The 72089-nt window shown below is 37.7% G+C and overlaps 3 protein-coding genes across 10 annotated transcripts in view; 1 reads left to right on the top strand and 2 right to left on the bottom strand.

Moving 5' to 3' along the window:
• Positions 1–11810: 11810 nt before the first annotated feature.
• LOC139122842 (kelch-like protein 6) lies at positions 11811–16821 on the top strand. Its single transcript, XM_070688649.1, has 2 exons — positions 11811–12747; positions 14900–16821. The coding sequence occupies exons 1-2, from the start codon at positions 11905–11907 to the stop codon at positions 15578–15580; spliced, it is 1524 nt and encodes a 507-aa protein (XP_070544750.1). The 5' UTR covers positions 11811–11904; the 3' UTR covers positions 15581–16821.
• Positions 16822–24381: 7560 nt separating this feature from the next.
• Positions 24382–45077, bottom strand: LOC139122839 (acyl-CoA desaturase-like). Its single transcript, XM_070688647.1, is given in 5 exon segments — positions 24382–26050; positions 26052–26276; positions 27072–27277; positions 29466–29596; positions 44629–45077. Coding segments are annotated over 5 exon segments (987 nt in total). The 5' UTR covers positions 44858–45077; the 3' UTR covers positions 24382–25854.
• A 4310-nt stretch (positions 45078–49387) lies between these two features.
• LOC139122830 (calcium-activated potassium channel subunit alpha-1-like) overlaps positions 49388–72089 on the bottom strand; it is a 35120-nt gene continuing 12418 nt past the window's right edge. For 3 of the 8 annotated variants that reach the window (XM_070688629.1, XM_070688632.1, XM_070688635.1), the window contains 8 exons: positions 67302–67526; positions 66212–66569; positions 62631–62669; positions 61310–61387; positions 58356–58457; positions 57232–57362; positions 55759–55953; positions 49388–54935 (listed from right to left, as the gene is read on the bottom strand). In XM_070688629.1, coding sequence (XP_070544730.1) covers positions 54696–54935; positions 55759–55953; positions 57232–57362; positions 58356–58457; positions 61310–61387; positions 62631–62669; positions 66212–66569; positions 67302–67526 — 1368 coding nt within the window. In that variant the 3' untranslated portion in view covers positions 49388–54695. The remainder of the gene's footprint in view (positions 54936–55758; positions 55954–57231; positions 57363–58355; positions 58458–61309; positions 61388–62630; positions 62670–66211; positions 66570–67301; positions 67527–72089) is intronic. The other 5 variants (XM_070688634.1, XM_070688630.1, XM_070688636.1 and 2 more) reach the window with 5 other exon arrangements.

Below are 72089 nucleotides of genomic sequence, written 5' to 3'. Positions count from 1 at the left end.
TTTCCGCCAATTTCACATCAATTTCCTATTTATGGGAGCACAATCACACAAATTAATCCACAATTGCTTCTTTTATTACTGATTACATGTTATTTTTGAAGCAAGTTCACCAGACTTCCATGTTACTGATACTGGTATATTCTAAATGATACAGTTTGTTAGCTCCACCCACACTCTCTGTGAAGTTGACCAATTTCATGAGCCTGTACATGTGGATGATTATATGCACTGTGAACAAACTGTACATACAGGACCACATGTACTGTTGCAGCACAGCACTTGCAGTAAGAGGTTACGCAAATGGCTAAGCACTGATCTGGTAGATTTTATACTGGTGATGCTGTGTCTTCATAATGACATGATGGTGACTGATACTGAATGCCAGATGGTGTTTTGCAGCGTACAAAAGGCATAGAGTACCAGTATTTTTCCTCCAGACTTTTTTCGTGTTCTAGCTTTTTAAATTACTAAGCCATTTGACTTTTCTGATGCATATGCATTACAATGTATAAACTGTGTGCAAGAAGAATATCATTGATGACAAGACACTCTCAGGTCTCCATTTAGATATAGACAGTTTTTCTACTGTTTATGATTTAGACAACACTGATATGGGCTTCTGTTGATTTCCCATAATCCCTTGCTTCCAGCATATGCGTACATAAACATGATCATACCATGAATTTAGATAAAACAAAAACAAATTACAAGAGCATTATCACACTGGGCTGTGTGAACATGAAAAATGACTTTCCATGGGGCATTGGCAATGAATTTAAATTCTACATGCGCATAGTCTTAATATGAACGAGACACACAGATACATAATTCATTGTGTGTATATGTATATAGTTTTTCATCTAATCTGAACAGATGCTTCATTGAATACGAGAAAACAGCTCTAGCTTGGGGTTTGTTATGAGGTACAAAAAAACTTAGGAAACAGAGAAATTGCTTTAAGATCTCATCTTTATCATTACTGACATATCTTAGTACTGGTGCTAAGCTTTTAAGTTTTATCATCACACTAATAACCCATTTTTCCACTTCTGCTTTGTAGGGTATTAAACCGCTGACATGTTTTAGTGCAGCGCCCTCATGTGACACAAGTCTGCAGCATATTGTCTGGGAAACTGTGAGTTTTGCAGAGTTAAGAGAAAAAAATGCAATGCTTTTGCCTTACAGATTTATAGAACACAAGAGTGAGCATACTGTAAAGTACTCACTTAGATTAGAGCAAGAGAAATCAAAATTCAATTGAATGGCAATTTTGAAATTACTCTACATGATTTCAGAGAAGCAGGTGTTTTTTCACTTTGTACCTTTCCAATTCACAATTCCAAAAGAAATTATTTTGTTTTCCAGAGTTCTATCATTGCTAGTCAGCAAATGTTAGAAATTGCAACTGACTCTCTAACGAATACATCATAAAAGTTTAATACTATTGGATTCAATAAATTATGTACAGTACCATAAAATTTTACAATAGATATACTCATAACTGTAACACATGTGAAAAACCATGTTTCAAAAGTTTGACAACAAAAGTAGACAAATGTCAATGCTCATGTCATATTGGCGCTCCTGAGTTGACTGGGCAGAACTCAGAATGCACAGGTACTGTACATGTACAGTAGCTATAATGTACATCATACCTATATTTGTAACGCTGCAATACCGGTACATTCATGCACATAAATTATCTGCACAGTTCTGCTACCAAGTGCTGTGTCACTTTTTGTTGATGATTTAAGAGTCAGTCAGCTTTAGCACAGAAATATTCTCCCATTAATCCATACACATCTGCAGACCCATAATGTCACACTGCCCACTGAAGGAGACACAAAACTGATTCAGATCTGTCAGTAATAAATGTAACACATTTGATGCCGTACAACTGCAATACAGTGAACAGGGGCATTATTTGGGGAATGTCAAAGAGAGCCTGGAGATACTATGTACACGAACAAGCCTCGGATGAAAACGGCAAAATATTTTCTGAAATATCATACATAGAAAAGTGTTATGACTTGCAATTCAAAAGGTTTCATCAAGACTGAATTTCTGATGACCAGCAGTAGTAAAATATCAAGGAATGACATGTACAGTATAGAACTCATATCATGGTAAAACCCCAGTTGTGCGATGAGTGTAATTGAATGTCCTGAAGTTACCTGTACACTGCGCATGTAACAAGGTTTTATGACAAGTTTCATCCGCACAGCCTGATAAGTTATTATAAAAACACCTACAGCTAGTGTTCAATTTTAATATACATGCATTAGAAACGGCATCAGATAACGCATGTTTTAATTATGATCTAGGTGAAGGCTTGATCTACATGTTTCATGAATTATTCACCAGCTGTGGTTTGCAGGTTCATCCAGGATTTCCTAATTGGCAAAACCATCAAATCATGGAACACTGTAAGAGTTACCTGTCAACCGACCTGTACTGGACTATGACAGTTGTTATCCTAATTTCTCAGCTAAGGTTTTGGTGTCTGAGTGTCATAATTTTTACATCCTGTATTTTGGTATGGCATCATGGGCATTTGGGGCTAATTTCTTGGTCATGCACATCTCTCTCTCTCTCTCTCTCTCTCTCTCTCTCTCTCTCTCTCTCTCTCTCTCTCTCTCTCTCTCTCTGTAAGTGTATATACATATACTCTCTCTCACACTGTACTGTTCATGTGTACATGTACATGCATATAATATATATATATATACCGGTATATATATATATATATATATTTATAAAGATCACAACTGTATACATACACGTATGTGCAGTATCTATACAAATAACTCATAGATGTATAGATGTTGATTGTGCCACATTTAATTAATAGTGTTGATTCAAGATAAAAATAAAAGTACATTATTTACGGAATGATTGATGTTTGGACACTTCCATAAGATTTTGTGATATCTGAAAAGATTTAGCAGAAATGTATATATGCACACAGTGCCACCTGCTGAGGTGTAAGTGAAAATTTCAAAGGTTGGTACCATCCAGTATCTTACAGATATCTATTTTAAGGACGTTGATTGACACATAAACTGTAATGAATCAATCATTGTGAAGCAAGCCTGCGGACACCTTTGTCCATGTAGGCAAATTATTTTCATATTTTGCAGACCTGCCCACATCAGCTTGAACGACATGTGATGCAAAGTAAACCCTGAATATATAAACCAGTCTCTGAATCTGTCTGTATTTTATATTTGTACATCATACTATTCAGCACACAAATGCATGTACCAGTAGTCAATTTGTAACAATTAGCGAATAGATTGGACTCTCCACATAAAGAGTGAAACCGGCACACAAAATGAGAGTGTGCATACATGTACATGTTACAAATTATGTTACACGTGTGCATTCTCTACTTTCTAAATATATACACATGAATTTAATAGGATCATGTCGGTAATACATTAGTCATGTCCCTTGACTATAAAATTATGAACATACATCAGATCACAGATGTGACATGAATCACACAGTCATTTCTGCAGATACTTTCGATTTCTGTTTAAATCCAGGGACTTTTGATACCATTTGGGATAGTGTAGAAACGTATAGTCGCTTTTCTGTGGAGCTATTATCACTAATAGTAGTACAGAGACTGTGTTGAGTCTGGCATTACAAGTCACGTACATATTATAGACTGTATAAGAATTACAGACCATACTGTATGTAGACTGTAACACATATGGGTGGACACCCTGCTAACATGTGAAAAGGTCATGTGAATTCACCCTGACATATCTGAGTTTTGTACTCGGGTACAAGTCAAAACTCCATGAGCTCTAACTTTTTCATGCATTTCAACTATCGCTGATGTACTTGTAAAATATAGTTTTTCGTTTTACTGCTAAAATCGTGTCAAAATGCCCAGCGCTCAACTGCAGCTTGTATGTTCTTAGCCTAGACCATATACGTCACTTGCCTCCGTGCCTCCGACCCACGGAGGCATGTGACGTATAGGGTCTAGGCTAGTATATTCTGTGATGTACTATATCGATGATGACTTTCAGTCTAGAGAATATTATTTTTATCAACTATAACACTGATTAACACAATGTGTTGTGTTGGCAAGACTAATATTTTTGAAATTTTAGCTTTTTTAGGGAGATGAAAAAAGCCTTCACTTGGGCACAAAATTATTGAAAAGATCGTCAAAAGTTGCCTGCTGTTCCTTTAACGGGCATACTCGTAGTATAATTCGACACCATCTCCCTGGGAAACAGTCAGCGATGTATTTCAAGTGCAATTCACACAGGTGACCTTTCAAATTTGTTGCTGAGCATCTGTGGTTGGCACACCACCAGCATACAGAATCAAAAGCACTGACAGCGCACAATTCAATTATTTCGGAAACATGAGACATTCTCAGCTGGCTCTTGCAGACACACTTGATTGTAAATTGCAGGTGTTTTTTTCCAGCAGATGTCTCCGCAGCGATACTAATGTGTCCATTTGTATCCTCTCCAAAGATAAGAAATGAGACAACCTGACTCCAGTGCATCCAGAGTGCTGCATAATTGATTGTCTTGCATTTCAAGCGCTCAATGCTTTACTCAGATGTCCCATGCACCAACAAGAATTGCATAGAATTACATGTACATGGATAAGGAGTCTTGTACAAATAGTGTATGGACCAGATAAGGCAGACTTGTTTTGAAATGGTGGCTTTTATCCTCACGGGGACACGAACACGATCGATAACTTGCAAGTTGCCATCAACCCCTATCAAACAACCACTTTGTATGTACAGTAGTTTGAAATATGTTTTGGCACTGTGTGGCCATTCTGAAAGGGAAATTATTTTTGACATATCACATCGGAAGCCTTTTTTGTCCCCTTTTCACAAAGCAATATCGAGCAAAACCAACAAATAATTCACTCCAGCAATGTCAAGCAATTCATAAGAGTTCAAACAAAGACACTAGAGGCCTTTCCCCTCCAGTATCAAAATAAATATTTTGTGAGAGACAAGATATCAGCATGCTACAGTACATCTGTCATGCAAATCTTCCATAGTAAACAATTGCTTTTGGAACAACATGACCGATTCTGGCAAAGATGTCTGTGTGGGAGGGTACATGTGGCCTTTTTGTGTAAAATGCGTTGTCAGGAAAGTTCTTTGCAGCATACGTACTGATTAATTATTTATCATTATGATTTTTATTCTTGTTATTTTTTGCTCAGAAAGCTTTATGAAGTGTATCAAACATTGATTTCTGTCTAGACATACCTGTTTGTATGAGAAATGTATGGATTTCAATGTATAAACTGCGTAAGTGCAATAGTGCTCACTGAATGAGTAGTAGGCTTTTGTACTGTACTGTACTGGGTAAAAATCATCTGCTAATAATCTGTACAAAGAGGGAGATTTAACCCTTTCAGACCATGATTTGAACCAATTCCTTTGTTTTCTATGGTAAAGTTGGACTTCTAGAGAGGGAAATGGAGGTGAAAGGGTTATGACATAGGTTGTGTGGAGGGACTGTGGTTTGGACTATTGGGGTAAAGTCTTCATAGCTTGTATGTTTTGATGTATTTTGTTCTTTTCTCTCTGTAAAACAGTTTCTTCTTCTCCTCCAAAAATCATATTGCAATGTTCTGAGTTTTAAACTTTTCCATGCAGCCTGTACTGAATGTGTAGAATGACTGATGTTCACTTTCTTACATGTATGAAGGGTGGATGACTGAACACCGGTTATCATTAGAATTCATTCCTCAACAATATTATTCCAGATTGTACACAATTTACTGTTGTAAGGTTAATACTTCATATTTCAACATATTTTGGGAAAAGAAAACATTTTTTGTAGATTCAAAATCTATGGCAAGCTGCAGCTATTGACAATTTTGAAATCAGTCTGGTATTCCAGGCATACAGTTCCACCTCTGTTACATGAGCATAACAATGCAGTTTATCAAATCACGGAATTTGAGTATTGCCTCTGTGTATAATCAAACATTTATGACGGAAGAAAAATCATCAATGGCAGTCTTTTGAATAATTCACCCAGCTACTATATGGTTTCATTTCTTATTGATTGCTGTTTAAGATAATCATGAGCAGCTCAAGTATAACTGCAGACAAACTGTTCCCATAAATTACTAACTACCAATGTGGCTCCTGGAGAACCATCAGTGATATTATAGGGTATGTGAGTAGATTTCTATAGAGTTGCAACGTAATTGGCATGTCGTACTCTTGAACCATCACCAGCCCCACTAGTTCAAACTGAACACCAACATCAGTGTTGTCTACAGGTTTCTTTCACAAGAGCGGATATTCCATCTCCATGAAAAATTCGGGGGATTTGGTTCTAATTGAGGGGAACAATAATAAATTATGCAAATTAAATTATGCAAATTAAGGTAATATCACAGTATCAATGTGCTAAGGTTAAAGGGAGGCGGTCGTCGGAACTGCACGTGCGGGACATTCTTGTTTGCAAACAATGTATTGTTTCATGTATGATACCTAGATGTATCACGTCAACATAGCTGCAATATTTAAATTTTACGATATTCATCATGGACACTTATCGTGGTGTGGAATGCCAATGTCAATATACCCTGTATCTTTAATATCTCAAGATCTCATTGTTGGGGTTGACATGAACATTTATGATTATTTTAAGGAGGAATTAGATTCTGAAGAAAACACTGCAGCATACTGCATGTATGATCTTTACATGTACGCACTAACATAGACCACAGAAAAACATGCTATATGTACTCAATCATCATGTATTGACATGAAAAGAAGGCACCCCTTCAAAATTCCCCAACAGCTGTTACACGTACACTGCATTTTGATCCTGCCAAAAGCTTCCTGTGAATCAGTTTTCAATCATCCTTCCACATTGTTCATATACTTTTTCAGGCCCATACTAGCACTGCACAGGTATAATACACATGATCATATTTGTGCACTCCTGAGGCATAGTGTCTAGGTAAATATACAAGATATGATGGAAGTAAATTGTTTCATACATACTGCTTTCACGAACGCCCTATGTACAATAACATGTTTACATGCCAAATAACTATATTTAAAATTTTCAAAATCTACCAGCATATTATTTATAAATGCCTTTTCACTCTGTACAGATCTATATTTAACATGTTTTACAATATACTAGCATATAAATCACCTCTTCAACACTATCTATAAATGTGTTCAGGGCAATAAACTGGTAGATGCTTCTCTATTTTATCAAGGTTGCTCTTGATACAAGTATAATCCATAGACCCAGGAGAAACAAGGGTCTATTGTACATGTATATCATTGCAGTCATACTACACCACACCACAGTAGAAAGCTGCATCGATTCTAAATCCTATACCATTTCATTGTAGTACCTTTCTATGTGTTTAAATTCCCTGTTGTCACTTTAGTATTTGTCATCAAAAGTAAACAGTGTGTGTACAGGTACATCATCAGGGTTAGCAAATACAGTAGCGTGAGGTTTTTGACTGCTGACATTTCCACACAATGATGGGTCTGACAGACCAGTGAATATCGCATTACTGGTAGTATTCCTGGTATGACACACGACTGGCAGTGCAGGCTGCCGTACCATAGATCATTAGATGCTGGTCCATGGCCCACCATATTCTGGATGGATTTGCACCCCCAACCTCCTTATCCTTGTACATGTATGTACACACAACCATCCATGTGGTGGGTATAGCAAATGTTATATCATATGTGTTTTAAAATTTCATTAAGAAAATACCGGCTTATTGTAACATGTTGAATATACTAAGGTATTATATGTTTCAATGCCTAAAACTATGCTTCATGATTTCACTATCATGTCTTGAAGTGACAACCACTGAAAGACCAAAAAATTAACATTACATCAGATTCTCTGTTTTGCAGAAGTCATACACAGACACAGCATGATTCTGTCTGTCACTCAAAGCAAGAATGATGTTTCAGTAGGCATAAATGGTGTATTCCTAAAAACTTCAATTTTCTTCATACCATCACGGTCCCTATGGTTGATAACTTCAATAAACTGATACAGTATGAACTCTAGGAATGTCATTGATAATTGTTCCTTTGCCTCAAATATGTTGTTCTGAAAAGTTTACACTCACAACTCTTTATACATACACAGTAACTCGGTATGCATTGCACATGGGTTTTCAAGCAGGACAAGTTAGCAGTGTCCTGTTGATTTGACAGACAGAGAAATGGGTGGGGATTTAGAAAGAGCCTTTAAAGCTGGCACAGGGTGTACTTCAGTGTGCCCTCTATCTAACAGGATTACAGAAAACTTTTGAGTCAATTTGAAAATGTGCTAATTTGTCTTGAGTCACCATGTATTATTTCCTATTCAACTCAAAATTTTCTTGTGTCACAGAGAATTTTTTTGCGTCATGGTGCGTCATATTGGCTTAGAGGGCACACTGGTGTACTTGCATTCAGGTTGTGTACTGATCAAGTGGATGAATCTGTGTGAAAGGGACACACGGCAATGGCAAGATTTTTACTGTAGGGAGAGGGTCAATGGGGAAGCTCTCCTGTTGGGCAGTGAGGAAATGGGAAAACTAAAGGGCAGGAAAGCAGTTGCAAACAGTTTCCACTTTCCCTTCCTATTCTAGAGTTATACATATGTACCTTATTGAACCCTTTGAGCACTGTAATTTTTTCCCAAAAATATCAGGGCAACATTTTACCAATTTTTATGAATTTTTCTGTAATTTTTTCCAAGATTTTGGACCAAATGGACATACATTTTCATGGACTACACTTTTTGACCAAAATTTTGGTAAAAATCAGAAAAAATTGTCTAGATCTGAAAGAAATTGGCGTTTTATTGTATAAAGGCAACAAAAATCGATTTTGACACTCAAAGGGCTAAATACCAAAGGATAGTGAACATGTGAAAGCATCAACAAGCAACAACACTTTCTAGCAATACCCTGACATTGGTCCTTGCTACATGGCAATCCTTTGCAGTCTTTCATCCCCTGACACAATACCATTACCAACAATGAAAGTCAAACGGCCCCTTCAGAGAGGACTGAGTTCGAAAAGTCTGTGGAACACTGAGCCAGGCTAGGCCATATTATCTTATTAAAGTTTAACATTATCCCATGGGGTATGGTTAAATTCATTTATTATGAAAAGCACCCAAAGACAAAGAAGATTACAAGCACACAGTGGATTGCTCTAAACTGAGCTTCAACCATACGTAGGTGCCCTATAATATACTTCAAACTGTACATGTATTGTAGTGGCTGAGAAGCAGTGAATAATTGGGCTGACAATGTGTAAAGGTACACACATGAAAAGATTAGACACGGTTGCTGGACTTCTTAAAATGAAATTTGTTATGGAGACTTGCCTTTTGTCAAGAAGTTATGGATAAGCAATAGTAGGCTACGGCACTTGTCCTCCCCAGTGCTTTCATGCGATTCCACCAACAATGAACAAACCTAGAGCTGTGTGCCAGGTATAGGACTTGGGGTTTTGGTGGGATGGACAAGTGAATTACCATTCCGTTGGTGCAGTGGACCATTAAATACTAATGGATAAAAATCAGGAATGTCGGAATACCAAAAAATTTAAGCTAAAAGGTCAATGGATTTACTTTGTACATCTGTACTGGTGATGGGTATTAACAAGTACACAGTGCATGTGCATGGATAAAAATGGATTACTGCAAATGTCTTAAGTTTCAAGAAAGATTCAAATCCTGCAGACAATCCCTTACTTGTCTTACCCTAATTGTACAAAGTACATGTATGCATTCGATAAGTCTAGCAAGGGCTTTGCAATTTTAGCTGGAAGCAAATTACAATAGGAGATACTTGAGAAACCTTGGTCTGGAGGAGAGACTGTGGTACAATCAACTAGCAAACATTACAATCACACTGAGAATCAATACAATCTTATGGTTCAGCTGACAGACAGACATAGTATTTCAGAATTTCAGAGCATTTGACCCAAGTTCGTGCCTTGACCCTGAAATAAATTGTTCTTAAAATTTAGGATCTAAAATCTATGTGATTCCTGCGGGGTTCATCTGTCAAAATATGGCCCAGTGGGAAGAAACCCACATACTACAACAGTGAAATGATTCCTGTACAAAAGAACTACCACAAAATATTTTCATAGGTTAGCCAATCTAAAGACTTCTAGAAACATAAGAGTAATATCGATTGCTTAACCGATGGAGGTCACTGGTAGTACATGTGGTACCCTTGCGCTTGACCCGACAGTGATTATGTCACAAGTGTCTATTACAATGATCATCTAGTTAACTTCATTTCTATGCTAACTTGTACTACATGTACCTAAATATTGAGTAAAACAACCACTATTTTCTACAGTGCATATTGACACTTTCCACATACTGCAAGAGTTCGTTTAGGCCCCCACCCCCAGAAATCACTTTAATCGTGGACTTTGGCAGATCGTCTATGTAGCCGAACATGAACTGTCTGATACAGGCTATCAAATACTAATAGTAAAGAATGAGCTACAAAATCACTATCTGTTTTACTGTAAGTTGCAGGTAGAACAAGTCTGTGACTTTGTCTTAAATACTATAAAAATAGTAGAAAGTGAGCAACCAGCTGAAAGTTAGTTGGACTTTCCTTGGAAGAAGCACATCAAATACAACTTTTGGAGAGGTGTAGAATTGGGGGTTAGGGTTAGTTTTAGGGTTGTATATCCTACCTAAGAAAAAAAGTGGGGGGCTTTTAAGGAACTACGCTAACCTGTAATGCAAAACGCACTAAACACTGGTCCTCGGATCAGATATATGTATCGAGGCAATGTTTGAAGAGCCTGTGGAGGCAGATATGTTCAACAGCCTGTGTGATTGAGAAAAATGGTGGGTGTGTTCTTATATAATACACAGCTATCCTTCAATTTTTGAAATAAAAAGGTAAAACTTGTACGAGATCTTTCGAGCATAGAACAGACATAACCAGATAGAAGAGCATTGACCATAGATGTAGCTCCATGGTTGGATCATGGAGGTATGGTTGAAGCCTCGCTTGTACCCCTATGATTGAACCGACAACAGCACGACGTGGGCACAACTATACCCAAACAAGCAAATTTCCAAGAGTAAATCTGCAGTGTGATTTCATCACGGCGAAGAGACACACAGTTTTTCGACTTTTTTTACCCACAGGGTCAGGAGTTGCAGTACAGCGGCAAACAAAGCTTTGCTTGCTTGAAGACCTACCGCTGATATACATTACATAACAGCATCGTTCGTCGTTCACTCTGTTCAACAGATTCAAATACGTCACCCAGTGAAGCGAAACCGTAAACGAGCGTCGAGAGTACAAATGCGCGACCCGTCAAATATTATCGATACCAACATTCTTTGTAACAGTCTCTGGCCTCCTGCGTACCACGTATCAACACAACACATTACATATCATATCGACTTACCTAGAATGATCTCTTTGCTGTGTCCTTTTCGACAACAGTCTCGCAAAAGAAGAAAATTAGACTGATTTGTAGTGACACTACCGATACCGACGTTCCCAGCATCCGCCATCGTAGCAAACTCTGACCCAGAAGTGACGTCATTTGCAGCAGGATGTTTTGCTAATCCTGAATACCTAACTTCCTCATAATAAACAAAACTTAAGATACAGTCTAGATATAGTCATATAAAGTCTCTCTAGTACATGCAATGGCTTGAGCATCCGATACTTTTTTCAGTTCGTCTATTTCTATGTTACACTTAACGAAAAATTTACGAACGGTAAGAATTCCATCGATCTGAAATCAGACAAAGTTAGGCGGTCACTCACTTCCTGACCGGGTCAGAGACGTTTGCGGAAAAGTGAATGATGTGGTAGAGACTCGACTCTTTCTTTTGTAAAATACTGGTTACCATGGGTTGCGTCGGCGGTGATGAGTCAACCCATAACCATGCTCTTGAACTTCAAGAAGGACTCGATGGGCTTCGAAGAGAAGGTATTCTATGTGATGTTGTCATTCGTGTGCAAGATAAAGATTTCCTTGCTCACACGTCAGTTCTAGCGGCCGTGTGTCAGTATTTTCGTTCCATGTTCACAAGTGGAATGAAAGAAAGTTCTGAACGTAAGGTTCATCTGAAGGGAGAGAACTTGACCGCGGACGGTTTTAGAAGTAATTTGGAATACATGTACACAGGAAAGTTTGACAACATGACGTCTGAAAACGTCTTTGAAATCCTGGATATGGCAAATCATCTGCAGTGTGAGGGCGCTATCAACCACTGCAGTGATTTTTTGGTTCGCCAGTTTCTGGAGAAACCTGATGATGTACAGAATTATGTATCGTCACTTCAAACTGCCGAAATGTACGGTTTGACTGAACTTAAAGATGCGGCCACTGATGCTATGAAAGTAAACTTTGTAAGCATATCGTCAAAAATGGAATTCTTTGAGCGAATTTCCAAAGATGTCCTCCTCAACATCCTTGCTGAAGATGATCTTCATGTATTGTCTGAAGTGACAGTACTTGAAGCTGTTCTCTCATGGATAAACTTTGACCTTGAAAACAGACTTCAGCATGCACAAGACCTTCTGAGTCAAGTGCGCCTCATACTGATCGATCCTTACCAGTTGAATGAATTATGCAGCCTCGACAGTGCAATGACCGTACCACACTTTCAAGACGTTGTCAAGCAGACTCTAATTCAGCATGCATTACCGTCTCAAGTTCAAGTCTGTGCAAGGGGCAATTTCAAAAAGGTAACAATGCATATGCCGCATTAATAAAGGACTCTTGATAATTACAATTATAAAGCTGATGTACAACAAACGTAATTCCTTTGTATTGTTTCCTAACCTTGTTCTTGTCCAAGTGTCAAACAACGAAGAATAGGTGCAGATAAAACCATTTATGCAGCCATGGATGTAAATATGTGTTCAACTCAAAGTCTGATGAGGAGAGGCATGACCTACTAGGTCCATCAAGCAGAAAAGAAAGCAGAATGAAAGAAAAAGAATCAATACTGATATAGATACATCACAACACAGTCCAGAGGGACTGTGGTCACAAGTATGTGGCTTTCAGCTGTCTGAATGTACCAAGTATGACTTTGCTTCAAGCATACAACAGTATCTTCGGGTTCATTGACAACACAAAGACCACAAAATATGGAGGCGAAAGTGCTCCTGAAAAGATTTACAGTTCGAGTGAGAGTGGACAAGCTGAGGCTCTTTTGCTAGTGGAAACGTGAAAAGTGTCAAACATTTTTCCTCGTATAAAATATATTATAATGTTCTATCCCCAAAATCGGCCATTTTTCATGAATTTTGTTTGATGCAAGATACTACTTGTATTGTTTGACACGTTGAAAGATACTGAATAAATGGGTGACCATGCATATATTCGACCCCAGTAGACACGATACATGAAACCATTGCGAAAATGAATTAATGGTCATGACCATTAATTCATTTTCACGATGGTTTCATTTAATTTGTCTAAAACTGGAGTCAAATATATGCATGGTCGCCTATTTATTCAGTATCTTTCAACATGTCAAACAATACAAGTAGTATCTTGCATCAAACAAAATTCATGAAAAATGGCCGACTTTGTCCCTTTAAAACAATTAATCATGAATTGAAGTTGAGCAATATGTAGCTATGGTATTTTCCTACGTGAACATGAACAGTATATGGGATCCGCCTCAGCCAGGAGGGTTTTTGAGTAATGGTGTCATGCTTTCATTTTGAGGGGTGTGGAGGTCTTAACTGAAACAGGAATTATGGTTGTCATGCATCAGCTTTAATTATCAACAGCTCCCGACTTTCGCTCAGCTACGAACACTTGCAAATTGTTTGTAAACTATCGCAAAGATGAACAGCCTCAATGGAGTCAATCGCGCCCTTTTTAGCTTTAAGAAGATAAGATTGAAGTAAGATGAAAAGTGAAATATTGGCAATTATCATGCATCTACTATTGACAATGGTAGACTTACATGAGTGTTAAAATACTGAGGGTATTTCATTCCAGTACTTTGACCATTTCCAGTTACTGCAAGCATCATGCCTTGGATGAATACCTCTGTACACTCTCTTTTGGCAGTTTTAAGGAATCAGGTGGGCAATTGCCAGGATTTCGCTGCTCGCGCTTTGTATGTAGTTCCACAGGCTTAATGGTACTTCGTAGTGGCATTTGAAATCAGAAGAAAAAAATTTATAGCGACAATGCATTCCATTTGATAATAGGAATGACTTATTTACCAAACTATTGTGACCACCTTGTCGAATGGGATTGGTTTACATAACTGAAAAAGCTTATAAAATTACATTTAAAAGGAATTCACAAAACATGTGTGGCAATTAGAAACCCCCACCCTTAAAATACTAAATCACTAAAAAACCCCTTAAAACATAGAGTTATGTTTGAAAATATGATAAGACCTAGATATGTGGCATCCCAGTCTTCAACGTAAGATGTCTAACAGTGAGATCATTACAATAGTAATTACTGCCAATCATGCACTGGGACGTCAGTGCTGTACATTGAGACACCTCAGGCATAGCAGAGGGCCAAACACATTGCCAATGTCGTTTGCATATTTCACCGTGAACCAACCAGAGGGAGAAGGCTTAATCATTTTTCAAAGAACTTTGAATGCAGAAACCAGTTCCAATGAACACCAGTTCTAGTTTGCTATTTCAAAACACTACACTACAACAACCTCACCCCCTGCCGCAAAATGCACCTTGAGTTCTTTTGCAGTTGTGTGGATCATTCACAAAAATGAATAATATCATGCTGTGTATAGTGATTCAGCAATGAGGCAACATTGTTTTTCAATCCTGGTCAAAGGTCAAGATTTTGTATTACAATTATATCCCCATTTTCTTATATCTGTACAAAATATAGGTTCTGGTTGCGTTTGGAAGTTCCGGAAGTGGTTATAAAACAGTAGGATATGTGAAGTACTTTAACTGGACCACCAAGACATGGAAGGAAGTTTGTGGTCTGAAACTTCCCAGTGGGAAAATCCAGAGTACCGATGCATGTATTGTCCACGCCAACTGCCTCTACATCTCTTGTAACAAGAGCATCTATAGTTATGTTCCTGCTGTAAATAAGTGGACAGATCTGAAATATTCAGCCACAAGCTTGTCGTCAAGTGATAGTGTCAGTATGGCCTTTCTTGGTAAATGCCTGTATGTCAGTTTGGGTGTTGAAATCCAGAGATACAATCTCACCTCTGGCAAGTGGCAGTATCTTTACCCACTGAGTTTGGTCATGAAGCAGAAGAGCAACCCATTGAAACACATCACTCATATAATGGCAATAGACGAATGTCTGTTTGTTCTTGGCGTTACCAAAAGGACAGGCAACTGGTACTGGTTTTTCAATCCAGAACTGAATGAGTGGCAAATGTCAAGGTCAAGGTCTATAATGATCATGTGCTGTTCAGTGATGGGAAAGCTTTCAGTTTCTCTGAATCGCAAGACTCTGATGCATGTTACACTGTGTCCGTTAAAGTCATCAATCAACACATTTGCATTGCAAACCTTGATAAGAAGGACGACCGTCTTACTCTATATGTAAGCAAGGTTGGAGGAACTAGGCCACTTACTTGGGGGTTGAAAATGTCAAACGCTGAACGGTGGATACCCCTGTGCTACCAAGGTTCAGTTGTCTGTCTTGACAACACGGTGTACATCATAAGCAAGTGTCACTGGATTGATACCGGTTTGAGAATATCACGTGATGAGAAGTATGGAGTCGATCTCAAAGACCACGTACCAGAGGGTCTTAGGAAACTGTGGTCTAAGCAGCAATTTCTACTCTGTGAAATTCATTTGAGGGCAGAACACCTGTTGTAAAGGTGTCCAGAAGGTATCATACCCTTTAGCTTCCACTAAATTGATGACAGGGAGTATACAGGTACTCCTAGCAAGCTAACAGAGGAATTCACAACTCAAATTTCAAATGCAAATTTTGGAAGAGCTGAATGAAACCATAAATCAGACTACATGCATGGCACTCATCAAATTATGAATAATAATTAATAATAATAATTTATTCATTTATAAAGCGACTAAATCCACACAAATAGTGTGATCAGAGACGCTGGGTAAAATACAATCAATTTTAAAAAGGTTACAAGAATTAAAAACAAAACAAAAACAAAAAAATACAATGAATGAGTTCAGTTAAAAGCAGAATTAAAAAGAAATGTTTTAAGACTTGATTTAAAACTTGGCAGGCTTGGGGAGCGACGAACCTCAATTGGAAGATTGTTCCATAAAAAGGGGGCGGCAATACTGAACGCACGGTCCCCATATTTCTTTGTGCGCGACCTGCTTTGACACAGTTTAAATTGGTCAGCGGACCTTAGATTACGGGTTGGGACGTACAAATTAACCATGCTAGAAAGATAAGTTGGACCGAGTGAATGGATACATTTATAGGTGAAGATAAGAATCTTAAAAACAATACGTTGAGAAACAGGCAGCCAATGCAACTGAAACAAAATCGGGGTGATATGCTTAGTGACTCTTGAGCGAGTTACAATTCTGGCAGCTATATTCTGGATACGTTGAAGGCGATTAATTGAATATTTCGGAAGACCATAAAGAAGCGAATTACATGAATCAATGCGTGATGTCACAAAAGCGTGAATCAACTGTTCCGTGTCTGATCTAGAAAGATATTTGCGAATATTTGCAATGCGTCGTAAGTGAAAAATAGCTGAGCGGCAGATATTGTTGACATGAGGGTACATCGTAAGACCAGAATCCAGGATAACTCCAAGACTTTTGCCTGAGTTTGAGCAGGAATCAGGGTGTCACCGACCCGTATCCCCTGTATTCTATCATCCAAAGCATTACTGAAAGATGCAGAGAAAGTTACAAATTCAGTTTTATCATCATTTCAAAAAATGGAAATTTGCAGACATTCAAGACCTAACTTGTAAAATACATAATTGAAGATTGCTAGAGGTCACAGAAGCTTCATTGATCTTAAAAGACACATATAATGAAGAACCATCGGCTTTAAAAATATACAGGCAACCATGACTTGCAACTAATTTCCCAAAAGAGTATATATGTATGCATTAAATAGTATAGGGCCAAGAACTGACCCTTGTGGAACCCTGGTATCAATTTGACGGAAACTTGATTTAGTAGAATTGAGAACAACACACTGGCTACGGTTAGAAAGATATGAGCGGAACCAATTAAGCGCATTTCCTGAAAACCAAGAAGGTCTGACAGCCGACTTAATAAAATATTATGATTAACGGTATCGAACGCTGTGAAAAGCTCAAGTAAGACCAAAAATACTTCATGTTTTGCATCAAGTGCTAACAATGAAGGGATTTGTGTCAGTGTCAGATCCTGTTGAAGGATATGGTACATAAACACTCCTATCAATTGTTATGACATGGTGTAGACTCAGTCAAACCTGTCATATTGGTCACCCTTACAGAGCGGTCACCTCTCTATAGTGGTCACCTTGTGGCAGTCCCGTGGCATTTTACATGTTAAAGGCCCTCTACAGAATAGCCACCTCTCTTATGTGGTCAGTGGTCACATGGAATTGCTCCATGTTGGTACAAAACCTGTATATAATGGTCAATATATCTGACTCTCAATAACCTCTATCAAAAAAATGCTCAGACTGGCAAGCACGAATACATGTAAGTCTACTTTTACTGATTTACATTCTGCATTACAAGCTTTCAGAAACTAAGTAGCTGTTCTATGTTTTTTAACAGGTTTATGTTATGGAATTTTATAATTGCTTTTATCTTTCCCTACATTCACCACTTAGCGCACCACCTGCACAGAAAGTAATGCCACCCACCCTCTATAGAAAGGCCACCTCCATACAGTGGTCACTTTTTCTTGGTCCTTGGGTCACCACTATACACAGGTTTGACTGTATATGATATCTTATGTGTGTCAAGAGAATTTTCAAAAACAAACAAATTAAGGGGTACACAAAATTTTATAATGACTTTGTATTCAAACACCATTTCGTTTTTTATTTCACATAAAATAAAGTTGTTTTATGTTGAGGTGTTTTATGGCACCAAGGTGCTTTATGAAGTGCCCCACAGCGTAAATGCTATCATCAGGGTCCATGTGTGTGTACTGTATGTGTATTTGTTCGTTTGTAGGAAATATTTTGTTTGGTTGCAGGGTTGTGTTACAAATTTGTAAAAGTCCGTTCCAGATCCTTAGAAACTTTGAAGATTGTAATTTGAGAATTGCTGAGTGATTGATAATTTTTAATACATATATTAAACATTGTTACAGTAGCACATGTTGGGCACTTTCCATTTGCACTACATCTGTGACATCACACCTATAATCCAAATGGAGGTTGTAAACAAAACTCTCCAGCACAATTACAGCAGTATGTCCCTGTGGACATTGCTGTAAGTTTGGGGTGATGCATAAGGTACTCATATTTTTTCCAATATCATTGTAAAGCTAGGAAAACTGTACAATATAGCAGAACAGATTTAAATGGGAAGTTACAGGACCGTGGGCACACAATAGAGGGATTACTGATGACACAGCTATTTGCATACACTGGGTGGGGATTTTCGAATTCTCATAGCATGGCTTTGACCATATGAGAAATTTGAATAATCATGATTGGCAATTTCGTGACATATGCAAAGAGGGGTCAAATGATTGTACAGTGAACACACTTTGAAACATGCGTTCTCCGACAAACAACGGAACATTTTTTCAGTTTATTTTTGACTCAAGTTTAGTCGCTATATATTCACAGACATCATGTGCAAGATTCAATGACAATGAACGCCTTAAACATAGCAAAATTATGGGATTCTGGGACCACATACGGCACATCCGAACAGTAGCGTGGCTTTTTTACATTTGCATAGATTTACGATAATCCGGCTTTTATAGGGAAGTTCCTGTTTAACTACTAGAATCACCACTCATATTTAATAAAGGGATTGCTGTACAAATCATGCCACCTCCAACTTAAATTTACCACTGTTTCAGCTTTCAGCATAAACCCCTGTGTTGTTTGCCATCTTGTTATCACACCGCGATCACGATTGTGATCAGCTACATGTAATCACAATCATGATTATACAAATGGAACGTGCCCCTGATTCTCAAGGAACAGCGCCCTCAGTGGTCTGTCATGAATTTTGTGGCCCCATGGCTCTTTCACTGTTGTTTATTCATGAAGTGAACTACTGATCACTGAGGGGCATGCCTGCAAAACAAAAGTTTAATAGCAATGTAATTTTAAATCATTAAAATGAGTGAATTTGAATTACAAGAAAGAGTAATTGGTGAGATAACTGAGAATAACATATTTTTGTTATTATAAGTCCTTTTTTATCAACCTTTTCCAAAGGTAGATTTACATGTACTTGCTGCCATGTGCGGGATGTAAGGCCAACAAAACCATGTGTATAATATTGCATTAATAGCTGTATTTCACTTTATAAAAGTATATATACATGAATGATTATTATAGTGGTTTGCACAGGGTTTTTTTATACATTTACAAAGCAAAAAGATCTCTTCACTGTTTAATGCAACCAACTGCCATGCTACAAATAGTTTCTCTTCAAGTAAAAATAATGATGGAGACAGCAAGAGAACAGAACTCTTCCTATTCAGTCTTGTCTCTGTGTTTCAAACCCAACTTTCTCACTATGCCCTCTGTAACAATAGCATGTGTATTGTAAACTTACGATGTGAATGTTATTTCTTTTTTCATGACTAGGTGAAGATAGTTTTGTACATTTTATGCATGCCCCGGTGTGTTCATGAATTATTTTTTGTTCTGTAAATGCACGCGAGTTGCCATTTCACTTGTCTTCTGTAAGCAGTGTGATCTTGAGAAGTCCACAGGTTCACTTGCTTTGCAGTTGTTATTCCAGCTCCAGGGATATTCAGATTAGCCATCGTTGAAGACATAATGTTGAGTTGTCTTCTGTCTGAACTGTTCTTCTCAGAAACACTCAAGTTTTGGTTAATTTTGTGTTACAGAAACTTTGGAAACGTCCTAGTAATAGGATTTTCATGCTGTTATCTTTATGCAGACTGTCCTTCTAGGAAATGCTCAAATTCAGATGAGTGTGTTATAGTGACTCTGCAAATGTTTTAGTGATGGGAGTTCCATAATGTATGTCTACGTAAACTTTTTCCAGTCCGGATCTGTATTACTGCTGTAACGTCGAAATCCTTCATGAAGTGTGGCACAAGAGCTTTTTACTGCATAGGGATGTTCGTGACTGTGTCCAGTCTGTCACATTTCTACCTAACAGAAGCAGGGTAACTTTGAGTTTTGCTCAGGTAAAAGCTTGCCATCACTTATACTCGGGTAGAGACTGTTTACTGGCCTGTGGCAGTGTGAGTAAAGTTGTTTGAAACAGACAACAGGTGACGACGTATCGTCTTCTATCAGAAAAGGATCAAACGCATCACTGATCACCAGTTTTCACGAAACCTGAAAATTTTACAATTTTAAAAGTCAGTAAATGAGTTGCTCTTCCGATAGATAGTAGATGTTTACCCTTTACATGTAAAGTATGTTACAAATGAAATCTATATAGTGTATTTTTTTTCAAGAGATGCAATTTACCTAGATGGCTAGAGTCATGCTTTATTCACAAAGTGTATTACTTCTTGACGTATTCAGCAGATATAATAATAAAGTCAAAATGTCTGAAATGGTCAGAAATGGTCATTCACTAGACTTTCTCAAAGCCCCTTGTTTGGTAACGCAGTCTGATCTTCTCCTGCCCTGATTTTGATCTCATGACTTGGCCCAGTGAGCCTTAGGCAGTCTGGTTTCTCTACAAATTTGTGTGGGACCTGGTCTAGCCAGACTGTTCGAGAGATGTCACCATACAGCAGAGATGAGAAGCTGTGTAGTGAAACGGGGCTGTGAGAAATTGACTAGGTCCAATTAAACACTTTTGTTTCAGACTGTGTGGTGGGGAGTGTGGTTCTGTGCCTGATGCATGATTTTCAGAATTTGCAGTGAATAACTTTGCCATGAACACCCAAATTTTAAAAGTGTCTATAGTTTTTGCAAATTTGAATGTTTGTTTGTACTCAAAGGTGAATGAGCCAAGCCTCATATTCTTGCTATTGATTATCATGAGCCAAAAAAAATTACAGAGAAGTGTTGTCTCATACTAGATGTATTTCATCCTGACTATTTTTTTATAAATCGATCTTTTTTAAAACTTTCTTTACTCAGAGTTGAAAATACAGGATGTTTAAAGTAGAGAATTCTGTGTAAAAAAACTCCAATCAGCACCTTTTAAGGACAAAAAGGTATTAAACTAGACCACACTACATGCTAACAATAGACAAGATCTTGTTTGTTCTGAAAAGAGATTTGCCCATTTTCCATTTTCATCAAGCAATATCCATAAAATAATCCTATATAAATGTATGGAATTTCACCTTTGTGAGGCATTCAAAGTTTCACATTTACCCCTACTAACCGGCCAGAAGCCACAACTCATGTTGAAAACTTTTCCTTTCACAAGGGAAATCAAACTGATTGAAAATCAAGGGTTTACCACAAACTTCTTGGCAAATAGTGTTGGAGAAGTCAGTGCATTAAAGTCCCTGGCACCATAGCCATCATTGAAGGATGCTGGCCCTTTGATGTTTCATGATTTCAATGCTGCAAAACTGACATATTTTGCCGTTGGAGGCCGCACTCGCAAATGTCCACACTACCCTCACCTCCATGTGTCACAACATGCAAGAGACAAGTCAAAGTCCACAGAAAACTATGTCAGTGTAATAAAGTTTAGTTTAATGGGTAGAATGCACCTCAGGGACAGATATTCAGACTCTCAAACTATCGCAATACTATTTTGATCTAAATGATGAGCGGATTTTTAAGCTTGTGGAGTAAATAAACTTCTCACTGGCTTAGATTTGTCAAAAATTACTTTTCCCAAGAAGATCTACCGTACAGATGGCAGCCAGTTTCAATTCTAAATATTGGGTGATATGTTTCTCTAGTCAATCCTGATTGTTATTCTTGATTTCAACAGGGAATGATTTGAAGTTTTTACTGAAAGTTTGAACAAAACTAACAAAAGTCGTTAATTTCAAGACACATATTACTTTAAACATTGAAATATCTTTATCACAGGTGGTATTGTAGACAAAATAAATGAGAACACAAAGAAATACAGTGATTGCAGTCATATCTAAATTTATACTAGAACAGTTGCGAAGTTTTCATAAGTTGTGATGTTTTACAACATGTTCCTTGCAACATTGAACATACCATGCTAACATACATATCTAGAAATCCAAATCAAATTTACTTTGAAAGACAAAATAAACCATACTTTCAGTTCACAGATGCATTTGCTGTTATTTTGTCAAGTATTTCTTTTTGTTTGTGGTGAAGGTACACCATTTGAAACTTTTACATCATCAGTACAACACCATGAGAGCAGACTGTCACCTCCACATTCATAGCATGATATCACATAAATGGTTACGTTTGACTTAAACAGGATACATGTTGAGGTCAAGTCCAAAGGTTTTTCTGATCACCTGGTTTTTCTTGTCTTTACTGACTTCATCTGTGAGGGGAAGATGTCAAACTTATAACTCCTATTTTAAAAACAAAATCAAATGATTCTACGAGGAACATCTTTACAATCATAACCTAAAAGCAATGTGCATGCTTCCCATACACTATCCAGATTTTCTGTACTGGGAAAGATCGCTTGGCTTGCCTAGGTACCCAACGCATCACCCAAATCATTTGTCCCTCCCTGGTGATACAAAGGTTTGTAACAGCTTGAAATTAATTTCTGAATATCAGAAAAATAAAACACCATGTACAAAATAAAAAAAAAGATTCAATTAAATGTCTTCCCATGGTACAACATAACTTTTATTTGCAAAATTTGTTGCACCAAATCATGCAGTAAATTTAAGGTTTCTCCTTCTTTGGATTTTTGGTCCACTACTGGTCAGAACACACAAGTCTGGCGAATGAAATTTTAATCATTTTCAGGTCAAGGTTATTCACAATCAGCAAAAAAATCATGATACCAAGAGATTAAGTTGACACATATCACAATCAGGTCAAGTCTGTAAAAATCCCCACGTTCATGTTACAGAAGACACACCAGGGGAAATCATGTGCATTTCATGGGAATCTTGTATTAGGATTCTGTTATCCTGGCTAAAAATTGGACATTAAAAGGGCGAGTAGCCGTAACTTTTGATAATTTATACAACTTTTGATTTTAATGTCAACTACAGTTTCTTGTTCTACTCCAAAAAGCATGGTCTACATAGTATTAAGCAAAGGTTACAGTTACTGGCCCTTTACAGTTCAATTGGCTGTAACTATCTATTGATATATTTTCTCAGTACTTATGTAGTGTTTGTAAAATGTAGTTTCTTGTATTCCCTCAGTCAAGTTGAAAGGCAGCTTACTCAACTCGTCAACACAGCAGTCATATGTTGGTGTTGACAATTGAACTTCTGATTATAGCCCAGACTGGCATATCATACTTGACACACACTGTTGGCAAGGCAAATATATTTTATAATTTGATATTTTTATGAGGATGCATTTGTTTTCAGGCACAAAAATAATACAAATATCATAAACAGTTGCCGTTATTGTCCCCAAATTGACCCATCGTAGATGAGTCTGGCAGCTGAAAGGTTGCAGTGATACTGAGACAGGCACGTGGAATTTCCATTCTGGACTTTGATTCCATGAAAATATGGTCACGCCGTGAGAGACTGCTTGAAGTTACAAAGTAAATGAATCGGCATAAAGGGATGAAATCTAAGTAAATGACGCAGTGTGGCAATACCGATTACTGTTGAAAACTTTGAATGCAGGGCACATGCGGCTATCATGTGGTGAATCTTGAATTAGCAAAATCATGCTTTTACATAAATGTATAAACCTGGACGACCTGAAGCAAATAAGCTATGATGACTGTTATATGTTCATTTCCACTTCAGATTCTTTTTTCAACAAATCTGTGCCTTTTTTAGAACAGGCCTGCAGTTATATAGACCTTCATTATGACCAATAAAAGAACAGCTTTTAGTGTGCTGGGGGTTATATTCCTGTGAAAATTAAATTCTACATTCTCATCTGAGAAAATTGTATTGTTTGGAAACTACAAATGAGAACATAGTTCTACGAAAATTTGATTCAGTGATGACAGTCAACCTGCTGTACTTATGCAAATCCATGTTACAATATTATGAATCATGGGTATTTTCTTCACCATACCAGTGTGGGTCCGGCAGAGGGACTGTGTTTAAGCCAATCATACTTCACTTGGCAAACTCATGGAAGTTTAAACACCGTATTCATAAAAATTTTGAGTGAAACACTTTATTTCTATGATTTTTAAAATAAAAGTAGCAAATCTGACATGTCAACTCAGTGATATCATTATCGTGTAAATTTCTTTTGCTTTGCATGACAGATGCAAATTTGAAGGTGAAAGGTTACTGGGTGAAATGTTACATAATCTCATTCTCCACCTAATTTTCCCCATCACTGCGTCAAGGCAACAAATGGGGTCAGGTACAGGTCATCATCCTTGGCCAAAACCTTAACAATGTGGTCTAATGACCCTGTACTAAGCGAGGTCAATTTATGGAGAATATTGGAGATGCTAACCGCAACATTTTTTGTCGTCCATAGGACAGAAAAACATAATTCTAACACAGTCAGTTCTTGTCTTACTCATGTGTTAATCCCTCGATGTACAGTGTTCCAACTGAAAAGAAATTTAACATTTGTATGAAGGTACACCTCAATATTGAAAAATCTAGAACTTTTTCTCACAATCTCTCAAAGAAGCTTAACCCTTTCACCCCCAGTTCCCTATGTACAGGTCCAACTCTACCATAGAAAACAATGGATTTTGGTCGAACTATGGTGGTGAAAGGGCTAATGGCATACTCTTTGTATATCAGGATTAAAACCAAGGGATAACAGGGAATTTTTGGTATTAGAGAGACAAATTACCTAAAGTCAACCTACATATGAAATTGAAAATACCTGCCGTAAACTAAGTTACGTTTTTGAGTTGAAAATTTAAATTTGCAATTTTCACAAAAAAAATCAAAATGGTGAAAACTTTATTTATTCCTGTAGCTTGAAAATACATCCACTGAAGTTGCAGAGCAGAAAAGTACTGTAAAAAATATGAAAGTTCAAATGAACGAGCCAAGGCGCATTCTATTGTGCAAGCACATATCTAATGAATTCTCAAAGTACGGGTACTTGCTTTCAGCACATTGATTTCAGTGCCCTTTGCATAAATGTCCGTTGAAATAGTCAATACTATGAAAGCCACGCTACGCAAACTGGAAAAATATTGAAAGATGTTGGCAACTGTGCCAATTTTTGTATTAACGGACAAATTAAATAATGTACTATTTATAAAATTCATTGGAAAAGCACCATGGCCATTAACATTCTGATGTCTGGACAATTGTCGCTGGGGGAAAAAAGGTTGGGGTTATAACAGCTGGACCACCTTATAACCATACAAACCAGCAGATACTGTCTATTTATTTATTCCAAAACAATCCAAAACTGCATTTCGACAAAAATTATTGTTATTGCTGCTGTACACATACACTGATGATGACCTAGCAATTGCTACTTCACTACTTCATTGAACTTTTTTTAAACGATCCTATGTTAATTATAACATACAACTTTAGTAAATTTTACATCTCTGTTATTCATTCAATTAACCGCATATGAAACATAATATTCCTTAGTATCAGTGACTGGCATTTTCTACTCGCAAGATTAATGCATCAGCACGCAGTTTACAAAGAGCCATCGCCCGTACGAATCTTGCGTTTCCTAACAACATCCGCACTAGTTTGCTTTCTGTCATAGGCAAGTCCAAGGAAACAACAGATATCAATGAAGAGTTTGGTAGAGTTCAATCGCTCAAACCCAAATTCGCTGGTCGCATAATCCCCAGGGAAGGTGTGATGGTAGTTGTGAAACCTTCTCCTAGCGCGTGACGACAACAAAGCTGTTCTCCGTTGGATTGATGAAGCGGTCGTACGGTTTGTTGCCAAACATATGGGCTAAACTATTGACACACCATGTGACGTGAAGCGTAAACGCGTAGCGCATCAGGCCACACACATAGAAAGCATTCCATGTTGTTTCGCCCCAGTACCACGGCACAACGGTAGGCAAGATGAAGCATACCAAGATCACCGCTGGTTTGTAAATCCTGAAATTCAATAACAATAGAAATGAATTGAAACAAACTGTCCATCTTTTGCTGTTTATTTCTATAACAGAATAGTCAAGACTGATTGGCCACATGGAAAATTTGTTATCAAACTAAATAAGTGAGAGTACATTGAGCCGTGTAAGGAAGCAGGAAAGGAGCGCCCTCGTACCATGGATCTTGCAGTCTGCTTCACAGTACAAGCTAGTATTAATGAACAGAGAATGACGGAAGTTTAATACATGAACTTGCGGCTGGATGGCGCACCAACATTAATTCTTGTCCCAGAGGGTGTAACATGTCAAGGTTAGGCAACAGTCCTAAATCTTGTTTTCTCAAGTTCTTGTTGATATTTTTTTACTTGACATATTGATCCTTTGTCCTTGTTTTGCAAATGTGTCAGTTAATTTGTTTACAGATACGGCTTTTAAAAAACACTTTTCCTCAATACATAGAGTGTACATGTAAATATATACTGTAACTGGCCATTAAAAGTGCAATTGGCATTTCCTCACAACTTTAAGAATGATGGCGTCAGAGGAGATGGAAAATATTGCAATATTATACTCTGAATCATGAAAGGAAGCTTAAGAGAGTCTCTTTATGTATTCCACAACATAACAGATGACTGGAAATCGCAAGTTTTCCCAAAGTGGTATCAAATACTGCTTTATGGTGATAAACACAAAGTTATAAGAACCATAATGTGTTTGCATAAATAACTTTACAAAAATGCTATTAAAACACACTTTCAAGATCGGCATTATTACTGTGTCAAGTGGCAGCAACACTTACTTTCTCTGAATTCGTACGATAGGATCAGCTTTCAAATCACTCAGGTCTATGTTTCTGCCCTTCCTGATGACATCTGGGTGTTTCCTCACCAACAGCCAACCAACATGAGAGAAGAAAAAACCCCTCTTGGCGTTGTGGGGATCAGCATCCGTCTCTGAATACTTGTGGTGAACTCTGTGATCACGGGCCCATTCATAGATATCATTCTAAATTGGGAGAAGGGAAAGTTGAAATGTAACTGTGCATGATGATTGCCTTGAAACAAGTGGAATATCCCATGTAACTCATGCCATGCTCTCCCTGGCAAAAATATCCCATGGGTATTCTATATGACAAAGTTTAACTCTAACAGGAGTCCTATGCAGCTCCTTTAGGAAGTTTGCAGGATTTTGGTCGTAATTTTGAACACTAAGTCTAAAATTGTCTAGAAATCCCATAGTAATCCTGGAGACACATTTTAGTCCTATGGTAATCTTCAATGATTCCTATAGGATATTTTTTGACTGGCATGCGTTATACCTATATCTTCTACCACCTTGTCCCTGAATTGGATTTACCCTGCTTAGTTTGCATTCAGTTTTGAAGGCTGAAGTAGCACCTGACTAGAGCAGCTCGACAGTCTCTTTGGAATCTTTTATGAGATCCCTCCAAAACCAGCAACACAAAGTTTTGGCATTTTAGGGTCTTTTTGGGTCAGTGCAGGAATTTCTTGATATATCCTTAAGTCAGCCCCAGTGTTCTCCCTAGGATCAAGGGCAAGCATGTCGGAAATTTGCATAAAATTTACATAATTAATATGCATACATTAACATATATTTAAATACATACACACATAAAAAACAGTCACTGCAAATTGTAGTCATTTAATATGCCTTTTATTTCACTTACACACTGCTGCATGAACATACATATCAGGGGCACCATGAACTGAAATAAATTCATACAACAGTCCAACTTCAGTTGTAAAAATTCAACTCGTACTCTTCTTGCATGGAGAAACATTTGCGATGAAACATTGCGTCACTTGTTTACGAAATTATACAGAGCAACGAAGCCACACAATCAGGGCTGTGTACCCCAGCGAGTTTTTGAGCACATATAACACGTTACGGTCACGGTCCCAATGAATAGAGGAACTGTTACGGTTTACCATAACAGAAATTCAGACGTATTTACACGGATGATCGTCACCAAAATCATGAAACACCTGTCGTTTTAATAACTTGCCTCCTTAGCGAACCTGAAACGAGACCTGAACTTGAAAACAGCGCGAAACGCTCAAAGCCCACACATCGACCGCCATCTTGGAAATCGCCCGACCTGTTTAGTTTACGTCACATGGCACAGTAGACATCATTTCGCGACCAAAAAGTTAATCCAAACTCATGTTTTTTAAAAACTTTGTGCGACATAAAAAAAAGATGACAAGAATGCAAAAGAACGATTGCGGAATTAGCAAAAAAAAAACTTGTAAAATGACAGTGACCCCAACATCGCGAAACTAGGTCAAGTCAGCGTAGCGTAATATGACGTACACGTAACGTTGCAGCCCACGAACTCTACCGTTTGCTTGCTCTGATACTTTCACCGTTTGTCTCAACAACAAGCAAAAAAAAAAATAATTAAAATACAAATTTACATTCGCAATGCTGCCATGGAGATTTCATGTAGACAAACCGTCATCAGGTATAGACGCCTTATAAACCTTTTTTGAGGGTCGCTATTTTGACCGATAGCTTTGACCACCAGCATTTTCACGGCGTCGACGTCACTGTAAATTCTCCCACGATAAACGGCCATTAACACGGCGCTCAACCAACATGATCAAAGTCACGGCCACACCGATGTGCTGCTCGTCCGTGGTTTTTTCAACACCTATGTACGTGTCAATTGATTAATGTAAACCCGTCAATCGACATGAAAAAGTCTATTCAGGACTAAAAACGATGTTGATAAGGCTAGTTTTGGCAGATGTCCCATGCCAATGGATACACTGAGCTGTCAAGTGGGGCTGTCAATCAAGGGTGTCGGGAAAAATCTGAAGCGTCACGGCATTGTAGCAAGCGTCACGGCAATCAAGGCAAGCGTCACGGAGACGTGATGCTTGAAGGGCCTAGGGAGAACACTGAGTCAGCCCCATTGTAATGCTCTTTCTTGAATCATATAGAAACATCCCTGTGTCACATAAATCCCTGTGTCACATAACTATATAACTATACTACCGGTATATAACCGTACAACTCCAGCCATGCACTATATATATATAAACTCTTGCCATGCTCTCCCGTAGAAGAATCCTAATGGAAAAAGGCCGGCAGTTCCTGGCTCCAAAAATTTCTTACATAAGATTTTCATAATAAAAGTAAACTTTTTGAATTCTCCTGAGCAACTTACCTGAAATGCCAGGGTCTGGATAAAAGCCAGAAAGAGACGAAGAGGAAATGTTGCTTTGTAAGTACGATGAGCCCACAGACGATGAGCACCTGCTGTGATCCCAGTGGCACCAAAGTAATAAAGGATAAATGCTGTGTGGAGAACAGAAACACAGATTTCATCAGGATTGAGATCGTCATCAAGTAGGACGATTGGTGAAACCAGAAATTTGAACAGATTAATAATACTAACAAAACTATATGCACATGCATCTATAGAAGTACATGTAGTGTATGTTGTTATGTGTCAGTTTATCCACATGTATATCTATCCACCACTGCAACAATTATATTTTTCATATTCAATGTTCATATTCATATTCTTCAAATTTAAATCTACAGAACATTGCAGCAGTCAGAAAACAACACTTTATGCCAGAATAGGACAATTATGACGTACATTTTAAACATCAACACCTTCCAAAACCCCTATCTCCACCTTATCCACCACACACAATGGAGAAAACCAAAACCATTGTGGTGATGGGAGCTGCTCTGCAAATATCAAAAAGGCAAGGCAGCTGTCACGCATCTCATGTAATGCAAGTGAACTGATTTATCTATCTGGTATTTTCTGTGCAGAGGAGAATATCTCAGAGATCTTGGCTGTCGTAATACAAATAACAACGTGGAAAGATCAGGAAAATTCAGCCTGCCATTTTGACTTGCTGCTGCTCAATGGGAAAACAAACTGTCAATCATCTCACATACATTAAATTTCACACGTTACAGATTCTTAGGAACTCTTTACAGAACAGGCAATTATGGACCTCAAGTATTTGGAAACGGTAGAATATAGCAGTATATAGTGCAACTTCAACTGTGACACTGAAAGTTGCAGAAAGTGTCCAGCTTTTGTTTAGTTTCATGAGTATTAATTTGCTTGTCACAGAACCTATATGAAAGCACTTAATTCATCCAATCATCCATTACAATGATGAACAGACAATACTGCCACAGCCAATTGTTTTATGCTTTATAGGTGTCCCTGACTTGTACATAAAATAGTCACCCCTAACAACGATCAGAAGGCACAAAGTTTAAGACCGCATACTTGAAACGATTGCTTGGTTACAATCAGGGCACGTGAGGGTACAACCCAATAAAACAAAACAAACTTTTGCAAATGACAAGATTTCTGGCTCCAGAGTTCAGAGGGGGAAATGTTAATAAAATAAAATACAGCAAAACATATACAAAGTGTGTCTTAATTAAGAATAATTATAAACGCGGATTGATTGAAGATACAGCAAATTATAGTCATGGGGCGTTGGTTGATTATTCAGATTTGCCCTTATGAAAATTTTTAGCCTGCTGCACAGTGTTCCTGCACAGGTGCGGCACTAGTGCAACAGACAATTACTGTAACTCAACTGTAAGGCGACTTTTTCGCATGCAAATTAGCTGCTGCCGCACAGGCGCAAGAAATGATAAAAACAGTAACTGTGCGGCAGCTTTGTGCAGGAACTGTGCAGCAATATACAGCAGGTTGCGGCAGCTCTGCTGTAAGGCGATTTTTTTCTCATGCAAATTAGTTGCTGCCGCACAGGTGCAAGAAGCAATGAAAACAGTAACTGTGCGGTAGCTTTGTGCAGGAACTGTGCAACAATACAACAAGTTGCAGCAGCTTTGCTGTAAGATGATTCTTTTGCATTATACACATTAGCTGCACTGAGCACATATACTGTGCAAGAAATGCTGAAAACAGTAACTGCAGTAACTTTGTGTTGGAAATGTGGAAGCCTGTGATTGCACAATAGTCCTTTGAACTACAGAGTACCTGAAAGACTGTGCAGGAACTTCACAGAAATTGTGGCATCTTGCAGGACAGCTACCAGGAGTAGGTAAAATTTGCGGCAAATTATTTTGCATGTTACTGCAGATTTGCCGCAAACTACAAAATGCAAATTTCCTTCATAAGTTGGCATAATTCCACAGCAGTCAGCTCTGGGATAAAACTTTTACCAATTTCAGCAACAGTAAGAAAACGAAATACATTATTAAATAGACGAGAGATACTGAAAACCAAAGAAGCAACACAATTAAGTGACAGCAAAATTTCTTGTATTGTACCATAAGTTTCAACGTTTTTATCTTTTCCAACGATATAATACGTTCAGCTCAGATATGTACACAGAAGTTGTAAAATCGCTTGTGTAAACATGGCCAATGTTAGTGACACCGTTGAAAACCTGACAGACTGTGGAAAGCACAAGATGTGTTTTATCCAACTAAGCTCTGAAAGACCAGTTTCACAAGAAAAATGGTCAGCGCAAATGAAGTTATTGTTAAATAAAAAGACATAGAGAAAAAAAGATTAAATTCAAATTGTGGTACGATTTATTTTAAATGCCATGTTCATTTCATGCCACAAGTATCTTCAAGAGATTTTCTTTTGACTCGAGAAGTTTCATGTAACATTTACATTACTGTCATAGGCTGCGATTTGGCTTTCTGTTCTCTGAATTTCTTGTCCCTTCCTCAGTATGCATTCTGAAAAATACAAATCGTTCAGGGAAGAGTACTATAAGTCTTTACCGTTTGACCACACATTTAAACATCGCAATTTGATGAAAGACATCAATAATTATTTGAAAAGAGACAAAAAAGTTGAAAACTTGAAGCAAAAAATGCATATACATTTATGATTATTAAATTAATAATGATCAAATGTCAAACAGCGGACAGCTCGCCGTATGTTGTTTACATACCAACGGCGGCGACGGGCGACAATCTGCAAAAATCTCAGCACTTACTGTAACTGTTGTGAAACGAAAGTGAATTCAGTATGAATCAGTACTCAGCGAAAATTTATCTGTATCTAAACATAGCAATGCAACGATTACAGAACATTATAGCGATGAACAGACGGACGGTACATTGACTTACCGGTACATTTGAGAATGGCTCGCAGAGGCTGGATGATTCGATCCCGTTTCCGGTTGCAGGTCTCTCCGAACCGTGTGTACATACTTAGAAAACATAGTCAGCATTTTTACTGCTGTTCGCGTTCACAAATTTTGAAACCCGTCTATCTCTGGTGCTGTATACACGTTTTTCCAACACTGTGATATCATTTGCCTGGCGATTCCATAGAAAGATCATGAAATTGTCCACTAGATAACTCCCTAACAACAAGTACACAGCCGATGGTACCAAAATCTAACTTCGCGCCGATCAAGCCTCATGACGTTAACGGAAGTGCGATCTATAAATCATTACGCGATTTATAATGTAGTCCCGTTTTTAAACGTTGGAATTGACTCTACATTATTCACCAATCCGTTATGTTTTATACTTGATAGAGCACCCAATTTACAAGTATAATGAAACTGGTTATTTTCATCATAGAAAGACTCAAAATAGAGTAAAATTTCTTTCAACACGAAGATTCAATATCAATGCGCGAACTGAACTTGATGAACCGTGACCTCAGAGTGTAAACATGTCGGCTGCTCTCAGTCTCAGCATGGAGGTAGTAGAGAAGGAGTCACAACTAGGCGGAGATCAAAGGGACCATGTGTTTTGCCGCTGTTTGCCTTACTAACTACTCCATTAGCACCAACGGGACTTGCGAACGCGTTTTCTCGGATTTAGGAAACAAGATTAAGTTCATTCGGGGTCGTTCGGGTGTTTCGGCCGTCCCTCGGCAGTTGACAGATCTTCAAACATGGCGTCACGTGTCCAAGCGTCGCGTCGGGAAGTTCGAGTCGTTCCACTGATTTTGATGTACACGATGTTAAAGAGGTCGAGGAACAGATAATTGAGGAAGGGAGCTTTTGTATCTGCAAAGGCGCGAAGACTGAGTTGATGATAGCTTGCGATTTAAAAAATGCCATACATCGTAGGCAGCATTGTTAACACGCCAACTTTTTCCCAAATCCAGTTCTTGGTTCTTGCCGTGTTTTATCATGTTGTACTGGCATTGATGATAAGGTTAAATAAGAAAGCATAGCTTTTAACTGCTACGTCCATGACTTTAATGAATGGTCGCGATATAAAAACAACACGTACGTTGCATTGAAACAAAGCGTCGCAGCGTCGCCTATGGCGTCGCTGGCGTCGCGTCGCGTCATTAAACACCCGGGAAACGCTACAAGTTTAACCCACGCTCACGGCAGTGCTGCAGTCCGCTGCACCATACTCAGTACATGATTGAAAAGTTCGTGATCAGAACTTCCATTCTAACATGGAAAGGTTCCTGCGATCGAATGTAAAGTATATAAAAACGACGTTAAAATTACCCAGATTTTGAGAATGAAAAACTTAAATTCCTTGTAACTTCACTTTTCGTGGACGGAACGTGTCGTTTCTTACGCTATCATGACGCACTTGACCCAAGCTACGCAAATACAGTCTTTGCGCATGTGTTATGACACTGTGGAGAAACTGAGTCGCATTAGCAAACCCAGGTTAATTTCACTCGGTTCGGTTGCGAAGGTACCGTCGGCAACGCACATGGCGGGAAAGGGGTTTTAAACAATGGACATAAATGGATTAAACCAATGGTGAACAATAGTAATAAACGTAATTATCTCAGTTGTGACTCCTTCTCTACTACCTCCATGGTCTCAGCGATGGACGTTGGCGAAGCAGCGTATTGGATTTTCGTACAGCGGTCGGGATGGGGTGTGAAACACCCCAAAATTGTGCTCGGCAATTATCTAACGCTGAAAACATGGACAAAAGCATTGAAAATCAATCCAGTCGTAACAGAAAGCCAGATTTTGTTAGCGATGACCGGACACAAACTTTAATAGCTTCCAGTGCTGGGCACTGTAAACGTACCGTATATACTGTATACACTGCTACAGCGTGAAGTCTGAGCACGTCCACGGCCCTGCTTGGAGACAAGGTACTAGTAGCGGGTCCTGCGACATTAAAGTTTATTTGTTTGTTTCTACAATGAAAAGTTCTCATCTGTCGATATTTTTAAGTTACAGATTTGCAGTAACAAAAGTCTACGACGCGTCCTTACACAAGTTACAGACCATCATAGATTTCGTTCGAAACTTTCAGTGCATTTGGTATCACTCGCAGAAAATACAGAGTTTAACTTGCAAGTCAGACAAGTCCCTGTTTTAAAAATTTGTTTCCCTAAAAATTCAGTTGTCGATTGAACCCTGATTTACCAAACCAGATCGTCGAAGGGGTACTCATGTAATGATGTTACATGTCACTGCTGTATAATACAGATGTACTCTTTATACCATCATCCTGCAATGTTGTTGAGTTTAGGCCTGTGTCGCTTTCACCAGCTGAACTGTGCTTTAAAAGCTGTCCATTATCAAACAGTTTTTATAATTTAAAAGTTATAAAAATAAATGAATGTAAAATATAAATGAAAGGTCAGTTTTGTTTTCTTGAATATGACTGGTCACGAAGTGCAATGGTACACTGTACTCCCGGTAATGAAATAGTCGGCAATGTGCCCATCATGTGTTGCTCCATATTTGCAGCAATAACCAATAACAATCTGTATATGTAATGTCATTTCTGGCACACAAGCTGCACACTTTGATGGCCTGCTGCACACAAGCTGCACACTTCAAGGTCTGTTGTACACAACCTGTACACATTTTACATTTGCCGCACACAAGGTGTACAGTATGGAGATTATTGCACAGAAGCTGCACAGTTTTGTCTCCTGCTGCACAGTTTCTGCTCAGATTAACACTGTGCAGAAACAGTGCAGCTAGCTGAATTTTCCTGCACAGCCTCTCTTGCACAGCTTTCCTGTGCAGCACTAGTGCAGCAACTCTACGGCAGAGCTGCCGCTAGTCTACAGCAGAGCTGCCGCACAGTTTCATTTTCATAAGGGTTGATAACGGTCACTGGGTCATTTTTTTACAATTTATACATACGTTGCTGTGAAATTTGAACATGAAACAATTATGTTGTAGAGATTTAACAACATTAATCACAGTTGATTACTGTATCACTCCTACTTGTGAAAAAATAACAGGGTATTTGAGGTCAGTACAGAGTATGGCAGGCAAATCTACAGCCCTTTCACCTGGATGTAGATTCCTTAGTTCTGGCCTCAACTTTGCCAGAGACCAAATGGTTTGCCTTAAAACAAGCTACCTGGCAGTTACCTACGTGATTAACAAGCCTGTAAGAGACACAATCATTTACATTTTTCTCTCACGGATGAAAAATGAAATTACATAGGAATATCCACAGTTCATCTTTTTGGACTTGATTTTGGTAAGGTCATGGTCACTAAATGTTTATTATCTCTGTTGGTGATCGAAGTCCATGCATTCAATGGAAAACTAACAGTGTTTACACATGTATTTGTATATGACAGAATAAACCATGATGAATGAATGTATCATAAAGCTTTGAGCAGCGTAGTTCGGCCGTCACTCCTAAGAGTCCTGGACTCTGAATCCATAAAAAATTTCAGTTTCCTGAAGTCACCCCGCCATTGATTTAACGATTTCTTGAGTAAAAGTAAGTGTTCTTGGGACAGAGAAAACTGTCAAATTTCCTATGCTGTTCCTTGGATAGCTAATATGACAATTGGGTTTATAGTATTTCTGGTATCTTGGATAAAAAATATTAAATTGAGTTTTTCACCTCTGGTGTCTGTGGTGTAGTGACTATAACAATAAATTGGAGAGGTGTGTTGATGATAGAGTAGTTCTTATTTTGAAAAATAGTTACAGTGGTGTATTATCATGGCCGAGTTGGCTCCTTGCCATTTAGAAGATTGGAATGACATCCATGATAGCAAGTTTGCAAAATCTTTGGCCATGGTACGTAGTCACGGTGTGCCTGGGTGCGTGCAGTGTGGTAATGGAGGAAAAATTTGGGTTTAGTATGATAAAAGTAGGAAAAAGAGGCTCAGGATTGAGTGGGTAGCTAAATTGGTTCACTGAGTAAAAATCTGTATCAGCATGTAGTATGAAATATAATAATACAGTGTTTCTGTTTTATGGGCTCTTGACTGTATGGTTATATAGGTTAAGTGTTGGTTTGTACCTGTACGCTCGGTGTTTGGTGATGACTTAACTTTGTGTCAGGGCGCACCTTCCTTATCTGTATGTGCGGTACATGAACAGGAGAAAACCTTAGAGATCCATAAAGATGACATGTTTTTAAATGGTCAGGTCAATAGTCAGGTGTGCTTTGAATTAAATGTGCATGTTTAACAATGTCTATGAATTTAAATGAAATTGAACGATCTGTCGTTTGAGTCGGGATTGTATGTATACCTGACTCCTACAAGTCATGAGGTACAATGATGAATTTTCAGTGAGTGTCTGGTTCTCTTTCCCATATACAAGTGGCATCGAGGAATGAATGCTTGTAAAAAGGACTGAGTTATATTTTTTAACAAAGATATCAGGCAAGAAGACTGAGAAGGGTTTCGAGAATGCCACTGTCCTGTTCTCAACTTTTCACTGTCGTCATTTATGTTGTTATTCTCATACAGGAAACTCAAATTTCCTTGTTTCATGTTTCAACGATGAAACTGTGACCAAATAATTGCAGCCTTTGCAGTGAAACAAGTTTGCAAAATTTGTGCAAAACATGCGAATAGGAAAATCTTCTGGCCACCCCCCAAAAAGAATGGTTATGTCCTCTGGAATGGTGATGGTAGACAGAAAGAATGCCCTGAAAATATTTTGCAATTTCATGATAATGGAGAAAATATCATATTGGTATGTAATCATTCATCCAATGGAGAATGATATTGTGTGCATTCCCTATTATTTTGTCATTTGCTGCAATCGGCATGATGGGATTAAAATATGCAAATGAGTTATACAAGAATGAAATTATCACCAACAAAAATACTGTGAGGGTTCATTGCCACATGATACTGGTACAAGCTGTGCATGTATCCAGTACATTCATCAGCAGTAAACCACATGAGTCAATGACCAGTATATTCAAAGCACCAAGGCCAGCCAATTCAATGAAAGTGTAACCATGGAGTTTTTTACATGTAACATATCCAGTTCTAAGGCAGTGTTTCATCTAGAAAGGGGGACGGGGGGGGATTCCCCCTCTGGTGACATGTTGGCACCACCTAGTAATTTGTCAAGGGGGGACCAGGCCCCCATGAAATGATGCCATTCTCACCTTAGAGATACAAGTAGAACACATGAACTGGTGAAATCCCCCCCCCCCCTAAATTTTCTGGTAAAGGGGGAAAATCCCCCCTGTTAACACCATCCTGGATGAAAAACTGCTAAGGTATTTCAGATAACATCCAAATTTGGAGGGGAAGTGAAAGCGACCACCCTTTGCCACATCCAATCATCATAGCAAACAACCACAAACAACCAAACCAGGCAAACTCAGCTCCATGGGGTTACAAATTTCCCTTCTCAGCAGTAAAACACAAATTTACCAATCTATCAATGATTTAAATATTGTTTCTCATTACCTCTTTCCACTGATACAAGGAAAGAAATTGCTGGCCAGCCAACAAACAAACTGCTTGTGAATACCTTTTTACATATAAGCCATCTTTGTTGTTTGCCTCTCTCTGTTGTACTTTGATAGGTCAGTCTGTAATGGATAATGGCTTTGAAGAGCTGAATATGTATTCCGCTATGTCCTTTTATGGTTGTGTTTGTTCATTTGGAGAAGTATCTCACACATATGATATCGTAACTCATGCTCTATATGTTGCTTGCTGTTGAAAGGAGTATATAGCTGTGATGATGTAATTTCTTGTGCAGAATTCACATCATTAGGCCAGAGAGAAAAGATTATTGTTCTTGATATTTTGGCAAAGCTATAGAGGCAGCGGGCAATGTATTTTATTTTTTTATGAACCAGCAAAATCTTCAACTAGACACATTGTTACTGATGACTTGGAGTCTAGATTTTACGAACTGTCCACAATAATAGAGGCAATACATATACAGGCTACAGGCAGCACTGTCAGAACAACTTCTGAGCATTACAACATGTGCCCAGAAGAAAAAAAATATCGTAAAAATATGCAAGACAAAAATGCCCTGAAAGTTGCCATATGCTTATATACATGTATATTTGCCATAATTTCAAAAAAAATTTCAAAATTGGCTAAAAAAGTGGCAATTCAGAGGAACAATTTAATTATTCTTCTGTGCCTTCTCTATACAGGTATTTGGAAAACCCTGGACACGTCATGGCACCCTATGCGGAACACTCCTTTGACATATATCTATGTTTAGTAAACCACTGTACTGTCACCTTGAAAGATTTAATACCACGCCGATTGACAGAAGCGAGGTGACAGTTCAACGACCTTTTTCAAATCAGTATTGCATCACAGCAGGTTACCAAATTTCTGAGATCAAAATGTCCATTTTCATCACAAGCACAGTGTTTTTGTTCCGTTTCACTTGGAACATCACTCATAGAATGCCTTATGTTGTTGTGATATATAACTCAACCAGGTGTTTCTGGGAGCAATATCTTAATTAAAATGTTGTTGGATGGTACACTTACAGACTCCCCAAAATGGCATTCTTTATTGTAAAGAATGCCATTTGGGGGAGTTTTGTTCTGATATATAGATTTCTTGAAGACTAGAATTTTTCTTTTGAGTTCACAATCCTACCAATTTGGCTTGAAGAGATCAAAATTTACTCCCTGAAACTCATGAAGTTATATATTATCCATACAAAAATTTAAATAGTAATTTCATTGTTGGTCCATGAAACTTGCCCCTTTCACCACCATGGTTCAGTCCAAACCCATTGTTATCAATGGTGAGAATGGACCTGCTTACAGGGAATTGGGAGGGACAGGTTAAAAAAGTTCATGTTGCATATTTTGGGCTGATATCAATTGGGTGTGTGAATCTTACTGTTATAATTAAATAATAATAATAAAAGACTCCCTAAGTTGCTGTGAATAGTGACAATCGACCAATCAGATATAACCTTCCAAGCACGCTGCACATCAACAGCATATTTTCAGTGGCAGTGTCATGAAATTTGGCATGTACAGGCCAATCTGTCACCTAATCTTCCCAAACATCGTGTTTTATTTAGTCACATTGTCACATTTAAGCAAGTTGGCAGCATACCCGTAGATATGTTTCAAGATAAATGATATTTTTGTTTATTTTGAAGATTGAAGGTAAATAATTTAATCTTGACAGAGATTTCCTGAAAAACAATGCAATGATGCAGAGGCCAATAATTGTGTAGGGGTCAAAGGTTAGCATCTGACGTGAAATGTCAGAAGGGATGAACCTATGTGAGCCTAATCCTGCAAGGGAGATTTTTTTGCTAAAGGACATCAACTCATAATTTATGAGAGCTGCAATTCTCCTCAGTAATAGACCTGTTTGAGATTCTTCTGCCATAGCCACTTGTTGAATAAATTGTTTCACTTTTTTCTCCTTTTCAGATTTTTTGGTGCAGCGGGTACAGGCTCACGTACGTAGGTGTTATATCAGTGAAAAATGAATTACATTGTGTAAGACAGCAGGGACTCTGTAGTCTATAGATATTAGATGTATACAGCTAGTAGCACATGCTTATAATTTCAATTAAAATCACACAAGGGCTTTGTAGTTGTCCTCCAACTCAGCAACTGAACTGCAAGTATTGGCTGAATATTACCAAAATTGCAAATGTTTATGTTCATTATGAATTCATAATTTTACATCACGATCAATCTAGACCTCATCCCAAACAATTTATCGTTATGTTCATTTTGATCTTCTCATGAAAATATTAACCCTATGAGTGCTGTAATTTTTCCCTCCAAAGTTTTAGTGCAAATTTTACCAATTTTTATGAATTTTTCATTATATTTTTTGTAATTTTGGACCAAATTGACATAAAATTTCACTGGCTACACTTTTTTATCAAGATTTTGGCAAAAATTGGAAAAAAATTGTGAAAGTAAACATGCATGTTTTTGAATATCCATTGTGATTTCTGCAGTGTCATTCATTAACAACTCTGTCAGGGATGTTGGGCAAAATGGCTGACAAAAGGGTTTACCCAGGTGCATCCAATCTTGTGTGGGAATGAGTTTGACCAAAGTGTCACAGGTATGTTTAAAGATCTAGTATGAATATGAGTCAATATGAACATTCTGCTATCAGGAAAGGTTTGGCCTTTTATCATATTGCGGTCACTGTTTTGTGGAGTGACTGTGATCATATCAACCAGACTACTTGAAACACAGTGTAAACAGAAAACCCAATGTATAGCATTCTTATAAAACTGTTACATAATTTGTGGAAACTCCTATCAGATAATGCATTGTCTTGACAGATATAAGGTGCACACCGATTTGAAAAAATATACAAGTAATTTGATAAACATATAATTAACATATTTGGGAAGAAATTAATAATCAAAAGAGTTAAAAGAGAGCTCTGATGCAATTCTCGTAAAGTTTGTCATGTACAGAAACAATATTTGTTTTCCTTGTGGGTAAATACTGTACCAATCTAAATATGAATGGTGAGTATATGACAAGGTAAGTATATTCTCATAAATATGCATAACTTTGGAAAAATTTTGCAAAAATATTGCAAAATGTAATAAAGATGTTGAAAATGACAAATTTTGACAAACTGGTGTAAGAAGTTTCACATTGACGAGTTCAATGATTTGAAAATTGGTAACACACATAGAGCATCTTTGTCACATGACATTACGAAATGTGCAAGCACAGTATACGTATGCTAAAATTTTGAAAGTAAATATGCATGTTTTTGAATATCCATTGTGATTTCTGCAATGTCATTCATTAACAAAAATACAAAAACAGGTGTTGGTAAAGACACTTTTTATTCTTAACCTACAAGGCCACTGGTATTTTTCCTGATAGGGAAAAGTAACTTGTGCAAAAACGATGACATCACCATCATATGACCTACATTATTTGCATACAAAGGATATTGTACAGGGGAGCTGAGCCAGAGGAATACATTATACACACGCAGCAAGTGTATTTTTCCAATTGTATGTTTTTTTTGGCTTAGAGTCAAACTGAGACCTTGCGAAAGTGTCCTCATTGATTTGGTAATCCTGAAAACTTTGACATCACAATGCATCTTTTTGTTTCGTTGTGGCCGTCAACATAGCTTAAGAGAAATTATCCAAGGCAGTGGAGGTATTTGAAATGTCTTGACATGCATACTGGAAACATTATTGGCTTTCCTAAATTTGACTACTTTCCCAATCTGGATGAAGTGAACTGAAACCCATTACAACTCTATCATATGTAACTTTGACGTGTTTTCAAACTAATTTTGTTCTCGCTCTATATAATTTCTCTTTCTACTCCTTGTACTAACTCTGAAAACAAGTAGATATGCTAATCAAAGCAGCCTTTATAACGTCCAATGTTATTTATTGTTGACAACTGAATTCAGTCATAGCTGGAATTTATTCATCGACAATAGCATTACATCCTATTGTAAATAATGCATTGTGTAGCCAAGCCTTCCAATTTTCTAAACGGAGAACAAATTTCCTTTTTTCCTGAAACAAACTTCACAGAAATATTACAATCACAAGTTACAGTTTTTGTCCCTTGGAATGGTTGTGACCATGATGGGGGTTGAAGGTTCATCTGTTAGCATCTATTTGCGACACAAAACAGGAAACCGGATGTTTCTTGCTTACTCACTGACATTGGCATTAATTTTGAGCTTCATTGTTCTTGACCATATTTTGATATTAGTGATTAGTCATTGCTCACTGCTAACTGTGATCGCAGAAAAGTTTTTTTTGTAGCAGCAATATGGTTTGTTTTGCAATGAGAAAAGTTACCGACTGATGCAATTTACGCAAACAGTGACATTGTTGACGGACGCACATTTCATGACTGAAAGTCATGACCATGAAAATCAATAAGAAAATATGATAATAGCCATATGGATATGTTTTATGTTTATCCATGAACAAGCACTATCACTAACTAAAAGGAAATCTGTTTTGACAACTTTAGCAATTGACACCATCACTTCTATAAGTTGCTCTACTTCCTTTAAATTTAGATACCAAAAGATTTAAACATATTTCCATATCATTTTGGCTTTTAAAATGATATTGGAAACAAACGAATCATGCATGGTTTAAATTTATTCAAAATTTTCAGGGGGAGCTTTATTCTCGGTCTCTAAGCTCATGTCTCCTGTTCTCTATTTTCATCTCCAAATCTGCTCAATGTACGTCTCTGAGTCACCTCTGCCATTCCTTTGTCAAACAAATGAAAGCGAGGTTTGTTTTTTTTGTTACCACAGCATAGCACATCTTGGAGAGACTGAAATTTCAAGGCCAGCACAGGCCAGGAAAGTTGACAGAACCACTTTTTCCTTTCAAATTGGAAATGAAACTTTAAATGATTTTCTTGTGCATGCTGATTGAATGTTGTGCTTTGGTTTGTAAAATTTGTTTAGAATCACCTAAATAAAGATTATTACAGCGGATAGTCCTCTGTGTATGGGAGGGAAGACAACAACAGAAACAACTTTCTGAATGTATATTGTCACTTCGCATGCAAATTTCTTTATGACACACTGCTCTTCTGATAGGTCAGGAGTTGTGTGGTGTCAGCCGCAGTTCTTGCTCATTTGCATAACAAAGGGAAACCTAAAATTATGATGTATTTTACCCCGTTTGGGAACAAGACCTTTTCTCTACTCCACTAACCTAATGACATCATATGAGAACAGGAATGGCCCAGTTTGTTGGCCTCAATTTTTATCGAACTTTGATCTTGCTGTCGACTTGTAGTCCAAAGTTCTCTTTCAAGTATTTGCTATTGCAGTAAATATATTTATTTTTCCAAGGAGAGACAAACATTAAGTTCTTTCATTACACCATCTGCATTTTCACAACAACGTATCTCTCTTCTCCTAATAAAATTATTTCCTTAAAATGGGTATATTTCTTGTTCATAAAAAAGTAAAAGTTGTGATGCAGTTTTTTCATGCCTTCTTTCCTTGGATGGTGGTAGCTTATTCCGCAATATCAGTAGAAAAGATCCTTAAATCATATTCCTCCATCAGTTGTGGTTGATATTACTCACCCCTCCTATTATTTACAACAATCACTTCTTAAAAACTGACATGAATGAACAATCAAAGTCGGCAGTTGCACCATTCCGTTAATATTGCCGAATTAATGCTGAAGTACAGCCACCCAACACTTTCCTCCGTGTACTGTAGCTCGAGGTTTTGCCTCGGGTTGTCGGTTGGACCGTCGGCAAAACAAGACAAAATCTCGAGCTACTTTGCACTGGAGCAACCTAGCTCTAAAAGATGACTGACATAGCATGGAACACATATTTAAACGAAAGTATCGTCTTCCCAATTTCAGGAAACATAGTACCCGCGACATGTACGGGAGAGGCCTCAAAATTTGCATACCACAACAGTAAGTCGTGCACGGTAAATGCACCCACCCCTCTGTCAGGCATGCGATGGACTGGCGCGCATAATATCTCCACATGATTGGGCGACAGACATGTTACATAAAACATGTCTCAGGGTCAGTCGCACGGAATACGATAAAAGGATGCCGATCATTTTGCTCACAAAGAACCCGGCGTTATTCAAGACTTTTCAAGGACATGGAATAAACTTCGGAACTGCGATAGATCGCTCAAAAGGAGGCCGAATATTCACTGATTTAATCATTTTCCACAAGTTCAAGTCTGGCCTCAGGTACAGATTGTTTTCTTAAAAGAATCACCTGATCAAGTAATTGACATTCGCGGAATGACGCTCGCCAATGATTTGATGGGGATCAAGCGAATAATCTGCAATTTGACCGACAATATATTTTTATTTTAGATTATTACTGGCTTTTGTTATTCCTATAAAACATACTATGAAAGATAGGGTCTTAGAATGGCTTTGTTTATATATTTTGTTTATATATTTTGCTATGCTATTGTAAGTTTTTATATCCAAAAATATCAAACCAGTCCCACCCGGCCCTCCGTTACAGCTAGTCTACACGTTGCACGTGGGCTACGTGTCCATATCTGTATACAGTTGTTTATATATATATAGGTACGTACCGCTCGGTTTTATAATAATTCACACTCCTGCGTCCGCGTGTAAAGGTAACACGTGGTTGGTTTGAACAGCAGAACGCGCCCGGGTATGTATGTTCACCTGTGATAGGACTTACCGAAAAGCAACGTTTGCCACTTGCAGACTGGAAACAAGAAGACAGCATACACCGACGCTATGTGGAGAAGTCCCATCAAAATAACGTTTCTCCACACGATCGTGTATGTCCTCTTTTCCGGAGCATGGTAGTCGGCGTCATTGGGGATTGCCGCCTCTTCGGGTGATGATGCAGACCCGGTATCATCTTCCGTCGCGATCGTTTGAAACACGTCGTTCCTGGGAGGCATATTGGCAGCCTTGAAGAATGGTCTTCTGATCAGATGTGATGGATGCTCTCTCTCGTACGATATTATGAACTCTCCTGTTCCGGTGAAAATGTAGGTTGTTTTTCAGGCAAACTGAACTTTCAGGGTTCGGCTATTATGGCATGGGGAAGTACAGCCTCGAAATGCAACGTTACCATAGTTACGCTAGCATTGCAACAAATTATGACAGATATTTCTTGTACTTCTACCGATATTTCTACAAAACATGGAATATAGACCGTGTTTCACGTTCAGTTGCGAGATGTAGTGAAGCTGAGGATAGAAGGGTTTCTACCGATTCGTCTACTTAGTTTAGCCATACCCTTACTTGTATTTGGTATAATCCAAATCAGGTGACGGCAGTTTTCCAACGGGGACGTCGAGACAACCAAACTGCCATAGTAGTGCGATCAGCTGACGAGATGATTGTACACATGGTACAGCTGCGTCACTTACGACTTTTCTTGCATACGTGCAGTTTGTTTGTGTCATGATTCAAAAATAAAATGCTGCCCAGTGTCACACTGCCAGCGGATTTCGCTCTCGGAACAATGCGTTATATTCAAAATTGGAGAGAGAGAGAGAGCGACGTGTTTTCAGTGCGCTCAGCCAATCAATCACAATAGAATTCTCAAGCTTACATATTCCATGGTCAACATCCGTCACCATGTCGCAACTTTGCTACACAAAAAACCGATTTGTATAATCTTCATGACCAATGGCTCGAACCCCATGTTCTCAACCAAAGCACGCCTACACAACAGCACGGATCATATGTTAATGTGAGCTGTCGGATCCCTGTTGTTCACGTCATCCGACGATGTGAGGCTATGAGTGCTGAACAGCCGTCCCGTGTACGTTGAAGCGCTAAGGAGTTTAACTAACTAACTAACTATATATATAAATATATATATATATATATATATATATATATATATATATATATATATATATATATTATATATATTATAATGTACACACACTTTGAATTGCTGAAGTGCCTCATTTTGTCACCAGCATATTTACTCTGAGGCTCTACGTGTAAGTGCAGACATTTTTATTTCCGCAATATGACCTTTAATGCTTTAAAATATAACATTCGGTTTTATTTTCGACAAATTCAGTGCTTCTTATGATTTGTTCGTTCGGTTCGTTTATTCTAGTTTGTTATCATGATTCAGCCAACGAAACGTCTTCACATACAACTTGATTTGAAGTGAAGAAACAGTGTAATAGAGTTGGTGTTGTTTGACAGCATTTTTTCATATGAGAGAGAGAGAGAGACAGAGAGAGAGAGACAGAGACAGAGAGAGAGAGAGAGAGAGAGAGAGAGAGAGAGAGAGAGCATCGTGTAGGTCTTAATGCAATGGATAGTGCAACGTATGCAAGAACAGGACTAGTATATTCCCATATAATGCAATTGGATTTCGATATAACTACATGTATAATTTGCAGACTGTGTTGATATCCCTGATAACGACAGGTTCGACAGTCAGTACAATTAGGTTATTAATGATGTTTTTAATATATTCAAAAGGTGACAAAAGTTTTGAAATTTTCAATGTGCTCGCCTAACCGCAGGTTGTTTGGAAACATTTTCCAATGGATGGATTGGACAACTCCAGTGTTATACAAGGGATACACCATTAGATCTCGTTAGTGGAGGCCACGGTGCAGATATGCATATTTTGCAACTTACAAAATTTGATAAATTATATGGATTTTCACATCTAGCGGTGCGTAACACCCCGGCATTTGTCGGCCTATCTTTATGAGAATAATTTCTTAATTTTCAGCAATTTTTTCCTGAGTTTTTTCGACTTTACCACCCCATATCAAAGATCTAATGATCCGACCTGTTCTTGGTGAATATTAAAAATCGAAGGGCATTGTCTAGTTGTCCATGTATAGTATCTGGTAATGTCGCGTTAATTTGGAACATATATTACCCTTGCCCTTGCTGCAGTACAGTATAGCTCAATGTTTTGCTAGGGGTTGCCGTCCAGCGCAAAACTCCATGCTACTCTACATATCCTGCGGCAAACCTAGCCCCAGCTCGGGTTATTGCCGACTTCTCCTCCACAAAGCCTGTGAGAAAAAGCTAGTACCGTGCCTTCTCCTCTGCCACATCCGTATTATACCGCACCGTACTCCCGGGAGCGGGGTTATTACGATACCTCATAGGAAATCTGTGTCCTTGAAATCCAAAATCCCAAAAAGTTTCTTGTACATGATCGTATTGACATCAATATTGAACAAAACCAACAACAACAACAGCAACAATAAGAAAAAGTAAGTTTCATTCGTCTCTAAATGATAAAAAAAAATCAACGACGACAAGATAAACAGTTGCTAAAACGACCTTTGGTATAGGTACCGTACTTTGTTGCCTTGAGAGCTATCGAAAGATATGAAAAGCTGTAGCTGAGCATGCTGTCATCTGTTTTATTATCTCTTGCTGATAGTCATTTTACTACCGAGAGTTTTTGATGTTTGTCAGTCTCTGTTGTTACTTGTTTAGTGCCTTTTTTTAAAATTAGTTTCTGCATGTTGTATTTGTCTTTTTCATGTTTTAATTTTTCTCTGTTTGCATCCAGTTATTGGGCTATGCCTGTTGGATGTCAGAACGAATAAATAAATAAATAAATAAATAAATAAATGCTGGACAAATCAAAGTCAGGTGGACGCAAACTCACTGACCGAACATGACAACCGGTCAGAAACGTCACAGAAAATAACAGATTCAGTAGGTAAGTAATCATTGTTTCCCCTGCCCTGCAATAATTCGAAAATCGCTGAATGAATCAAAGTAGTGGTGTGTAATGTAGCCTGTGCAAGTTAAGTACCCTTTAAACGCGAAATGATTTATCAGTAATACTCGGATTTCATCCTACTATGCTATTAAGGTAGAACGCACCTCGGTGACAGACATTTAGACTCTCATACTTTTACAATTTTACCATATGTTGGGGTTCATTTTAAAGCTCTTGGTGAAAGAAATTTTTTCACAGGCTTAGTTTTCGAAATTCGAAAATTTTTATTTTTCTCCTTAGAGTTAACACAGGGATGGTGGCCATTTTGAATTTCTAATATCGGTAAATCTTGGGTAATTTGTTTCTCTAGTACCAAAATTTGCAAGATGACCCCCCCCCCCCTATTTTTATTCTTGATTTTCATCGGCAAAACCCCTTGTATTCCCATATTTGCAAGTTCACCGATCATTAAGCTGTAAAACTTTTGCAACTAAAGTGTCAGTCACTCGTGAGCGCTTTGCAATGAGCGCCCTCGGGTGACTGATGTTGCACGATAATTGAGTATGGATGTATTGAGACATTACATGGGGATGGGTCAAACGTATACAATCGAAGTAAAGCTTAGTTTGCCCCCTTTTGTACCGTATTTAATGATCTGCATGTACATGGAAATTTGATAAATATCCCATGTACCGGTAATTCTTAAACTGAACCCTGAGGGCGCTATCCTTTAAACTTTAACCCTTTCACTCCTATTTCTCTCTCCGGAGGTCCAACTTTACCATAGAAAACAATCGGATTGGTTCGAACCACGATGGTGAACGGGTAAAGCGTACGGGGTAAGTCAATATGTATTGCAGAAGTCGATGAAGATTATTAAAAAACTCAACTTTTGATCAAAAGACAATCTCAATTATTTTGGATCTGTAAAAGAATACAACAAATACATGCACTGGCATGAGCCTTGGTGTAAAAAAATTGATTGGTAACAATTTTAAAAAACCCACCATATCTACAAGTGATAGCACTGACTGCGATAGTAGATTCATCAATACATAAAGTATATCATTGTATATTTAAGATAGGTTTCACCCGACAGAAATTCAAAGTTGCACTGTTTGCACTTATGCTTGTCCCATCCCTATTCAGGTGCATTGATAACTAAGAAAGAGATGGATCTGTAGAACAGGCATGTAGTCATATCACCACTGGAGCTTTCTTAAAAATAGCATTTGGTCATTTGTACATGATCTAGACAGGGTTCGTACACCTTGGGACAAATAAAATTCCAGGGCTTTCCAGGGTTTTTTGACCAGTTTTCCAGGGCTATTTCAACTAAAATCAAGTACTTTTCCAGGGCTCTTGATCATGAAAACAAATTTATCAACACACTGTACCTATCTACTGCTTTAATTCCTGAGCTTTTCCTTCTAACTGTATAGCTACTGATTGTATTTCAGTTTGTTTTTCTCTTTTTGCAGTCTTAGAATTTGCACTCCTAAGACTATTTAACTTTGCAACAAAGACATTTCCCTGTAGATTCAGCTTTCTTGGAATATTTATTATCAGATTTGTTAAGTTCAACTACATCAGTCTCAAGTATCTTCATTTTCCAGGGTTTTCAAGGGCTCAATCACATTTTTCCAGGGTGTCCAGGGCTAAAATAAAATTCCAGGGTTTTCCAGGACCGTACGAACCCTGTCTAGAGTATCAGGGAATGAGGCTTTCATATTTTTCAAAACAAAAAAAAAGACAGACATTTCTTAAATGTAATCAATTTCTTATTTAATAATTATTTACAGATTGCTAATAAATTATACATGAATTAATAAACAACTCAAACTGAAAGATCATACAGCAATGTGATTTGTTTAGGACGAAAAAAATTTCAGCAGAATACCCTCGTAAATTAGTTACCGTTTCATGAGTTGCTGTGACTACTGCACCACAAATGTAAAAGTATGGCGCAGTGTCTGCTTGAAACAAAATGACTGAGCTGACATAATTCCTGAAGTGATTTGAGTAAGAATTCTAAAATCCCTAATTGCGTACACCAAAATCACTAATATTTCTTTTGTCTATATCTAGTAGACAATGAAAATTTGCATTCACGTTCAGTCTACTTGGTTTGGGGAAATGTTCTACAGTATCTGAAACTAACTCGAGGCAACTTCAGGATGAGTTTATCAGCGTCTGCAGGCTTGCTTAAACTTTATATAAACCAGTAGTGCTAAAAGAAGCAAACACATATGCAAGGGAAAATGTTTGAAAATATTTTTAACATTATAGACAATCAGTCTGCAGAACGCTATTGGGGAAGCTCATGGTACGTGTGTCTACACAAAAGTTATTTTGATGTTCCATTCTGGAGGATGAAAAATATATTCCAAAGTAATTTTTAAGAATAGTAATTGATGAAATCTAGTGAAAATATTTCTGTAAGTTTTGTATTTTTAGGTTAAATGGACTGAAAGATCCATTGCCAGATGTTGCTTCCTTCCTACAAGAGATGAGCGGCGGAAGCTCCATTGAGCAATAGATCTCCCAGTTTAGCAGTTCAAGTATATTACCCAAGCTATGTTACCAGACTGACAATAAACCCTCTACACTTCAGCAACGTCATTTTTCTGTTTTCACATAACAAGATCGTACTATGCTAGTATTAGGATAAACACTCAAAAAAGCATAAAAGAATGATTGGCACTGTATAATTTTTGCTTGTGCTTCAAACGACGATATCTTTACACAAATCTGATGACAAACAAAAAAATACCACTGATCTTGGAAAACCACTATTGGGAAGTAAGAGTTGATCAGCAATTTAACCTCACTACAAACATTTCAAAAGCAAGTTTTGTTGAATCGATTCTGCTTCACTTTCTTAGATTGTAAAAATGCTCTAAAGTCTCTTTTCTTCCTTACAGCTCTTCTATACCTAAGGATTTCTAGGGACAAGAATGGAGGAAAGATTTAAAGTCACATATAAAACGCTTGATGCTAATTGTACTTTGTGTCACTTCCACAGTACAAACATGATGTAAAAATCTTCAGCACAAATATTAAAATAATAGAGCAAATATCGAAAACATACAATATATGAAATAAAATCTCACAAGGGTTGATTTGTATTCTAATACAAATTTTGACTACATAATATACAAACAGAGAAATTGTAAACTTATAAAAATGGAAACAAAACATATACATACTTTTTCTTCTTTTACGCAGACCTGCATGCCTAACTGCCAATACATGACCAATGTTACGATAGTATAATTGTGATAGATTTTAAAATTAAGTTTTCAAAAAGTACCTGAAAGGTCTGTTACATTCCTATTTTGCCAGGTAGGCGTAAAGTTTTGTAAAAATTACTGACATAAAATTAAAACATTCAAAGATTCAAAATAGATTTTACATATTTGGTGCATACACAAGAAACAAACTTGAGACAGAGCAGAACCAGGCATTCCAAGACTTTGATTGACAGTTTGTGAAGGAAACTAACTCTTTTGAACCACAGTGACAGTAAAATCTCTTTGTTTCTGACACAATTGTGTCATTTTGTGATATCAGCTAAGTGGAACACACTCAATTAACCACATATGAGTACCCCAATGGCAACATATCAACGAATGCAATTGTACAAACACAATTAAATTCACAGATGTCAGTGGACGTGTGTATAAAAACAACACATTTAAAACTAACCATACCGTTTAAATCAAGAAAAACATACACATTGACGTATCAAACAACATAAATTGTGCTTTTCGTATGGACATATAAGGCTAACCAGAATTTGCACTTGTTGTTAAAATCGCCCAAATTTTCATGTGTATGTTATGGGCTTCGTCATCATCTTTGAAGTGTCAATGAAAGTTTTGGAATGCTTGATAGTAAAGCAAATTGCCACGTTACATTTAATTCTATGAATCTGTAGTGAACTATATTATGTTATTTCAAAATTTCACCGGAAAAGACAACGTACGTAATACTTGGTAATGGCTATTTGTAATGCTGAGAATTCTGAAGTCATACCAGTTAGAAAATGAACCATGACATCAAAACCTGATACCCCCTTCTCAAGTAATGGAACATTCCCATACATTGCAGGAGAAACTGCGGGTATGTACCATTAAGGAAAGGGGTGAACAGGTCTCGATGTACAGGTGCAATTGTATGAAGTCAAACATATTTCTACCTGTTGACAACAACAAGAACACCAACTACGGAGAAAAGGGACAAGTGTGTATTTACATTCTTTAATTTGCACATAAAAATTTAAAATCTTAACGTCGTATCAAGAAGAGCAAATTGTTCTGTACACTATTAACTATACCGTAAAATATTATTTATCAAGTTTTGAATTTGTAAAAATTGCATAGCAGAAATCACAGACTGAATTTTCTTTTTAAAATTATTCAACACCCATTGTATCAAACACAGAGTACAGTTACCACCGACAGATTTTTATTTAGTTTTGTATTTTTTTTTATAAAAGAGCAATAAGATTAGATTCTCCTGTAAGCTGAAGACATTTAGCAATACATATGTGACCGAAAATATTGCTACTTTGTATCTTGGATTGAGGCTTCCTTAACTTCGTAATTCTAATATTTTCTTTCATGTGAACTCATAACTTTCTATTGCGGCAACAGCAAGGAAAGCAGTTAACACGTGAAATAAAGTGTTTAATTGAGTTCTTTGTCTCTCTCTGTAATATGAAGATGAAATGTAATACCAAGAATGGAATAAGCATGAAAACTGTTGCACAAATGTCTCCAGCAAACAGTAGAACATAATCAGATTGACTCATAACACACCACTTTGTAAATATTCTGCGATAAATTTTACGACAGAATCACGTTTCACAAAATAACCTAAAGCAACATTTAAGTACAAGTGCCACTATCAGTGAAACTCACTTATATTTGATCTTCTGCGTGGCTGACCGGCAGTTTCAAGCGACAGCATGCCCAACCAGGCACAGTTCCGCGCCACGTTGCTTGAAAAGCCAGCGTTTGCGCGGTCTTGTGCTCTGTGGGTTACCGTCGTTTTACTTCCGCCTAACCTTCATCACATGCTATGAACTTGATCTGGAGGATCTCAAGAGTGGTGTTATGAGGAAATTTAAGGATTGTAGAGAGAAACACTCTGACCTCGAAACTTGCGTGATGGTTGACCTTTGACCTGGTTAACCATCATGCAATAGGATCAGGTTATTTATAATTCAGGATTTTTTGGGTGTAGTTGTCTAATTTTCCAAACAAAACTCAATTTGTTCATTTCCTTCATTTAGTTGAAGATTGAATTGCTCTTTTGGTAAGTGTAAATTTCAACAACTCATTATTCTAGGGGTTTAGTCTCAACTCAATAAGATATTCTAATAAACAAATATTCATATATATATAATCTAAATCCAACATTTTGTATTGCCAATTATTATTTCGATATTCCAATGAATCCTTGAGCAAAATAAATTCATACTCTCCGAAGTGGAAACCATCACCAAACATTCTTTGTCAAGTTCTGTTATTGCTTTTCCCGTCCACAATGTTTGCTGGTATCGACCAATCAGATTCTGCTTGGCAAAGAAAGGCACCAATCAAAAGGGTTGTTACATTCATGTCACTGAAGTCAAATGTTTGGGGATGATTTCCTGGAAATGTTAGGTAAGTAGAAGGTACCATTGAGAAACTGTTCAAAAACACTCCTTCATTATTATTCAATATGTTACTATTTTATACACCATGCCGTTTTTTTTGCTTCTCAAACCACCATAGATCTCAAACAATGTGCAACACATCACAGGAACTGAAAAAATCACCGTTTGTAAGTTGGCTTTCTTGGCTTCTGAATCGACTAGTCATGTTACGAGACACAACATTTACATGAAATTGCACACAACTTTGGGGTTTCGTTACCAACAGCACTGGCGACTATAATCCCTTGACAAAAGTGTATTTGTACACACAACATTGATAATATACATTGCTTCTCTTCCGGGTACGGAGCAGAGGCTATTGTTTCCAAATAAAAATACAAGAACTAATGAAAACCTAATAGTATAAACTCGTTGATTGATTTCGCAACATGGAAGCCATAAATTTACAGTATTATTGTCTTACGTGACCTTTGACCTCTGACACATATACTCTCCTCCAAGCACTAAGGTCATGACACTGAACATCACTATGTATACAGTTCGGCTGATCCTGAAAACGACAAGTTTTCAGAGAGTGACTGGTCATGTCATCACCAAATACTACTTTAGTGAGCTATGTTGTTGTCATGTGAGTTTTAATTTATCATTTTGGTTTTTTTGTTTTGCAGGAGTTGTCAGGGAGACTAAGTTTCACCGTCTGAAATACCTCCGTCACGAAGTTACCTCATGTATAATTGTACACTGACGTCACCTGCAACGATGCGATTTCTGAGAGTGATTGGCATGCATAATCAAGATAGAATGGTGCATAATATAAAACACTGAGTGTTGTGGGTCTCCTCCTATCCGTGGATGCCATGCTCAAAGACGCTTGCTTTGATCTTGGTTACGGATGTGTCAAGTGTTAAGTGACCTGGGTGGAAGAGAGTACATGCGACAATCCCAAAAGATATAGACCTGTGCAAAGTATATACACTACTAGATTACGAAACCAGTCACCCAGACATTGGACACTAACTGACAACATATCCAGTAAGTTGTATAGAAAGAACAATCCAAATTACAGAACAGGCGAACACCGTTTTTTGATTGGAGACCAGATTTTCTTTTACTGGACAGAGGGATGAAAGGATAATGAGGATACAGTTGTGGGGAGAGGGGGAGGGAGGGACGGGGTGGGGGAGGGGGAGGGTGACAAGACAGACATGGCAGTGTCTTTGTTGATGCAGTTCACACATATGACTCAGGTAAATCAGCCACACAGGCGTGCCATCAGCAGAGGGTTTCGTCCCACTCTTCTTTTGTGCGAGTATTCGGGGCGTGGGCCGGAGATGACTCCGTGGGCCTGCCCTCGTCGGGATGTGCCTCCCTGCTCTCCCTCTCCCCCTCGTGCTTCTTCCTCTTACTTGACCGATCTCTGCGCGGGATACGAGCTCTCTGTGGCCGGTTTGAATGGCATGAGGCAGAAGATCAGGTCTGTGGGCATCAGGACGAACTCAAATGTGGGATTGGTGACGACGTAACGCTTTGAAGATGGCGTGGCTGTCGTTGCTGTCGTATCCCTAAATCTGTAGATTCCGAAACACAGGATGCCATACTTCTGCAAGGCATATTGGTAAAGTTCTCCATAATCTCCACCGTTCTGGAAAACACCATGTAAATTATCATGAAAATATAAAGAAATATGCAATCAGCACACCACAATTATACACATCTGAGAAACAAAGCATTGAGCATTTAACCCTTTCATCAACATGGTTTGGCCCAAACAGCATTGTTATCAATGGTCATTGTGGACCTGTTCTCAGGGACTGGGGGTGGAAGGGGGTTTGGGCGGGTTGAAAAAATAGATTTACATATAGAAGTTCAAAAGTGCGTGTCTGAGTTCTGAAAGTCATGATTTTATGTACATGTATACTGTGGGCTTTAGCCTCCATTAGAATTTTGTCCATGTGTAGCATCTACAATTGGTGAAAAAGCAGTCATACTTTAGATCATTTATGCAAATTAGTTGACTGCTCTAAAACCAATGAGATGGCCACGATCACAAGACAAAGGAATTTGTTCAATGAAGGATATGTGATTCTCCAACTTATGCAAATATATAGTTATTTTGGATTGCTTTTTAATATATGTAAAAATGACTTCAAATAACATTTATGCCTGTATGGTTGTGCAGGTCCTTGTCACATTTTATCCTCTCCTAACAGAAGGCTGAAGAGCAATCCTATCATTCCCTATGGCAAAGTTGGATCTGTATCCATGGAAATGGGTGTGACAAAGTTATGGAATGTTGTGTGACTGGTCACAAAGAACCAGAACAGGTCTGCTGGCATTACAAAAATACCTCCCAGATCCAACACATGGTATGCATAGGCAATCATCATACACAGTCTTGTGAAATATCAGTTGACTATCGCAAGCAAAAATATCACATCCTTTTGTTTCAGATATCGATCACTTACTGAGAACTGTGACAAGGGTCCTTCATAGACTGGTAACTGTGCAACTCTGCAGCGATCTCGGTTACACAGGAGCTGTGGTGTTGTGTACCCTCCCCTCATTCCGGCTCCCTCTGCCAGGATCTGTTCCAATTCAGGGGTTGCACCCCCGGTGATGAGTGTTCGTATAAGTGTCAGGGCATTGTCATTGAAATATGTCTGAAAAACATAAACGTGAAACACTCTTAGCGTTTTTAACAAAGTGAAATGGAAATCCAAATGTGTTTTAAGTCCTTGTACCAACTGAAATTTACAAGTTATCTTACAAGTCACTGCCATCTGTTTCTAGCAACATGAGGAACACTTCAAGATATCTCTTTTTTCAATGAACTAGGCACAATAGTGAGAGCATTCATGATGTATTGTGTACAGCACTGCTGAGTTTGATCAATGAATTAATGAATACATAGAGCACACATCAATAACTGCATACAATATTAACAACGCCAATCACTGAATCTCATATACCGGTAATTCTGCCATCTCTAATCAATGAATCACGTATACCATTTCAATCTCTCATTAATATATCATATACAATACACACAGCACCTATCATCGAAACATATGTAATTCTCCCATTTCTCTTCAAGGAATCAAGTATACCTTCTAAAACTCCTATCAATGAGCTACATACAATTCTAACATCATTCGTCAATGAATTATAATTCTCACATCTCTCATCAATGAATCAAGTACAGCATCTCAATCTCTCATCAATGAATCATATACAATATTCACATCACCAATCAATGAATTGTATATAATTCTCCCATCTCTCAATCAATGAATCAAGTCTACCATCTCAATCTCTCATCAATGAATCATATGTAATTCTCCCATTTCTCATCAATGAATCAAATATACTATTTCAATCTCTCATCAATGAATCAAGTACAGCATCTCAATCTCTCATCAATGAATCACATACAATACTCACATCACCCATCAATGAATTAAATATAATTCTCCCATCTCTCAATCAATGAATCAAGTCTACCATCTCAATCTCTCATCAATGAAGCACAATACTCACAGCACTCATCAATGAATCATGTATACTAACTGCTGTTTCTGATCAATGAATCAAGAAGAATACTCACAGCACTCATCAATGAATCATGTATACTAACTGCAGTTTCTGATCAATGAATCAAGAAGAATACTCAAAGTACTCATCAATGAATCATGTATACTAACTGCTGTTTCTGATCAATGAATCAAGAAGAATACTAACAGCACTCATCAATGAATCATGTATACTAACTGCTGTTTCTGATCAATGAATCAAGAAGAATACTCACAGCACTCATCTATGAATCAAGCACACTGGCTGCTCTTCTGATCAATGAATCAAGAAGAATACTTACAGCACTCATCAATGAATCATGTATACTAACTGCAGTTTCTGATCAATGAATCAAGAAGAATACTTACAGCACTCATCAATGAATCAAGCACACTGACTGCAAATGCTGTTCCACAGGCAAACGGCTGTGTGACATAGAGTTCAGTGTCTGGATCGTCGTCGTCATCTTGATCCAAAAACTGTACATTTGAGTCATTCACTGTGGACATTAGAAATAAAACACAATTATGAATTTGAAACTTATTTCTAGTAATGTACGAAATAACATTGACAGGTTTGATTAAAAGCAAATAATGATTTAACCAAAAGGCTACTGATAGTTTGGGAGGACATCTACAAGCAAAACAGACAGAAATGCTCCGTCATGATTCCCCATGCAGTGCATGGAGTATTGAGTTGGATCACCACATGAAGTGGTTAAGGGAATTACAATATCTTGAGACTGCACACTGGCAATGTACAGAGATGTGATAAATTGCTTTGATTGCATCTTTGCATATTTCAACTTTTTACGAAGAAAGGCTCTCCGAAGAACTTTTTGAATCAACTATCTTCGTTGAAAGAGAGCTTGCTTCAATTGGCAGTCATGAAAATGAGACCTTGTTCTATTGTATTCATTTGCTGAACATTATCTGAGTACAAAGGAACATGGAATAATCGTAAAAATTTATTCAATTGTCTGAGAGGATACAAAAAACATACATTCGCACATACATACCCACATACATACATACAGACATACAGACGCCACCGACTCATCATATAAGTTCTTTTTGGTATTTATATATAAAACCAAATACGAGCTAAAAATAGCCAATAAAAATATGAATACTTTTATGGAAGGTAAAAATTGCGTTGCCTACCTTACCTAATTCTGATATTTATTTTTGGCGTCCATAGTAGACGGAGTAATTACATTTTCAAAAGTGAAACTGCATTTGTACAAGGACAATAAGACCGAGCTGTTTGTCATCATGTGGGGGACACAGAAGACTATTCAATACTGTTACAATGTAAATCACTTGTGTTTGTGTTTCTCAGTTCTGTAGAGCAACATAATTTTATGACAAATGACTTCTTTATTAAAAGATGTTTATATTTATTCATTTATTTTTTTCCCCTTCTGATCTACCAGTTTACCCATTCTGTCAAAGTTCTTGTTATTTTGAATGGCATAGATGGCCACTCTTACCTAATTCAGTTATCATGGGTACATTTGCACCAACAGCGGATCCTCTTCTGGACAAGCTCTTTCGACTCCCCATGATTGGTGAGAAGCCTTGCGGAATAAACCCTGTTGATGAAATATATTATTATACACATTATTTTAGGTTTGTCTCTATGCCATGTGGACTTATTTCATCTTATCATCAACACATGTAAACCTCAACCCTAACATCGGGCAGTGGGGTCTCATGCAGAACTATGCCGTGTACCATGTAAGAAATCCATATATCATACTGTGTACCATGTAATAACCCACAAGTAAAATTGTGTATCATGTGATAACCCATAGGCAATGCCAAGTACCACAAACTGACCCGATCCATTCTATTTGGGGGAGAGAGAGAGGCATTCGTATAGTCCCATCGTGAATGTATAGATTATAAAGTCATGCTGATTTTGGTGAGTTTGTACGATCTGCCATGTTGTAATGTTTGCAACACTTCTCAAATTCTATACCATGCAACGCTATTATTTTGTCATGTACATTAAAGTAGTATGCTTCGGTTTAACATTGTACCATGTAATATTATTGTTCTTACATGTGAAAATCAGATAAATTACACACGTGTCACCACAGACAGAGAAGTTTATATACTGTCCATGATGTCACGTCTATGTGATATAGAAACTGTGTCTTTAATCATTCTGGCTGATGAGTGCCCGTGTACCATGTAATATGTTGCAAAAAATTTGAATATGTATAGACTCTTATCAATATATTCAGAATGAATTCTGTCTTGTAGGATCAAAATACTTGCATTTCATATACAGGTAGAATAGGTTTGGAAACAGATTTTTGGATACTCTGACTTTCTCCAATACTTTGCTGGCCTGCTGCTTGTGTGGTGTCATTTCAAAGTCTGTAATGTCAATGATCTTCCCACTGTCTTGTTTTCGTGAAAATCAAAATTCAACTTTTGCCCCGCCGATTTCCCTATAAATTTCTCACAGGGTATAGTGGCCATTTTGAATTTTAAATATCAATGAAAGTTATGTAACTTTTCTCATATTATAAAATTTGCATGATGACCCTAGATTTTTTATTCTTGATCATGAAAGTGAAGGGTTTAGTTTCCTTGAGCAGAGTGTAAGCAAAATTACACAAACCTTTGAGTTTTGAGGGGTTACTACCTTAATTAGAAATATGGTTACATGGTTGCATTGAAGGTGTAAAAAGGTGTAAATTTCAAAAAGTTAGAATGCTGTTAACCTGGACGGATCTTCACCATGCTGTACACTCTAAATTCAAACAAAGTATGTCATCTTTCAAATTCCTTTTTAACGTTAACTGTTTTTCATCATAATGAACACAATTGTGTGACTGCTTTACTCAAATTTCACAAAGAAAGAAAATCTCACATCATTGAGATATTCCCTCTTGTGCGTGAAAATACATTTAATACTGTAGTGTCAGACTGGCATTTTTACAATTCATTCTCATGGCACTGCAACATAATCTAAATTGTCCCATCTTTTGTCACTTTGAAAGTCCAATACAAACCACTTTGTCCTATGCACAAAGTACTTTCTAGGGGCATAGCAGTTATGTTTCCTGCCATTTTGTCTGTAAGTTCATATTTCCAATTTCATACATCTCGTAGTTTTGATTTTGTTATGATCTACATCTCAGTTTTGCACTATGTATTTTGAAGATCGATTTGGTACACAGTGACTGCACAAATTTATATTATTTACCCAAACCAAGCCACATCTATACACAGAGCACTTTGAGTGAGTACTTTGAGATTTGCAAGGGTGTAAAAAGACTTGCCAGCTTGCTTTGAGCATAGTAGAGATCCAACTTTTGACAAACTTTTGAAAAATTGCAGAAACATTAACTGTGTTACATGATGCCCACCCTCCAACTTTAAGTGCCAATCATTCATCTGTCTGGTGCTACCTATGACTTTGGAAATGCAAACGTGATAGACCATCAAGATTAATTTAAAAATTTGGCAAAAAAGGTTGTACCCTAAGCCTTTACACTCATGTAAAAGGTAATTCAGTTATGCTACAAGTCTTTTAAATATTATGAAATGTGTATGCCATTTAACAGTCATAAGTTTTAAAACTTTAAATTTAATTCCGGATATATAAGGGTGGGGCAAAGTTGATCTGATGAAAAATTAGATGTAGTTCTTTACCTAGTATTCATTTGTTTGGCATTCGTTTTTGCTATCCTTAGAGAGTCCAAGCCACAGATGAAAGAATATTAAAGCATGATTTTATTTAGACCATCGCAGAGTAATTTTAATTTTGTGAACTAACATCTTTTTCATGTGAGTTGGTACCACAGCTGGCTTTTTTGACTAACATTCAAATGTTATTCTTCATATATACTGAGAGACCCTGGAAATATCTTGGGTTTTTTGTGTGTGATGTGGAATTCACAACAAAAGCTATCCTTCAATGAAACAATCTGATCTATTAGACTAAATGGAACTTGTGTGGTAAATTGATTGAGTTAGTTCAAATTTCACAATATTTCAAACGATTAATTATTAGAGTATTATATCTACAAACTATGTAGAAAATTTACATAAATTTGATTGACAGAAAATAATCCAATAATGCTGCAGTCTTATTGGCTGTTTAGATATCTTACTCTATTCCGATTGGCCCTGTCAGTATATTGCTATGATCTCATTGGATGCATGGAAAGTACATCTTGGACTGACATGCTGCCATCAGATCCAATTTTGAAACTGCTCTTTACAATGTGAGTTGACCTAACTCTAGCAAAGCCTGCTCATACAAAATTTCTAACTTTCAAGCGCAATAAAATAAAATCATACTTTCTAAACTAAAATCTTTTCTCCTTACAGAATGATCAATTTTCTATTCCACTTTAAACCATGCATCCTCAGCCATGCCCTGATAATAAAATTCCTAAGAATTTCATCTCATCTTTGTCTTTACCTTCCTCCTTTTCTTCCGTCTGTTTTTCCTCACTATCTTCTTTCTCAGTGATATCTTTCACTTCAGACGTATTTTCATCTTCAATTTGAAATTTTTTTTTTGAGTCAATGATTGAACCAAGAAGTTAAAATGACCAGACAGAGATACAAGTGGCTGTGAATGATTAGTCTTGCCATGGTCATGCTATTAGAGTTCTTTATAGTTGCATCAGTATTCAAAATTGAACAGTATGTGCCCTCATGCGATTGTTATTGGTACAATGAAGTTAAAAAAAATACAAAAACTGAACTATCATCAACCACAAAAATGATTTGAACTTTTCTACATCAAAGCTGAGATTTAACACAGCCAATAACATAGCGGTGAACAACACTGCCTTTGTCTTGCCACTGCCAAATGGACCTGGTTTCAGTACGGGCCAGTGCACAGACACACATTCAAGATATTTTACCAGCAAAAATTTAAGTCAACTGAAGAGTCAACAAAATTTCAACAGACTGTCTGCTGACACATCACAGATTCAGATTTCCTCAATGTCAAGGTCATTTGGATTTGAAGAACCAAATATTTCCAAAATAAAGAATGTATGGCGTCAAGTGAGCTGTACCTACTGAAACTGTCACTGGTTTCAGAGGCTGTATATGGCCTTTCTCTGTACAGTGACAACCAACAATTTTGTTGTACGTGCTTTACACCACTACGGTCAGTACTGTACACTGCAACCTATCAGGGTGGCAGGTATGTTGCTAAAACAGAATTTCACACCACTGAGGGCAGTCTCACTGGGTATTTAAACTATTTCCTATTTCTGTTGATGAATCTTGCAACAGTGCCACATGACTGCAGCCCAGATGCTTGAATTGCATTTTCAATCATTTTTCATCACCAGGATTTTAGTGCAAAAATCTGGTCCGACAAGTCCGCACTTTGTGTTAGACTGGCTGACCTAACAAGTCCATAACTTGCATATTAAGTAATCTGCATATGGCAGCGCATCGGCAAATCGCATTCTTCCTTAGTCCAACGTGACACCTGGTGCCCTCGGTGCAAATATCAGGCTTTCAAGACGTCAGTCACTTTGGTTATCTAAAGCTAATTAACACTACTATTTTGTACTTACTTGCAGCACAGCATTAAGCAAAACTGTGTCGGGGGATACATGCAGACTTAAGAAAGCAAAGAGATAAAGAGAGGAAGGAGACGGGGCAGTGTATACTACTAGTCTAGGTACGCGTCAAAACACTAAATGAACATTGTAAACAGTGCGCTAAACTGAGACAAAACAAAATAACGAACACAAACAAAACACAGATTGCTGTACCTTCCAAGTCAATAGAATCAAGATCAATAAGGGGCAAGTCTGTATGAGACAAAGTGAGAAAGAAGAGCGTTACAAAAAGCAGATAAGCGTAATCATATACAGAAATTATAGTATCTCAGAAGTGAAACTGACAACATAAAAAGAAACAGAACTGAATAGAAAAAAATGAGTGAAAAAAATGTAAAAAAATTGTTTTAAACTGGATATCATGCTACGGATAATACATTTCATGCTATCCGATAATAAATTTTTCTGCATATGTAATGTACATGTATACATTTAATGAAACTTGTTTGGATGGGAAGCTGAAGAAAAATGGATAAATGTTTCAGATGGGATGTATTATTACACTGTGGAAGAATTCTGACTTCCTGTGATATTTGGCTTTATGGATTTTGAATAGTGATCAGTGTGTTTTGAATGGAATGGAAATGTAGAATCATGGTTAGAAAAAACTATTTCCCATCATGCTTTGTTATTTGCCATGGAAACAAACCTACCAATTTAACACATCAGAAAAACTATTTACATTGCCTTTCTTGCTTTTTTTTAAAATCATTGTTTTTAGAAATGAAATGTATGGGCAAAAAATGCTCAGTAGTTAGTCTTTAATCTTGATGACAGACCTCTTGATGAAATTCAATGTTAACTTCTGTACTGAACACCATAGTTTTATTCAAACTCTATGACATCACTATAAACCTTTCTCCTTTTTGATTTGATATCTGACTAGCTGACATGAAGACATCTACATTCAAACAACAACATTTGAGATATCTAGGAATTTACTGACATTCCCAAGATTTTAAAAGTTGTCATGGAAACAGGGATATCAAGACACGCCCTATGTTTTGTGGCAAATCAGAGGTGCAGTCTAGCAGCGAAAGATGAAGAGAGAAGGGACACTGTAGTGTTTGATCAGAAAATAATATTTCTAACATTTTGATGGCATTGTTTTAGGGTAAATGTATACTGTTCGGTAATATTTGTAAAGTCTAGTAGACAGACAGGAAGAAGACACATCATATATATACGCTGTGTGCAAAGAGGCCATTATCTCAGAAAAGAATGACAACAATTGTATGTGATTTTTGTTTGCAAGTCACCAACTTGTCAAGAGATACTGTGAAAATTGCAATTTATCATACTTAGGACTTATCACTTATACTTTTAAACAGCACCTTTGCATGGCACAATCTGTATTTGTGCCTTCATTATCTCTTGATAGACAAAAAAAAATTTCCCATTTGTGAAACTGTCTGGGATGGTCAGTTTTTCTATGAGAAATATGTAACTCACTTCTGCCTTGTTTGCCCTTAAGGATTTTGAATTGAATTGCCAGGACATAAACACTAATGTCCTGTAGTTTATATAATAATATTGGTACTTTTGAAAGCAACAGGTAGTTACAGAAAAGTGGGAACATTGGAGTAATGTAAACATTTCACTTAGGGCCAAGTGTAGCAATGGTATTGGTGCCGTGTCTTTACCAGTCAGCAAACGCAATGATTTGACCCATGAACACCATAATAGTTTTGAAGCGTTTCATGCCAGCTTATTGAATTCTTTTCCCTTCCCCTGCAAACAGCAGAGATGACCGAGGCAGCTTTGAGTCCTTGATGATGTGCAGGTTAGTTGCAGATAATGACATGAGTCATGAAGTTTTTAGTGTGAAAGAAGTGACCTATTATGCAGTTCATTGCTTTGTGTTAATCATTGCTTTGTGTTAATCATTAGTATTAAGAAAATGCGATGTTGATGATCATGTTGAGTGATCTCTTGAAAGGGATGAGTTGTAACTTTGATACTATTTTCAGTATTTTTATTCTCAAAAACAGACTCTGTTATTTTTTTCCCAAAAGAATGTTGCAATATAAAGCTTTAGCCTTGTATTTGGTGCAATCTGTTATGTTGTTATTGATATACGAGTTCAAGTCTGGACTGGAATCCTATTGCCAACAATATAATCGGACATCACGACTATTATACAGGCCATGTTTGCAAGTTGAAGACAGGTGTTTCAATATGATTTGGCAGTAGAACAAGAAATTGGACTTTTCGGCCAGGAGAAAACCATCGGAAAATGCATCAAAAGTTACAACTAATGGAGTTTTGAGAGAGGATATGTGTTTTTATGCTGACAGTTTTGGAGTTTTGAGAGAGGATATGTGTTGCATACAGCAGCCTCAGTATTGTCTTTTTGTTTTGGTGTCATACAAAAATGTTGTGACCAGTATTCGCAAAATAATACAGCCTGTTTGAAAGTCAAAGTATTATTTCATCTTGCAAGCACACACTATGCAAAATTCTGTGAAATATGATTTGTCAAAACGATGGTCACAGGATTTTTTGTTTCTGTTATGCTTGCAAGATGTACAACAGTGATAGTTAGGAAGCTTGAGATTCCCCTAGTGGACATACCGGTTGTATTGACACTACTTATATGAATTGATGTAAAAAAAAACAATACCGCTGCAATGAAAGCTGTCTTGTTCTGTTTTTATGAAAAGAAATGTATGAGTATTGGCAGTGGACTGATGCGTTGCATGTCGTGATTGTTGTGGAAGTGATTTCATGGAGCATCAATGGAAATGTTACAATCCTGAATGAACAGCATTAACAATACACATGCTGGATTGACATACATCAGACTTTTTTTTTTGAAATCATGCAGTGCAGACCGAGTTGGATACCCGTATTTACAGCCGCCATTCTTCCCCTGTTCACCCCTATTCCCTATAGACTGGTCCAGAATCATCATTTCTAACAATGGCTTGGGCCAAACTATGGTGGTGAAGGGGTTAAACATATGGTAACTTGAGCGAATTTGTTTTACGCGAGTGGTAATTTTCACATGCCCCATGCACTGCTTACATTGAGAAATGCAGGCTAGTCTAGGATAACTACAAGATATGAAATCTTTTTTCGATATATTTTTGCAGTGAGCTCAGAGAAGATTCTTTTACTGTTGAAAACATTTGACGCCTTTAACGATGACACTGGGAAAGCAAAACTCACGTATGAAAATTGTGTCACCACTAACATCATCACTGAAAATTCATGCCAGTCACCTAAATTGATCTAAGTTATTAAACAGAGGCATATATTTATACTACAGAAATTCTCATTGTTAGAGTTCATATCATTGAATGTTTGCGCAATTAATGAAACCGGTACAAAATTAATCTGATATCATTTTAGGGTATCAATTCAGCTAGTTATCTTTTAACACATACCCTAACATATGGTATTTATTGTTAAATCATATGTGCATTATTACTTGAAACAAATTGTTTTCAAAATTATTTCATTACACAGAAGAGTCCAGTATTTATCAATGTGCGATACATTCACATCAAATGGAAGGGCTAGGATCTTTTTAAAGGCTTTTCATTTAAGTAATTTTGCAGCGACAGTCATTATGGGTATGCAACTTGGTCCACTCATGCAAACAGAGAACTGTACATTCAAATGCAGGCAGACAAGCATGCGAGAAACGACAACAGACCAGGCAAGTGGCGGGGGCCAGATTTTCACAACGACAACAGAAACAAGCCTGCTACGAAGTTGTAAGATCTTACCACCTTCCGTGGTATCGTGATTAAGTTCGTTAGAGGTGGAAGCAGTGTTAGTAAGAGCTTGAAGAGATCGTGTGCTGTCTGTTAGTTGGTGATATGTTTTCTCTGCTGCCGGCATGTTTGAGGCACCGTTTTGGGGGGTACTATCTCTACGTCTGTGCACATCACCTTGCGATGAAGCTCGTAAGAGGCCGACGGTGTCGTCAAACGTCATGGCTTTCAGATTGAGCGATGCGAGGATTGTCTCTTTGTCTTGAAGATACGGGTCTTCTGATTTGCCCTGATTGGCAGAGAGTATCACGCACATGTCGCAAAGATTGACGTTGACTGCTCGCAGGTCTGCCCGACTCAAAGGAAATCCCTGTCAAATAAAATGGTTATTGCTTACTTATTACTTTGTATAACATAATTTGGGACGGTGTTTGGTTTCTGTTAAAACTGACACACATTCACAGGGTTATTGAAATATGTAATGTAAAATATTTACGGTCTAGTCTCCACTACATGAGCTCTTTGAAGTTTGGTCTTAATCTTTATATGCACATGTTAAAATATTGCAGGCTCAAAACCGTCAAATGATCACTATAAATTACTCTTAAGGTAGTATGCGCCTAAAAAGTGAAAGACAAACTTTTGCTCAAACTTTCCTCAAGGAATCTTTCAACCATTCTCTTTCAAAATCAAGAATAAAAATTGGGGGTCACCTTGCAAATTTTGGTTCTAGAGGAGGAAACAAATTACCCAAGATCTATAATGATTTAAAATCAAAAATGGCAACCATCCTTGAGTTTATTTCATGGAGGAAAATAAAATTTTTGATTTGCAATTGATGAAAGTTAAAACGTGTTTGTTATAATTTACATTGTAAAATTTAAATGCTGCAGCTATATTGATGTGATGCATCTAGATAAGGTGCATAAAATACACTGTCTATAAACAAGATAGTCACTCAGATGAAGTTCTGATCACCCCCTCCCTTTAACCCTTTCACCCCCAGTTCCTGTATACAGGTCCAACTTTACCATAGAAAACATGGATTTGGGACAAACCATGGTGGTGAAAGGGTTAAGAGGGAAGACAAAAGTCTACTTACATCTAGAACGTTAACTTTTGGAAAATTCTTGAGTGATTCCCACTCTTTCTTGATGTATTCCAGACTGCCTAGGATCAGAATGTGTTTCAGTGCATTGTAGTGGATGTTGCTGGCTCGGAGCGGCATGACCAGATTACGCAGACCAATCAGCGGAGAGTCCTTGTCACCAAATATACATACCACAACGTGACCATTCATGATTTTCATCTGAGCTTGGTTCCGTGTCTGAGGAAAATGAAACATGGAAAAATTTAGGAAGAGCCACGTCAAGTTGGAGTGATCCAGAACATGATAAAAGAGACTAATTTCTAACCATTATGCATCTACCACCGAGAAAAACAGAATTTTCATGAGGTGAAAAGGCATACAAAATTTGAATTCAGTAACATTTCCCCATTTCCAGGTGCCAAACCAATGCATTCTGTGGATACCTCTCTGTTAAACTGAAAGATCTGTGGCTCGAGGACGCTCCCCATGCTCCCCTCCTAAGAGGGGGAGTGTAGAGAGCGCCCTCGGGCGATGGATCTTCCAGTCTACCTCTCAGTCTGCACATTAACTTTTGGACCATTTCCAGGGACCTGTTGGGCGGCTGCCAGATTATGTTTTTGTAGTGGCATGGATTATAAGAAGTATTTTCAAGATAGCGTTCTATTTTTGCTCTCTAAACTGAAATAAGAAATGTTGATGTTGCATGAAAGTCTGTACTCTGCCCATTAGATGCCCCTGTCATATATGAAAGAATTTACAATGTTAAAGCCCCAGTATTTGTAACTTTTAACAATTTTTTTCATATTTTTGATTAAAATGACATCCTCAGTATGTGAAAGTAGACCATAATTAATACTGAATCGCATGGTTTGCATGCCCAGCCCGCCTCACGATTAACAGTAAAAGGAGTGAAAAATGACTTCTTGTCCGGACCAGAAGTCAGCTTTGTTGACACACGAAACGAAACGTAATCACACCACCGCGCATGCTCAACCACATCTACGCAAGTTTTACTGTGGCGTCCGTAGAAACCATAACGCTCTTCGAAAAGGTCTGGTCCATCGAAACTGGAGACTCAGCTAAAAACGCGCGAAAGTTGGGTGAAATACCGGAAAGATATAATATGAAAGTGTTTACATATTGTTCCGACTATAATGAGCCGTGCAAACAAACGTCTTTAACAGCTAAACCAACGACGGAGGCAGTCGATTGTAAGCTTCAAGCAAGACACTGCACGTTGTGACGATGGTACGGAGATCAAGTTTGCTGAATGAATTGAGAGAGAAATACATGTATGAATAAAAATTCAACACTTCACCATTGTAATCATTGAACTAGTCGTTTCTTCCATTATGGAGTATAATGAAAATTTCGTTGAAAATAAATGACGGGACTGATTCTGCTCCGTCTACTCAAACGAAGTTTTGTGTACGGCCAGGCTACGCTGCAGGCAACACAGCCTATCAGCTTCGCATATTGTTGCCGTACGGCGTAATTGAAAACGCTCAGAACGGAAAATTATATCTTGAATGCAGTACAAAAGTCTTACTTATTAAATTTAAAAGTATTTCAAAATAATATCGAACGTAACGGGTATCTAATCCTCACAAGGAGTACAGTAGTACAACAAGTATCGGCTAGCTGCGATGCGATGGAGCTCCAGGCATTGTAAGCTTAGAAGTTCGAACACAAGAGAGATCCCGGCCTCACTGCAAAGTCGTCCCCTGCGCACCCGGCCCGACAGCAAACTAACCTCCTGGTTTGATTCTGTTGTTTGTATATTTTTGTATAAAATTCATGATACATATCTGACTTTCACAACTGTACAATTTGCTCAGGACTGTGAGTTTGGCTGTAGTCTACAGACGATCGGAGGGAGCTAAGGCAGGCCCCAAATTTGCATGGACAATGCCCGGGACAATTATAGAGTCTGACGCAGCTCGATGAGAAAGTCATTCACATAAACCTAAATGAAGTGATCAATACAAAACTTTTAAACATCACTGGTTCTGAAAATTTATGATCAACGGTTCTGACCTACGGATTTTACACTGCGACGTTGTTTTTTGTGTGTTTGGCCGGCTACTACTAGTCCTGTAAGGCTCGGGCCGAGATTGGTGTGGGGCCTGCAGCAAGGTAAAATTGACAGCGTCCATTGCAGAATGCCCGCGTGTTATCCTTTCTCGTTTGGGAGGAAATTTACTGCTGTATTCAGAATGCCTTTTTACCAGTATAAAAGCTCAGTAACTGATGCATCAAGAGCCAAGAGTCTGTAAATTTCTTAGCAGTAGCTCCACTGTTTTTTTCTAAATTTTCGCTGAGATACAGCAGTGCGTATACTGGTCCCGATCGTTCTGACTCAGGCGTTCACAGCTGTTTAGGGAGCTGTCATTATTTACGATCTGGGGGTCGGACGAATTACATTAGAAACTCCGAAATTTTGAGTCGCACCCCAGCCAACCATGATGACTTTGAGTAACCCCCTCTCTAACAGAAAGTTTGGCTTACCTGAGCCCATGTAACAATATGTAGATATAAAAGCTCACCTAATAAGCAGTATCCGACCATATAGTATTGTTAAATTGGGATGGGTAGCATGTCATTATGCAGTGTTCGAAATAATCGGTGGCAATGGTGGCATTTGCCACCAAAAACTGCCAATCTGCCACCAAAATTTTTTTCTGTGGTATTTTTCTGCCACTAAATTTTGGGTCATCATGTCATCGATCCTACGGCTTGAATGAAGGAACACTGAAGGAACACGCCTTGTCGGACGGCGGAAAAAACTCATTAGTAAAAAAAACACCAAACTAATTGCGACATTTTGGCATGAATGAAAACATAGCGTGAATCCAAACTTGTGATTGGCTAATCTCCATATCGATGACAGCAGCTTTTGTACACTTGACATGTTGTTGTTCTCTGTGATAGCCGCATAATGCAGTCGTAGGGCACAAGATAAAAGCATGTTGTGACATTTTGAAAACAAAGCCAAAGTGCAGCATGCGTGAATTAAATAATAATAAATACTTGCAATTCATTAGCCAGTACAGGCTCAAAATTCCTATCGCCCACACCCGTTGCTAGTGAATTTTGCGGTCGGGCAATTAAAATCATATGCTTCCCGTCCGACGGGCAAGTCCACCAGCGGTTGAATTAACTAAGCTCTGGACAATTCAAGCTTGAAAACGTATTTCATTAGGTCTGTACACGTCTACAATCATTGTAAGTCCTTCAACTCTCAGAAGTGTTTTCTGAAAACCCTTGAAAATCCGCCCCACATCGCAAAATAATCGTTCTTGCTGTTGTAAAACACAAAAAGTCGTAAAAATACAGTTTTGCGACATGTTCTCTCCGACGACACGGAGTGAACTCACTGTTTTGTATGTGTGCCGTAAAGTGGTATGCTCTTGACAGTGGTTGCCATTCTCTTTGTGCAAGCGTATGAGTTGAATGACGGTCGATCGGCTTCACGCGATAGTGTAATTGCACCATGTGCTTTGTAAATGGATGTAAACTTATTCAAAGCCATAGATCTCGGCAATGCTTACTGTTCAACGTAAATCAACACCCAGATGAAAAAGTACAAGTTTACATCGTAGTCGAGACAGGCTCAGTCGACCATAGCTGTGGGTCCATAGCTGTGGTGTTTTCGGACGGGATTCCTGCCTTTTACGGGCTGGTTTTGACTTTTTAAGATTTTAACCCCGCCACCACAAAAGTCAAAACCAGCCCGTAAAAGGCAGGAATACCGTCCGAAAACACCACAGCGATGGACCCACAGCTAAGTCAACCAAGGAGGCCACATATTGCAGCTACGTAGTGCGTGAGATGCAGACAGTTTCAAATTATTACGTGACCTTGGTTTTTAGGGATCGGCTCTCACTTACAGAAAACAAATCTGCACTGAAGAGTAACGAAAACGAAACTTGAATCTGCTCTCTTGACGAATACATTCATCAATAAACTTTGAAAGACTGCTGTGCTCAGTGAGCAAACATGTAAACAGGTAAAAGAGTTGCAGATGTACATGTGCATATGCATTGGCAGATAAACACTAGCAGAGCAGTTGTTTGTGATCTCAGCTTGATAATAAAGACAGCAGCCAGCCATGCACATTGTAAATCACACAATCTTATTACTCTTATGCAAAGATTTTAATTTGACTAGGTTGTGGAAAAATTCCAAATTCAAAGATGTTTTCTAAATGGCCAAAATCTACAGAAAAGACTAAAGTATTCTCACATTTCTTCTGGACATTTCAGATTTGGTAATAGTCCTTCATTTTAACAAGATGTAGTTCTTGTTTGAATCTGTTTTTCCCTCTTTGAATTCACTTCATATGGCCAAACTCTTGCTCTCTGTTACAAATTACTGGTACAGTTATTAGAAATTTAGGGCAAGTACTTTTTCCTCTCGGGCAAGTAAAAATGAAATTCACGTGTCCCACGGTTAGTAAGTTTGAAAATTTTTTTCGAGGCATGCAGTATGGGTTGACTTTTTGTGACGTGTACTCACCATATTTTCAAGAATTTATAAATTAGAATGAGTATGTGGCAATGACAAAATGTTGTATTATACCGATCACATAATGTGTTAAACTGCCACCAGATTTTTCATAATTGCCACCAGATTTCATATCCGGTGGCAAACTTTTGCCACAAGAAATAAAAAAGTATTTCTATCCCTGTTATGGTATGGTTAAATGTCCAAATGGTTGTTGAACTCAAGTCAAATAAAATATAAATTTCTATGATAATATAAAGGATGAATTCACAACAGTTCAGTTTTGTCCTAGAT

The sequence above is a fragment of the Ptychodera flava genome, chromosome 22 (assembly GCF_041260155.1).
Source record: "Ptychodera flava strain L36383 chromosome 22, AS_Pfla_20210202, whole genome shotgun sequence".
Classification (NCBI taxonomy): domain Eukaryota; kingdom Metazoa; phylum Hemichordata; class Enteropneusta; family Ptychoderidae; genus Ptychodera; species Ptychodera flava.
Note: the sequence above shows the minus strand (reverse complement) of the source record. Positions and strands in the feature narration are given on the sequence as shown.

Bases quoted from the DNA above. Each gene is read 5' to 3' on its own strand.
- LOC139122842 (XM_070688649.1), top strand. From the start codon at position 11,905: ATGGGTTGCGTCGGCGGTGATGAGTCAACCCATAACCATGCTCTTGAA. The intron at 12,748-14,899 runs GTAACAATGCAT...TACAAAATATAG, and splicing joins CAAGGGGCAATTTCAAAAAG to GTTCTGGTTGCGTTTGGAAG.